The 69,665-nt window shown below is 38.5% G+C and overlaps 1 protein-coding gene across 1 annotated transcript; it reads left to right on the top strand.

The window, feature by feature from the left end:
• The first annotated feature begins 13,199 nt into the window (after positions 1-13,199).
• On the top strand, positions 13,200-40,240 carry LOC142150829 (uncharacterized). The gene is made up of 7 exons (XM_075206013.1): positions 13,200-13,328; positions 14,906-15,103; positions 17,939-18,226; positions 27,800-28,135; positions 30,068-30,187; positions 31,744-31,830; positions 40,146-40,240. The coding sequence occupies exons 1-7, from the start codon at positions 13,253-13,255 to the stop codon at positions 40,238-40,240; spliced, it is 1,200 nt and encodes a 399-aa protein (XP_075062114.1). The 5' UTR covers positions 13,200-13,252.
• Positions 40,241-69,665: the final 29,425 nt, after the last annotated feature.

The raw sequence follows: 69,665 nt of genomic DNA, 5'->3' as shown, positions 1-69,665 counted from the left end.
CACTGAGCCACTTTGCTGCTCATTGCATTAACCACAATGTAAAATGACGCGTTTTGTGTCATCACGTCACAGGGGTGGAGCCAAACGCAGCGATTCCCGGAGAATCGTGGCATTTGGTCCCAACCCTGTGACGTGATGACACAAAATGCGTCATTTTACAGCGGGCCAAAATGATGCGATTTTCGGAGCCCCGCCGCCTGCATGCCCACCTTTCCTGGCAGTCTCCCGGACCATACTTGCAATAAGTTGCCAAGTATGCTGTAGATGCATCTTGGACACATCTCCAGATATGCTGCTTAAGAGGCGTATCTTTTGCGTGTACCAGAGACCTGGTGTAACGATTGGTGTTGATGATGACACTAGACTCTTTTGATTGATTGGTTGTTTGTATATTAACACTTTCAGCTAAAAGTACTTCATTCATTAGCATTGTGACTATATTATGTCAAGATGAGGCCATCTTTTATGATTTCTTTTCCATTTCCTACTACTACTGCAGGAAAGAATTACTTTGGACTTATAGCTGCAGATCCAGAGTTTAAAAATGTCTTGAATGCCTTTCTTTCAATAAATGTTACTGTATGTATAATTAGCAAAGGACAGTATGAGGATGATTGTTTTATGGAATGTACACAATTACCATTTTTGGCAACAAGAAGGAATATTTTTCTGCTTCCGAGGCTAAATGAGAAACAGTCAAATGGAGGTTTTGTTTTGCCTTTCTCTGAATCAATACAATTTAAAATGTATAAAAGGTTGGACCTGTGTCCTTTTTTTTAATGTACTAACTTTATTACTCTGCAAAAGCATGCAGATATTATGACCGTCCATTAATCCTATTACATCTTCTCTATATTAACAGAGTACACTGGTATATTTTTTATTTTTATTTAGCCTTGTGACATTTCTTACACCCACACTAGATTGCATGTGTGACCTTTAAGGTTTCAGTGGAACAACTCTTGTCCAGTTTATATGAGAAAATGAGCAAATAATTACCGTATTTGCCGGCGTATAAGACGACTGGGCGTATAAGACGACCCCCAACATTTCCACTCAAAATATAGAGTTTGATATATACTCGCCGTATAAGACTACCCCCTGGAACAGACCAGGGGGAACAGATAAAAAATTAAAATATAAAATTGCACTGAAGGATATACATGTAATCCTGACATATATATGTTAGTGTGGGTAGTACTCTGATTGATCTTAATTGTTGGAAAGATCTGGCTCAACAACCGCTGATGGACCAGATGGTGACAAGGTGTTCTAAAATATCACAGTAAATGCATAAATAAACTGCCATAGATGATCGTAGATAACATATTCGTATATGGAACAGTCCCAATGTTGTAAACTGTAGAACGTTCTTGCAGTTATAAAGCTGAGGAAAATAACAGTACATATGTCCGACTAATTCCACATGGAGATGATATCGATACTTGCGTTTGCGGAGCAATAATCTGTTAGTTGTCCGGTCCCAAATGTCTCGCTGTGTAATTCCAAGGGGCTGGTAATGTTCAGATGTTCAGATATTAGACAATAGCGGGTAATCAGTCCCACTATTGATAGGAGATAGTTTGCAGATCACAATTGTGTGGCACGCTTCCGGTTCTAGCTTCCGGGTGTGATGTCACATCCGGAAGATTCTATTGGCCAATAGATTAGTGTAAGGTGCACCCGGCGTATAAGACGACCCCCCAACTAGAAGGCATGTTTTTTAGAGCGAAAAAGTCATCTTATACGCCGGCAAATACGGTAAATGAAGTGTAAAGTTAGATAATTACACACAGACTTGTTGATATCAAGAGCTCTGAGAATGTTTAAACAAGTGAAAAAATATACCAAAAGTTTGAAATAAAATAATTGCTATTACAAACCATGCTGAAAGAGCTAAAGAACTGAAACATGTCTCATTATCAGGGCCCGATGGCCGCAATTTTTGCACAGGGGTTGCGGAGGGGTGCCACGATTTTCGCGGGAGGGGGGTGCTGTGATTTTTGCACAGGGGTCACGGGGGGTGGGGGGTGCCGCGATTTTCACATGGGGTGGGCAGGGTTTTCAGTGTGGGAGAGCCAGGGAGGGAGGGGGTGATGGAAAAGGGGTGAGAGCCAGGATGCAAAGGGGTGCTGGAAGAGGAGGGACAGCCAGGAGGCAAGGGGGTGCTGGAAGAGGAGTGACAGTCAGGAGGGAAGGGAGGTGCTGGATGAGGAGTGACAGCCAGGAGGGAAGGGGGTGCTGGATGAGGAGTGACAGCCATGAGGGAAGGGGGTGCTAGAAGAGGAGTGACAGCCAGGAGGCAAGGGGGTGCTGGAAGAGGAGTGATAGCCAGGAGGGAAGAGGGAAGGAGGGAAGAGGGGTAAGAGAGGCAAGGGGGAAGTGGGTGCTGGAAGAGGGGTGAGAGAGCCAGGGCGGAAGGGAATGCTGGAAGAGGGGTGAGTGAGCCAGGGGGAAGGGGGTGCAAGAAGAGGGGTGAGAGCCAGGGGGAAGGCGGTAAAGTGAGAGGGACAAAGGAGAAGATGGTGCAAGGGCATAGGTAAAAGAAAGTGTAAAGGGAGAGACATCTTAAGAATGGGAATGCCAGGGAAACAGCCATCATAAAACACAAGTAGTAATGAAGAATGGGAATGCACAGTGGGGACAAGTGTTACAAGAAAATAAAAAATCAAGCCTTCATACTCCATTCACTTATATTTTCCATACCCCCACTTCTAAATTTCCACTTTGACCACTGCCCTCGGCCCGTGCTCCCGACTGCCTGTGTGAGCTGACAGCTGCAGATCCTTTCTCGCCCAGCGCGCCCAGTAGGAGAACAGAACACAGGATGCCATAATCAGGTAAGTTCATATATTTTCTCGTGTGCAATGTGTTTTTAAACATCCTTCGTTTAACTGGGGGCATTACGTTTAAAACACTATGCATTGCTCACTATTGCGCTGTAATTTTCTTGCATATGTATCTGTACAGAGACTTTTAATTAAGAGGAGAAAGCACTGCTTGTCATAAATGTTATCTGTGATTATGTCAATATATCTATTTTTGTTTGCATTGTAAACGGTGTATTAAGTTGCTCCTGGGACTCACACTCTCAATATCTGATATGCTGTACCAATTTTTATTTGTGAATTAATTTTTTTGTCTGGGCACTACTGTATGGCATAATGTTATTTGGGGCACTATTGTGGCATAATATGATTTGGGGGCACTACTGTATGGTATATGATTTGTGGGCACTACTGCATGGCCAAATATGAATTGAGAGTAATATTATATGGCATAATATTACCTGGGGGCACTATGGTGTGGTATAATATGAACTGGGCGCACTACGGTGTGGCATAATATGAACTGGGCACACTACAGGGTGGCATAATATGAACTTCTGCCAAAGGCAAGTCTCTCATTGTTGAATATGATGGGGGCCCAAAGAAGTTGCTGTACTGGGGCCCAAAATTCCTCTTGTCAGCCCTGCCTGTGAGTCAAGGGGGTAGATGTCTCCAGGTAAATAATCTAAATGTTTCCTATCTAATCAAACTGATGGATCACATCCAATTATCTCTCACCCACATCCTCTATCCCCCTTAATTAATATACTGTGTTATTTAAAATGAATAGAAAAGACGCATATCCAGTTACTGTAGTATAAAAAAAAGAATTCTCTGACATTTTTCTGTAGATGGAAATATTTTTAATGCGGCCGTGTGGGTTCAAATGATCATTCAATAGTTGTGTTTTTTCTGATAAATTTGTTAGAGTTTTATTTCATGTGGAATGATTCATGAAAATTCTGACATTACTATTTAATTGAGGGAAAAGGGTACCTGTTAACTATATGTGTGTAAGTATTCTGTTTATTTTGTGGGAGATTTGAAAAAAGCAAAACATTGGTTTCCTACAGTGGCGCCTGTATAATTGGTGGTATTGCTGTAGTATGGGGTGGCGTGGTGGCGGCATTGTTATAGTGTGTTTGGGGCTTAGTATAGCTAATAAGTATGATAGGATATTGCTGTAATGTGGGGATGATGCCGGTTGCTGTAATGTGGGTGGGTATCGATGTAGTATGAGTGTGTGTGGGGGGTTATTTATTGCTGTAATTTGGGTACTAATAATATATTGTCATGGTATTTATTGATGTAATATGGGTGCTAACAATATAATGTTGAGGGATAATAGGAGAAATAAATCCCCCCACCCACACACACACTCATACTACATCATGTTGTACTGCACCAGCAACGCACACTGCGCCAGCATCAGTGTGCAACAATATAGTGCATGGAGCCCACAACACGTGGGCCTGTGTGCTTTAAATGCCAGGGCTGATTTTGAGTCTCTGTTCCGGCCCTGCTCATTATTATACATTGACTTCTGAGGTGTGTCATCATTTTTGGTGAAATAAATACTTGTTTGTACCCTTGCATGACAAATGCTATATGAATTGTACTTCACTGTAATCATCTACATCCAGGGGTGTGGAGAGTGGGAGGAGCAGGTACAAGGTCCCAGGGCCTGAGCATGTCTGGGTAGTGGGAGGAGCCAAGCCACAAACCTGGTGTGGATCTGCCCCCTGGAAAGGACCCTAAAAAGTTGCTGGACCGGGGCCCGAAATTTCTCTGAGCATCCCAGTCTACGTCTTACATACTGTATGTTATTGTTTATACAAAAATGTGACTGTAGGTTGTGCTTCTGTATGTTTTTCTAAGCTGTTACATTCCTTGCATTGAATGCTGCTTCATATCTCCCCCAAGTGTGCTGTTCTACCTTGTTTTATAGCAGGAGATCCAGGAAGAAAAGATATCTGCATCTCTAGTTGATATAGAACTTTGAGCCATTCTGCTTGGAACTCACTAATATACATACTAGTTACTTTTCTATGCTTGCTTTTTATAGCAAATTATATTGTACATTGAATATATCTTTTATTATTAATAAAGAAAGATACAATAATTGTTTTAAAAAAATAGACCTTGTGTAACTGATATAAAACATTATATGTAATTCCGCACAAGGAGCAGGACCTTCCTCTTTACTGTGTTCATATAAACAATCCCTAAAAAAGACACATTTGAGGGGGTGCTCTTCCAGCAAATGATATAGATACAACTTAAAGACTAGAGTTGGATATTAAAACAAACGAGCACTCTGGTCCAATAATGTTTGTGACTTCTCCGGAAGTGACGTTCCCCTGATGTACGTTTCGCCGATTGGCTTTCTCAAAGCAGAGGATGTGGATGAAAGATCAGTGTCCATTATTGTGAGAATCTGATAAAGATTGATTATTGTGGAACTGTTACCTTGACCGCTATTGGAGCATATTTCTTATCCCCACTTAAGGGTTTGATCTTTTTAATTTTGTACTTTATTTCTTTCTGCTACACTTTTGTTATTTTAGATTTTAATATTTAGCCAACATATATCTGAAATACAAAATATTAAAAAAAATAAGTTTGTTTATAAGAAAAAATGTACATTAGTGGACCAGAGTGCTCTTTTTGTTTGTATACCCAACTCTAGTCTTTAAGATGTATCTGTAGCTGACATAAATGCTGTTATTTTAAGCTACTGCACTTCTCATTTTGTCTGGAAACTGCAAGTATTGTAATGTTAACCATGAACCTCCCACTCAATCAGGGCTACAGTTATTATAAGTGAACCACCAGTTCAGTTTGGTATAATACAATCCTCTACTTTCAGTTTTTCTTGCTTATGAGAGAAAGATAGGTTGGGTGTGAGCATACCGGGTTTATCTGGCCCAATTATATCCACTTCGCACTGGCTGGGGTGCCTTACTATGCCAGGGAAGCCTACCCAGTGCATTCAAGGGTTCTTACAGTCACTCAGGCAAATGCAGTTTCAAAGTACAACAGTACATGTATTCTAATAGAAACATTCACTAGAATACTACATACAAACAGTAAATAAATGCCAGGCAGGTTTACCACATTATATGTCCCTTAACCAGGCCCGGCGCTCCCATTAGGCAACCTTAGGCAGTTGCCTAGCGCGCTGGGACCTGCAGGGGCGCCGCTGACTAGATTTTCTAATCTAGTCAGCGGTACGAGAGAGATGCACAGCAGCGGCGGCGGGGCGCCGCCACTGTTTTTCAATGTTCGCATGATCACTGACGTCAGTCAGTGATCATGTGATAGTCTGTCCGGCGGCGCCTCTGAGGTATCACACTGTCTGTCACTGACAGACAGTGTGAATAAAGTTATTCCCCCCTCCTCTCCCCTCTCAGCATGCATCGCGAGGAGCAGCTAGAGGCAGAAAAGGTAAGTAAAATCTAATTTTTTTTTTATTTAGTGTGTTCGGGGTTTGGGGTTTCGGGGTGCGGGCGGGGGGCGGCGAAACTTTGCCTAGGGTGCAGAGAACCCTAGCACCGCCCCTGCCCTTAACCCACTAGCTTCAGGAGTTACAGTTACCTGGCTATCCTGACTTGCAGAATACAAGACCCATGGAATTCTTCTGAGCTGCAGATGTACCAGCAGAATGCTCAGTCCAGCAGAAATCTAGACCTCTACGCCGGAGTTCTTCCTAAGAGCAAATAAAAAAAGACACTTCTTCCCCTGTGTCTCATTCTATCCTCTATACCATGTAGCTTTCCCATGCTCCAGGGGCTGGGTAAGGGATGGTGTCAGGTCTTTCACTGGAATTTGCACTTCCGGTGTTCACAAGGGACCCCCGCAAGGAGGTATGGACTTTGCTGCGTGAAGTGCGCAGGTCGTGGCTCTCCCAGATAGTCACCAGTGCAATAGATAAGGCGTAGTCAGGCAGGCCGAGTCGGAAACCAAATAGCGCTGTACCATGGAGATTAGGCAGAGAATAGTCAGGAACAGTCCAGGGGTCAAATACCAAGCGAGCAGTGAAGTACAGAAGGAAGATCCGGAAGAGTAGTCAAAATCAAGCCAAGTATACAGGGGTCGCCAGGAACAAGAACTGCAGAGAAGCTGGAGTATGAGAACCAATACTCTGGCACCTACATGGCTTCTGGCGATCAGCCCAGCTGATCGTCGGGGAAGCATCTCCGTTGCTAGGAAGCCGGGTGGCCTTTGCGCTTTTGCACGCTGAGAACATGTGACCGGGACGTCCCGTTGCTAGGCAACGGGCTAGGCAACGGGACGGGGAGTAGCGTCAGAAGGCGTCCGTCTCCGGCACCCGTGGGAGGTGCGGAGACGGCGCCTGACAGATGGCCTTAGGTAGTGGGATCCTCTGAGAGGGGCTATCTGTGAAAGGTGCTATTACAGGGCTGTCCCTTCTCATCCCAATACATCCCTTGGTCCCCTGTTGGAATGACCCCAAGAAGTCTGGTGAAATACAACCTGAGACAATGGGGACATATTCAGGTTATTTAAGGGGCAAGGCCAAAATGATTGAATGAAACTCCCAGTATTAACCCCTTACAAGTTTTTTCAGCCAGAACTAGCTGCCAGCTGATCAGGCTTTCTTGTGGAGAAAGGAGAGGAAGAATGTATGTAGCCATCCCCTCCCCCTCCCCCCACCTATATCCTGGAACCGCACCCCAATCGATCCTAATCCATAACCCACCTGGTTTCAAATTGAGAACAATACATAAGAGCATCACTGTTATGACATCAAACACATTTTTTTTTACAATAAATAACATAGAATGAAAAAGTCTCCTATATAGACATGGCTACAATGTCCCCTTATCCACATGTAATTAGACACTATTTACACTCTGGTGAGCTGGGGAACATTAACAGGGCTATAAAAAGTACATGCTTTTATGCTCATTTTGTGAGAAATGAGGGACAGGCTGGTTAAGGTGAAATCAAACTCGTTTCATCACAGCGGGTATCAAGAAAGAAAGCTTCATAAATGACCTCCAGCATGTTCAAGAGTAGGCTCTGAAGATAAAATGTAGGTAGTAGAATATTAACTGTAAAAGCGAGAAATTAAGCTATAAAAGTAAACAGTGAAACAGTGTGAAATATGTTCTCATGCTTAACTTTTTAACAGTGGAAAAACTGTGCAGTCAGATATTTCCTGTGCTTGGTTTGCATGTCACACCATTTTAAACCCTGTAAATGTGCGAAAGTATTGTATGCATGTAGTAGTATTCATTTAGTAAACCCAAACAGCTTGTGTCATTATAATTGATGTACTGCAGCAATACATTTCCACAGAGATAATCTAAAGAAGATTACAATTGTCTAGAAGTATTGGTCAGGTCAAAAACATTTACACAGACACAAGTTCAGTGAAGACTGTTTTATTCAATCACATGCCTTGTTTGCACAAATGTACCAGTTTCTAAGGGTATGTGTATGTATTTATGGCATAATATGCTTTTAAAATGGACATCCATCTTCCTTGACAAGGTAAAATATGCTTAACACCATCTGAAGAGCATGAGCATTTTACAAAAATGTATTTTTATTGCAGCTTTTTAAATAGCAGTCCCAACAAGATGTATGGGGACAGCAGTACTAAGCACTAAGCTAGTGAACACTGGAGACATCTATGATTTCTCGGGTGTTATTGCTTTGATAAATTATCCAAATATTTAAAATTGTTATGATCATGCAGAAACAGACATTTTTATATGAATTTGGGCAAAAATATAGTTAATAAATAGGTCCCTTTGAGAGCAAACACTCTATGTTGTTAACAATATCAACGTATAAAGTGGACAAAACTTTGTTTGATAATTAATACAAACTAGATACTTACCATCTCCTTCTGCATAAGCCATTGATTGCCAAAATGTTGAATTCTAAATTTTAACTAATGGAAAGAATACATATCGTACAATGTATCAAGCTGCAGTTTGCCAGAAGAAAGGCAGAAATATTAGATGTGGTTTTGATCGATAACTCCTTTGCAACTATCCTCTCTCACATCACATTGTGTTGCTGAAGTTTCCCAAAGTGATAAGTTTCAATTACCTTTTTTTACATGCAGTACCGTCTTCTACCACCAGATATAGTGCAGGATTTCCCATTGAAATGAATGGCAAAACTCAGTGAAAACTCAGTGAATAAGATTTCTTTAAATTAATGACCTTTGCAATGCTTGGTAAGAGACCCCAAGCAGCCAGTACTGTTACTTCACACAAAACAGTTATGCTCAAATGATATGTGGTGTTAATTGGCAACCTGGTGATTGACTCTTAAGATAATGCAGTGAATGGGAGGCTGTAGGAGTTGAGCTGATGGAAATTCCTAGCGTAATGGTCTATGTTGTACAACAGAGATGATTTGTCAGAAAAACTTCCTTAGCAGATGCAGGTGTAGCTGATCTGTATAGTAGCAAAAAAGAAAATTCCTTGAGTTGAGAGCAGATTTAACGCAATATAGCTTCATGGACAAGAGTCCGCCACAACAGCATGGAAAAGGTATGTCCTGATGGGTGCAGGAGACTACAGGAAAAACTTTCAGGCAGAGCTGGAGGCAAACAAGTGGTCTGTCAACTGAGTGCTATTTTCTGTCAGACAGGAATTTATAGGAGTCTAGTTCTACAGAGAGAACCAATACTGCTACAGGAGCGTGTTGTGCCCCACACTAGCTTGTTATGTTCGCCTAGTTGCTATCAATGAAAATTGTCCGCTGCAATTTTTGTGGTTCCAACGCACAAAGTGATTTAATAGCAAGATGCAATATATAACAATTCAATAGAATACATACCCAAGCGCCCTGGATCCAGCATACAGTCATTCAATCCTGAAATCTGTGGTCAAGTAGACTGTAAAGTGGACCCAGAGCCTGGTTTATATACAGTTTGTGATACATAAAAAAACAGTATTGATGTCTTGGTGTTTTTTCATAGGTTCAGGATTCAGGACAGTCCAGTATAATGCAGGTCATAGGTCGGTTCAAACAATGTTTTCCAAGGGTGGGGGTCAACTCTCCAACAGCTGTATACGTGTCTTCCCGCTGAAAAGCTAGTTTAAACTGGTCTATTTGCATTACACACTCAATTTCATTCTGATCATTATTCCTCTATCATCCATAACGTGCATACGCAAGATGCGACCGCTTAGCCGATAGTAGCGGATGTCTGATGGGAAAAAGTGGTTTAGAATGACACTAAACATGATATGTTTCCTAAATCCCAAACCTTAAATATCAGCAAAGTGTTTATAACATTATTATATTAAACTATTAAATCTATTACATTCAATTATAAATGTCTGTGTGTTGGAACTTTATTAAGATGAACTATTTGCAAGTGAATGTGTGAGTGTATGTCTATGCAGTAGTGTTCACAAGTGTTACTGCTAAATACGCCATTCCACCCTGTAGCATGCTATTTGCATATTTTCGCATAAAGTAAAATTGAAATTGATGGTTATTAATTGAAACGACTCCATCCAATTATTCGACTTCCACAAGCTGGAGCCATACCAAGTGATCACAATGATGGCTGAGGAGGGAACTTTAGCAGTGCAAGCAGTGTATTGTGTTATGACACAACAGCAAAAGTGGTAAACAGACTAACTGTTGTGAGAAGTGAGTTAGAACTCCCTCTGGTGTCTAGGTTTATTATTTTAGAGATGAACAAAGTTGACTAAATTTCCAACAGTGGATTTTCTGGAGTACCTATTTGCAGCCAGCATACAACTTAGTCACTGACCAGAAGGATGAAATCTTTATTCCCACAACTGGTACTAAACCTTTATTGCCTTATCCTCTTTGAGAATCTGATGACGTCTATGGGTCCATCTCCATAAAAAATGTTGATTAACATATATAATGCATAAAATTAACTTTAAATTAATTACACTGCATGTGGCTTCTTTTATAAAGGTAGAAATATATAAGTACTATGAAAAATAACTCACTCATTTTATGTAAAATGTTATGTAATAGCCATATACAGAAAAAGTAAGCTTTCAGTAAGAAGGCTGGTAAAAATAAAGCTGATATTTGGCATAATCTTTGTAAAATCAATTGACTTTGATATTGTTTTGACTACAGCCACTACTGAGAACTCAAAATCATAACTATTACGAAACACAGTAAGATATAAAAGAGACAAAAGTAGTAAAGATGGCGACAGATGGATGAGGGAACAAGAACAATGTCCAATATGGCCACACATGTAGGTGGCAGGTCGATAGTTGTCATCTTCCTACCATATTTACCATGCTCAATAATAATCTGATTAGATTAATATCGGACTCCGTGAACACATTGAAAATTCTCAATAAATAGTTAATTGAATTAATATTGGGCATCTCACTCATTTTCAGGCCTTACAAACTATGATATTGGATAAACTGCAATATCACCGTATTTGTGTGCAGCATTAAAATGTAATAAGAGTTTCAGATCTTCGACAGGTCTCTTCATAATGAAACCAGTGTGGTGATATATATATATATATATATATATATATATATATATATACACAGTATCCTACCTCTTTAGATTATGTAGTGTGCAGAGCCTTGATGACGAGATTTGGGTCTTCAGGCCCAACTCTGCTGCACAAAGATCAATCCATGTCTGCCAATTGTGTCCTTTTGCCTCCATACACTTACTCCTCCAGGCCCAAGAAGTAGGCAAGTAGGGGTTAATAGTAGAGGAAAAAGGTAAGTGAAAAAGAAAATGTGTAATGTAAGTAAATATATATACATGAAGTAGTATAAGCAAACCCTTGCATTGGTATCCTGTGACCAAGCACAAAAGCTTTCTGAATCGGAAACCACTATGAAAGCCACATTTTTGTGACAAATATGATTTTACACCAGAAGCACAGGAGTATTCACACTGCTTATATCTTATCATTTTTCTGTATGTATCGCTATTAATATATGTGTAATCATCTATCTTTAAAATCTTGCTTGGTTTACCATCTGGACCAATCTGTATACCACAGGCAAACCTCTTAGTTTTACATTTTTGCTTTTTTATTTTTATCTGTTGCTACTTACTACTACAGTCTGTTTACTGGCCCTGTTCAGCTTGTTTCCTAAAGCTCTGCTGGAATCCTCTCTGTTATCTACTAGAACTTTAGCCTGTCTATACAGATGACCTATTCTGTGTTGCCAGCTCTCTGCCATACAACATGCTTTATAGCCTCTTTCCCTGTATTACCTGCTCTGGAGATTTTACCAGAGGTAGTGCCTTTATTCTTTCCCTCTATTACTGTGTGGCAATCAGCCATTGCTGTCTACCCACTCATCATCTGTGCTTTCCTATTCAGGAATAAAGTATGGGACCCTAGCAGGTGACACCCTGATGAAGTTGTGCATGTTCCTGACAAAATATTGCTTCACTCTGCAACTATATTGGCCTAACCACTAACCAATCAGCTAAATTAGATTCTCTGGCTCAGTTATATTAACCAACCAGGGGTAGTATGTTGAACTGAGCCAGTGATCAAGCTCTGCACCATGCAACAAATAGAGAATACCTGCAAATGCCTTATTTTACCTGGTGATTATTATGCCCTAGATAGACATACACATTATGAGAAACTACAATAGTTGAATTTCCAAACAAAATACTCCTAACTGGGACATAGTTATGCAAACTGGAGTAACGGGTGTAAACTGGAGTAATGGGTGATAGCTAAATCCTGCATGTGTACTAATTACAGTTACGTTATCTAATGTACTTCCACAAATCTGCTTTAATGGAGTACTACTAGTGGGTGCCATGACTGATATTTTGGGTGTTTGAGACTTTTTCATTCTGGACTGGTTGCTCACAAAGATTATCATGCCGACTAACTATCTTATTTGTATGGCCATACATTTGTAAGTGTATTACATAAATTATGTGTGCTATTTGGATTATATACTAACTTGTGTAATGATTAGTGGCATCATCACCATGCCCTGATGCGTTCTTAAATAATTTATTTGTATTTATTATATTATTCAACACTGTTAAATAAATTCTAAATGTATTTATCACATGTTTTTATTTATTTTTAATTCGATTAAAATATATATATATATATATATATATATAAAGGTTAGTCCCCTAGATTACATTTTTCTATTTAAAAATTTCAGGTAGTAGAGCGGAGATGTAGTTTCCTTTTTAATGATTTGTGTATATTTCCTCATGACCTAGAATATATGGTTGATATTTATGTTGCCTTTTTTGTAGATGATGTGTGATGAAGCAGTATTAGACAACCCATAATTCATAGTCTAATTTCCACTGTATCTCAGAGGAAGTGGCAGTTACCTCACCACCATTATAAACAATCAGCTCTGTGAACAAACAGAACAATTTATCATTAACCACAAGTCAGTTCCCTACTTACAATTATGCAGCATATGCTATGGTACATCAATTTTTTATTTTTTTACATCATCGTATCAATTATTCCTCCAAATTGTGTTGGTAAGTATATGAAGGTACATTTTCACAAAAAATGTTTTACAGTTTAACTTTTAAATGTATATGTGTTGGTTCTACATTAAAATTGTTAGTTCTATTATGCAAAACATATTTGGAGTTTGGAATAAAAATTGTTTGTTTTTAATCAATGAACTATAAACCCATATTTTTAATAAACAATAATCACAATACAACACATCACACTGATATGATTAAGAAATGGATAATTTATATAATTGATATATAGAAAATTTTAATTGCAGAGTGAAGAATAAATAAATGTTTGTCATGAGTATGCTTTTAGATATTACTGAAATAGCTAGGGATGGATACATTTTAACATTGATATTTAAATTGTTCTAGTATGTGAAATGTCTAAATGCAGATTTTTTAAATTAGTTAGATGTAAAATTTATATTTTTTTATTATGCATTCTTCTGTTTAACTATTATGAAAAAACAATTTTCAATTTTCATACAGAGTTGATATATGGTTGGAAAAAATAAGAATATGCTTAGACAAACAAACATTGCTTTCTGTTGTCTTAAAATATATTTAATTCAATTTTTAATTATTAAGATTTAAATCCTTAATATACAGAAAATAATAAATATTATTAATAAAAAGAACTAAAACTTAAAAACAAACAGTACATATACATTTTATTTAATACTAGCAAATATTTCTATATGCAAATATTTACATGTATAATTCGAATTTTTACATCAGCATTTAATGTTTTATTTTGTATACAATGTATTTATAAAAAAAATTGGAAAAAAATCAACAAAACATAGCTTCTCTTCACATATTTCAAACTGAGGTTGTAGTACTACTTAAGTTATAGAAAATATGCTTACTTTAAAATATTAACCATTTATACAACTGGAAAACAAATAGTTTAATTTTATTTACATCCTAATTAAATATATGACACATTATATCCCCCTAACAAAGCATAGGTATGAGATCTATTATTATTATTATTATTATTAATATTAGTATTATTATTATGATTATTATTATTATATATTATTCATGCTTGAGTCTTACTAACAATTTTGGGCATTATGCGTAAAACCCATTTCTCATACTGCCTATGGCATTCCCCTCCTCATTAAATTATTTAGTAGTGCAGGATGTTCTTGGTAATTGTGTATTAAATTATCACTGAAAAGCAGAAATGATTTACTTTTATTTTCTTTGTGGTTGTCAGGAATTTCTGCATAATGTACTTCTGGATAGTAGATCCCATACCTGTACTAACATAATATTAATAAATGTAAATTTGCTCTGCAGTGGTAATGTATTAATAAAACCTAGGTGTCTTTGTTTTCAAGTATTTTCCACATTTTTAAATATGATTTATTGTAACATATTGGAACTCCTTGTATGATGTGATAACAAAGTAAATTATACATTTCAACACCATTACTGACCTATTATTTTGTTATTTCCACACTGATAAACTTGACATTTTAAATAAATATACATAAATACATGCACTTGATGAAAAGTTCAAGACTTTGGTTATTACAACATTTTTATGATTCAAATTATGTATTCTATATATTTTTCAGAAATTGTACCTTTGGGAGCAGATCTTACTATCAAGTGCTCAACACGAGAGGCCGATTTTACACATTTTCCAAGAAAGGAAAATGTTAGAGAATTTATTTATGAGGAGACTTTATACATAATGATTTCAGACATTACACATGGCAATGAAGGCTCATATAAATGCCCTTTCAAACACTTGATTGTGAAAATTACTGAACGTAAGTATATTTCATTAAAACTTTGGGGGTTGCTGTAGAAGATGTCTGCCATGTTTTCTCAGGTTCCCCAAGACCTCCTTTTTCTTATCATAAACCATGGAAGAGGGGCTGCTGGCAGGGGCAGACTGGGCTGGGAGGCAGGTGGGCATCTGCCCCCCGTGGCAGTCCAATAGTGGGCAACCTTAGGCTGGGTCATCCTTAGGCTGGTTTACTGCATTTTTCTTCCTTTAAAACAGTCAAGTTTTGCCCCCCGAGCTAAAATTTTCCAGCCCTACCCTGGCTGCTAGTGTCCATTTTTGAAGGGGAAGGGCTAGTGAACAGGATAGGTGTGTACCCTGTAGTTCTCTGCAGGTCTACCCCGGGTGGGGTACGTAATTCCTGCACTGGAAATGTGGGCAATTAACCTGCCAACATGAACATGTTGTCAGGCTAAATGCCGACAGTTCTGTTGTGCTGACAGGTTCACTATGTTGATTGTGTGATTGGTGACACTTATGCTAATCACAATGCCGACATTAAAAGAGTAATGTAGGCGCGTCCGATGGCTATATCCCAGACACGCCTCCAATACTCTTTTAATGTTCATGTTGGCAGGTTAAGTGCCAACATCTCAAGTGCTATAATTATAGCCGCCACTGGTCTTCCACACAGATGGCGAACTTTGGTCCTTCCATGCGAGGCATGGAAGGGAGCCATTGATGAAATTGTTTATTTTATATGTTTGCTTAAACAGAATTGGACAGTTTCATAATTCTTTGGCAGTTTTGAAAGCAAGGGACAAAAAACATTGCTTGAAAATACTTAGTTAAGGGCTGTAATACACTAAATTTGTCATCAGTTTGGGGTATAAGACACTCTGCCTGTACATTGTGACTTTGCATGTTTTCAATTTTTTTTGTTATTGGATTTATTCAAGGAAATTAATTTAACCCCTTTTGCTATCAAGTTTTAAACAAACAAGGAGTGCTGTACACTGCTTTCAGTACATTCCCTGGTTACAGGAGGTGGATGTAGAAGCTTAAGTTTTGGGTTTTTTTCTCTGCATGAAGCAAAAACAAAGATTAAAAAGATACTCTGCATAACTTCATAATTAATTAGATTTTCTGCAACTTGAAATCTAATTTAATTAAAAGCAAGACTCATGTATGCAGTGTATTTTTAATATTCTGTTAAATTTTGCAAGCATGACATTTGCTGTAAAATCTCACATCTAAAAATAAGTAAAGTTTATGTTTTGAAAGAAACCACAAAATGAGATACTGGATAAAAATAAATAAAGAAAACTGCCACAATAGTAATTTACTACAATGTATTATCAACCTCAGACCTATAAAAAAAGCAGGTAAAGCTATAAAGTAAAATATTGTAGCCTTCAACTCACTGGTCAAGTAGTTAGGTGCAGATGCCATGTCATTGTAGTACTATGCATTTGTAGTACTATGTGTATGTATCATACCGGTTGCAGTCAAGCACCTACAAAGACAACATCTTGCAGGACTTGCAATATTCTTGAACCATGTAAATGAAAAATAATGATTTAAAATAGCAGTTCCCAAAAATGAAAAGCAGCCTTTTGTTTTGTATGGATGGAAGTATTGATGAGTGGTTCCCTATATGTTTGGAAAGCAAAATATTGTTTAAAGCGTAGATACATACTCTTTAAGCATTCTTGACATTAGGTGTATGTAAAATGTCAATCTTTTCAATATCCTGTATATTTACTAAAGATGATGTTTTTTATTACCTTAATTTGCTAATATGTAACACATGTTAATATTATTAAATAGAATTTGCACACATAAAATACCCTTTGAGAAATATTTTTTCCTCTACTCTTTGATAAGTAATATTTATTTTCAAAGCAGTTATTTCTTTTGTTGCATATATTCTTGTAAAATATTTGAGTAAATCTGAAAAAATTACAATTTGTTTTGTTCACTTGTTTATAAATAAGGTTAAAAAATATGAATTAAATGCTAGCAATGTGAACAGGTTTGTCCATGTTCAACCCGATTTAAACATGTTCAAGATTGTTTTGAGCTTAAATGCCTACACTGTTCAGTGTTTTATATTTTTAACCATTTGAATGCAAAGTAAAACTTTAATTGAACCACACAGTTTAAATAATACGGTAATGTTCACCATTCAAACAAAGTTTTTTTTAACAAATACTATAAAATGTAGTAATTTAAGCTTGAACAGGCAGAAAAAGCAACATTTTTTTTATTTTATTTTAAACTGTTTTAACATAATTATTAGTGAAAGATAATGTGTGGAACTAACATTAACAAATCATTAGTCACTCACCATTTTTATCTTGTTTTTATTCACTTTCAGTTTTAACAATGTTGTGTATTTGTATATCTTGATATATAGTATTATTTAGCAGTATTTTGCTTTTCTACTGCCACGTACAATAAAATCTAAACTGCAGTCACTATGTCACTATTCAGCAAAAACTATGTGTTAATACACAGATGCTCTCACAGTTAGTTTGTCTTTGAGTAAGAGCAAAAACTTTGAAGTGTATTATAAATGCTGCTTATGACTTCCCTCATCAGCAATTAGAGCAATTATTGGTTTTATACAGGAATGCACATTTTCCCAAGCTGTAAAATATTTGAAATTTTGTTTTTTTGTAGAATTTCTCTTGTCAATGTAGAATAAATCCTTTCATGCACCCTTTATTTTTTATTTTGATTTGTTTAGAAAGTAAACTACCATACTAGATCATTTCATAAGAATGGTCATTTCTAAAAAAATAAATGAAAATAGTCCCATGATTATATACATTTTAATTAGTAATAAAGATCTCATCATTTGTATTCATTATAGAATCTATGGCAAAAGAAATTTTAAAGTTCCGTTTGGTCGGAGAGACATTTATGCTGTTTTTCAAATGTGCTGAAAGAAGACAAGTGAAGTGGACATCTCTATCAGGAAGGACAGGAAGCATAACAATTATATCATCCATCGTTTATATGAATGAAAATTTTAAAAACCGTGTGAAATCTGCAGACAGAATACACTTTATGACATTGTCAATTTCACCAGTGGCTTTTGAAGATGCCGGTAAATATATTCCAGATTTTGGATTTCACATAAATCTTGTTACTATTCAAGGTAAGTACTAAACACTATGGTGCTCATGTTAAATTGAATGCAAATTGCATTTCTAGGCTATAACACGCTTTTTACTCCTGCGTAAGAGTAGAAAGCACTAGTTCTGAATAACAATGTGTGCACATGCTCAGATGCGTATTATACCCCAGAAATATAATTTGCATTCAATGTAACATAAGTCCCTATATTTTTATATTTTGGTCAATTATTTATATTCCTCAATAATATACTGTGAGCAACAAATTACATTTTATTGTTAACAGGGGCAGTTGCAAGTTTTTCATGAGTTGGGGATCAAAATAACAATGTATAATATGACATATAATTTTGCTTGAAACACTCTTCTCCCCTTTATCTACCCTGGCCTGCCCCAAACAGGTGGCATCCGTCTACAACTACAGCCTCACAACTGCTCTTGACTCTTTTGCCCCCAACTCTTCTGTCCACCTTAGCCGCTCAAATCTTGGCACTCTAAATTTACATGGCTCCTTCAAAAATACACACATTCCGCTGAATGCCAATGAATGAAATCTCGTTCCTTTCCAAACTTCCTTCATTTCAAGTTCATCCTCTCATCCTACAGTTCAGCCCTCTCCCTTGCTTAAACAATCCTTCTTCAATTCTCTCTTCTCTTCAAAGTCCTCCAATCATGGCCTTTTTTTGCCATTGTCAACCCACTCCTCCCCTCCCATCCTCCTTACCCTACCTCACTGTCTGTTAGGAACTTACCTTGTCACCGTTCCGCTGCGCTGTCAGCGGGAGCTGACAGCGGTGTCCATATCTTCAGCGCTGCTTCTGTTAGCGCTGCCGCACTTCCTGCTTCTCCCTGCTGCTGATCATGTGACTCCTGGGCGGGGAATTCAAACTACTATATCTTCCCTGCTCTGACACGCTGCCTGTGTCAGAGCAATGTGTTTCCTGTTCCTGGCTACAGTTCCTGTGTCCTGACTCCTGTGATCCTGCTCCCTGTTTACCCCTCTATTCCTCCTACTCCTGTGTACCTACCTGGCTGTGACCGACTATTCTCTGGATCTCCCTCTGGCACCGTATACCTGATAACTTCTCTGTACCGACCCGGCTGTGTTATCGACTATTCTCTGGATCTCCCTCTGGCACCGTATACCTGATACCTTCTGTGTACCGACCCGGCTGTGTTACCGACTATTCTCTGGATCTCCCTCTGGCACCGTATACCTGATACCTTCTGTGTACCGACCCGGCTGTGTTACCGACTATTCTCTGGATCCTGCCACGCACCCATTGCCTCCCGTTTTTCTGGTCATGCCGGTATAAAGAAGACCTTGGAATTTATCTCCCGTAGTTATTGGGGGCCGGCTATCCGTTCGGACGTTCGACAGTTTGTGACGGCGTGTTCCACTTGCGCTCAGAATAAAGTTCCTCGTCAAGCTCCATACGGTCTGCTGCAGCCTCTGCCAATTCCGGATCGACCTTGGAGTCATCTCTCCATGGATTTTATCACAGATTTACCCTCCTCCAGAGGGTTCTCAGTAGTGTGGGTGGTCACCGATCGCCTTTCCCGAGCCGCTCATTTTGTGGCATTAAAAGGTCTCCCTTCTGCTCCTGTTCTGGCTCAACTCTTCATTAAAGAAATTTTCCGCCTACACGGCTGTCCAGAGATTATCGTTTCTGATCGAGGAACTCAGTTTGTGGCAAGATTTTGGAGGGCCTTTTCTCGTCTGTGTGGAATTAAGTTAAATTTCTCTTCTGCATATCATCCGCAAAGTAATGGTCTCATGGAAAGGACGAATCAAGAATTGGAGAAATTCCTCAGATGTTTCATTTCAGCTAAACATGATGATTGGGTTGATTTATTACCTTGGGCAGAATTCGCCCACAATAATAATTCACACGACTCTACCTCCATTTCTCCCTTTTTTGCTCTTCAGGGATTTCATCCTAAAGTTCCACCCTTCAAAGAGTTAACCGCTTCTGGGGTTCCTGCAGTGGATTCCCTTCTATCGGACTTCTCGTCTAGGTGGGATCTTATCAAACGCAAATTACTTCACACCTCTGCCATCAGTAAAAAAGCATTTGACAAAAGAAGAAGACCGTCTCCACTACTCACTCCTGGTGACAAAGTGTGGTTGTCTACAAAGAATCTTCGCCTGTTGGTTCCTTCTAGGAAATTCGCTCCCCGATTTATCGGTCCCTTCAAGATCATTGAGGTCATTAATCCGGTGGCCTTTAGATTAAAATTACCCCCTACCTTGAGGATTCCCAATGTCTTCCACATTTCTCTTCTCAAACCACTTGTTGTTAACAAATTCTTTTCTTCAAGAAGACCTCCTGCTGCTATTTCTGCACCAGATCAGGAATTTGAGGTGAAGGAGATTCTAGATTCTCGGATTTCCAGAGGTTCCTTGCAGTTCCTGGTTGACTGGAAAGGTTACGGTCCTGAACAGCGTTCTTGGATTCCTGCACGAGACCTTCATGCTCCGAGTTTGTTGAAGAAATTCCATACCAAGTTCCCTCTAAAGCCTTATAGGTTGTCCGGAGGCCACCCCTGAAGGGGGGGGTACTGTTAGGAACTTACCTTGTCCCCGTTCCGCTGCGCTGTCAGCGGGAGCTGACAGCGGTGTCCATATCTTCAGCGCTGCTTCTGTTAGCGCTGCCGCACTTCCTGCTTCTCCCTGCTGCTGATCTTGTGACTCCTGGGCGGGGAATTCAAACTACTATATCTTCCCTGCTCTGACACGCTGCCTGTGTCAGAGCAATGTGTTTCCTGTTCCTGGCTACAGTTCCTGTGTCCTGACTCCTGTGATCCTGCTCCCTGTTTACCCCTCTATTCCTCCTACTCCTGTGTACCTACCTGGCTGTGACCGACTATTCTCTGGATCTCCCTCTGGCACCGTATACCTGATAACTTCTCTGTACCGACCCGGCTGTGTTATCGACTATTCTCTGGATCTCCCTCTGGCACCGTATACCTGATACCTTCTGTGTACCGACCCGGCTGTGTTACCGACTATTCTCTGGATCTCCCTCTGGCACCGTATACCTGATACCTTCTGTGTACCGACCCGGCTGTGTTACCGACTATTCTCTGGATCCTGCCACGCACCCATTGCCTCCGTGCATCTACCGGTTACTGTTCCAGACCTACTACGCCTGGAATTCACGGTTAGTGCCTGTACTTGCACCGCATTGTCTATTTTCTTGTCTGCCTGCCATCACTTAGAACTTTCTCCCTTACGTCAGTAGGCCAATCTGGGGGCCGCGACCTGCGGTTCTTCGGCAGCTAAGCCCACACTACCTTGCGGTGGTTCTTGGTGAAGACCGGAAGGCCGTTAGACTCCGCGCCCTAGGTAAGCCTGTGCTAATACTGACTAAGGCATCAAGATCGTAACACTGTCTAACTACTGCCCCATTTCTCTTCTTCTTTTTACCTCCACCACCGCCTTTTTGTCTACCACCGCCTCAGCAGCTACCTCTATGACAACTCTCTCCTTGATCCTCTCCAATCTGGCTTCTGCCCCTCCACTCCACAGAAACTGTCTTGACCAAAGTCAACAATGATCTTCTCTCAGCCAAATAGAGGATCACTTCTCCCTGGTTATTCTCTTGGACCTCTCTGCGGCCTTTGGCACCATGGATCACCCTCTGCTAGTCCACACCCTTCACACCATTGGCCTTTCTGACGTGTCCTTATTTGGGTTCATCTCCTACCTCGTCAATCTCTTCTTCTCAGTTTCTACCTCTTGTTCTTCCTCCCCATCCATCCATCCCATAGTAGTCTCACAGGTTTCTGACCTTGGCCTTCTGCTTTTTTTTCTGTTCACCTCCACCCTGGTTGAACTTAACATTTCCTTAGGCCTCCACTACCAACTCTATGATGACGACACTCAACTCTACCTCTTATCTCCTGATCTCTCCCTTTCTCTCCTCTCTTGGGTGTCCAGTTGCCTCTCTGCCATCTCCTCCTGGATATTCTTATGCTTTCTCAAGCTTAACATGGCCAAGAGTCTCCTTCCCTCCTGACCTCTCTATCACTGTTGACAAAACCATTATCTCCTCTGTTCGCCAACTCTGCTGCCTGGGTGTCATTCTTGACTCCACCATCTCCTTCGCTCCTCACATTCTGTCGCTTCCAGCTCTGCAACATCCAGTAAATGGCAAATGCACACCGCGTTAAAACCAGGCCTAAAACAGCATTACCATAGCAGCAATGGAACCAAGGTTTCCCTTCTTGACACACTAAACAACAAACAAAGAATATGTCCCAATTGTGCTCACAGTAATGTAGGAACCAGTGAGAGCGAAAACAAGAGATTGCAAACACACATATATCATCATCATCATTTATTTATATAGCGCCAACATATTCCGTAGCGCTTTACAATTGGGGACAAACGTAATAAACTAATAAACAAACTGGGTAAAACAGACAAAGAGGTGAGAAGGCCCTGCTCGCAAGCTTACAATCTATGGATGCTATATAATAACCAATAAGTGGCAATAATGCATATAAATAATATGTTTTCTATGGACCAATAAACCAATAGATTGATTAAAACAGGTGTCCAACATACACTAAAAATGCTGAAGCTTAACCAACAAATGGCACTGCTGCATACCAATGATATTACTGTGTGCTGTATATATAAACATGACGTGATATGGTTATAAAAAACACCTAAAATGGCATAACTAATCAGGTCAAAAAGGTAAAATGCTTAACAAAAATGTCCAAAAATAATCATGAAAAAATATAATAGTTAAAAAGTCCAATTGTAATAAAATCCCAGAGATGTATAGTCCAGAATAATTGAAAAGCCACAATTGTAAATGCTGATGGTTTCCAAGTGTAAATCCCCATTGTGTCTTGGGAAAGATGATACCTCAAAGGAAACATGCCAGAAAGAAAACCAAAATCAGAAAACAAGATTCAACAAAACCAGAATTGTTAAGCAATAGGATATTGTAAACCACTAATGACATAAATAGATGAGGAGGAGTGTGCTGAGGAACTGAAAGAGGAGTGGGTTGGATTGCGTAATTAGGCTAAAAAAGATATTTATTACAAGAAACAATAACACAAATAACAAAATATAACCAATATAACATATAAAGCCTACATGAGGATGGTGTTATTGTTTCTTGTAATAAATATCTTTTTTAGCCTAATTACGCAATCCAACCCACTCCTCTTTCAGTTCCTCAGCACACTCCTCCTCATCTATTTATGTCATTAGTGGTTTACAATATCCTATTGCTTAACAATTCTGGTTTTGTCGAATCTTGTTTTCTGATTTTGGTTTTCTTTCTGGCACGTTTCCTTTGAGGTATCATCTTTCCTTAGACACAACGGGGATTTACACTTGGAAACCATCAGCATTTACAATTGTGACTTTTCAATTATTCTGGACTATGCATCTCTGGAATTTTATTGCAATTGGACTTTTTTACTATTATATTTTTTCATGATTATTTTTGGACTTTTTGTTAAGCATTTTATCTTTTTTTGACCTGATAAGTTATGCCATTTTAGGTGTTTTTTATAACCATATCCCATCATATTTATATATTCAGAACACAGTAATATCATTGGTACGCAGCAGTGCCATTTGTTGGTTAAGCTTCAGCATTTTTAGTGTATGTTGGACACCTGTTTTAATCAATCTATTGGTTTATTGGTCCATAGAAAACATATTATTTATATGCATTATTGCCACTTATTGGTTATTATATAGCATATATATGTGTTTGCAATCTCTTGTTTTCCCTATCACTGGTTCCTACATTGCTGTGAGAGCAATTGGGACTTTGTTTGTAGCTCTGCAACATCACCTATATCAGACCCTTCCTCTCCCAGAATGCCATCAAAACTCTTAACCACCCACTGGTTATTTCTCATCTCGACTACAGCAACCTTCTACTGACTGGCATCCCCTGCTCCCATCTCGCGACTCTTCGATCTATACTTAATGCTGCAGCTAAACTTATCTTCCTCTGTTGCAGCTCCACATAAGCCTCCCCTCTCTGCCAAAATTTACACTGGTTTCCCTTCCCCTACAGAATCCTCCTCAAGCTCCTCACCCTCACGTACAAGGCTCTCTCCGACAACACTGCTCCCTACATCTCAAACCTCATCTCCATACTTACTCCCTCCCGCCCTCTACTGTTGGCCATTGACTGTCGCCTTTCCTCCCCACATCTCCCTCCTGTGTCCGTGCTGCCCACCCCCATCACTGGAACAATCTCCTTTGTTCTATCAGACTATCCCCTAACCAGTGTAGCTTCAAATGGTTATTGAAAACCCACTTGTTTAGAAAAGCCTACCACTTAACCATTTTACCATGTAGTATACCTCACGTCTTTCATCCTCCATCTATCCCACTCTTGATTCTTGCTCTCTGTTCTACCTGCCCATTTTCCACTAGATGATAAGTTCTAGTGAGCAGGGCACCCTTCATGCTGTTCTCATTGCTTATAACTTTTGCTCACCAGCGACACTGCGCACCTCCTTGTTGGGCTCTCTATTGGCTGGTTAACGGTATCAAAGGCAGCAGAGAGAACGGGAAGGATAAGAAGAGAGAAGTGTCACTTAGATTTGGTGAAAAGAAAAACATTAGTGACCTTAGCAATGGCAGTGAAATACGGATGGGAGTGTGTCAAGGAAGGAGTGAGATGAGAGAAAGGAGGTGATAGATAGTTGTAGACAACCCATTCGAGAAGATTAGAGGCAAAATGAATGAGGGAGATTTTTGGAGTATGGGTGAGATGACAGCATGTTTAAAGAAGGAAGGTGCCAGAGGAAAGGGAAGGGTTGAGAATGTGGGCAATGTAAAGGCCTCGAGACAAAGGGAGTGAAGAAGGTGGGTGGGACACGGTCAGTAGAGCAGTTGGAGGGGGGTGAGGAGAATAGAAGGGTGTGGACTTCATCTGCAGATACTAGAAGGAAGGATTGATGGCGGATGGGCTAGCAAACGGGGGTGACAGTGAGCAGCAGGGTTAGAGATATTGTCCACAGAGAAGGGTAAGATGGAGGACAAGGTGGAAAGGGGTGGAGAGAGGGTGGGGCAAGAAGGGACTGATTGGAGGAGATGTATTGACTTATCGGTTCAATTATGGAGGTGAAGTGGGTAGCAAAATTGATAGCAGAGAGCGAGGAGGGGAGTGGGAGGGGGTCAGGAAGAGGAGGGAGTTGAAGGTGGCAAAGAGGTGATGAAGTTTGGAGAACTGGGAGTAAATGAGAGCCTTGAAGTAGGACTGTTTAGAGAGTGATAGGGGAACTGTAAGAGGAAAGACTAAACTTAAAGTGAAAGAAATCAGTTTGAGTGCATGACGTCCTCCAGCTTTGTACTACAGTGCATTTATGAAGATAGCGTGTAAGTTTGGAATGCTTTAAAATGGCCAGTCCATACAAGGGACTTTGGAATCCATGAGATGGATATATATATTACAAACAAAAAACTATATATAGAGATGAGAAAAGTTTTGAAATTTCACATGAACGGAATTTCAGCATGGAATAGTTTAAAAAATATTTTGACATATTCAAGATTGTTTTCCCCAGCTTTTTACAGTTAGATTGTGCATGACGTTTTCATTTTGTAGTGTAGGAAGTTCAAAATGGCTTAGGCACAGCGAAAAATCCTCTTTGGTCCTACCATACACCTTGTTTTGCGCAAGTGTGCCTAGATGTCTGTTGAGGTATTTAGGATTATGGAGTAAGATGGTGCTGTTTTGAGGAGGATCAGAGGTTTGCATTTGGCGAGGGAAATAGTTTTTTCTTGTTTTTATTGAAAGCCCAAGGTGGGGTGCTCCAAATCACCCGTGCATAACTGTGTTGGGGGCTTTTGACTTTGTCCCTTCTCCAAAGGGAAAGGGACCTGTTTCTACCCATCCCCCGGAGCCAGAAGGCCCCTTAGGGAGACAAGGGTCTTCGTACCCCCGTTTACAAAGACTAGGGCAGGGCCGTCTTTCCCATTGGGCACAATGGGCAGGTGCACGGGGGCCCTGCAGCCCAGGGGTGCCCGTCGGAGGCAGCAAAAAAAAAAAACCTGAAAAAATAAAGACAATACTTACCTTGCGGTCAGCTGCCGATCCGGCTCCCTCCATGGTCTCCTCCTCCGTACGGCGCACGCAGGGCAAGTCGGGCATGACGTCATCACGCCCGCCCGACATCCATTGCGGAGCGCGAAGGAGGAGGAGACCATTGAGGGAGCCGGATCGCCAGCTGACCGCAGGGTAAGTATTGTCTTTTTTTTTTCCCAGGTTTTTTTTTGCTGCCTCCGACGGGCCCCCCTGGGCTGCAGGGCCCATATATATAATCTTTTTTTTTTATATATATATATGTATATAAAGGGGCCCCGGTGCACTGCTGTGCCCGGGGGCCCAAAATGTTGTTAAGAGGGCCCTGGACTAGGGAGGTCCCTTTACATCCCTGATCCCTGAACCCATAAGGCCCTTTAGGAGGCAAGCGTCTTTGGGACCACCTCCGCTGCAAAGCTTGGACAGTCTCATTTACCTCAAGGTTGGCCGAAGCTTCTCTGGGGGACTGGTTCTTCAGCTCCCCCTATAAGAAGGGAGCCTCCAACAACAATTGGAAAGGGTGACCCATAAGGGTCTATCCCCAAACCCCATTAATGCAACAAAAATCAAACCAACTGAACTCTGTGCAAAAAAAGTGCTATGTGTTTATAAGTGCACGTATCAATAAATAAATAATTAAGTGCTATAAGGCCCCCGCCATTTGGATGGAAATATAAAATGTAACCTTTCACCCGGACAAAAGGCTAGGGCAAGGGAAAGCGGTGCTGCTTAAAAATCAAAGTGCATTTTACTAAGTGCACAGGTGGTTACTGTCATTGTATGCATTTTCAGGCGCCCCCAGATAGGGCAGCACTGGGGGCATATAGCACCTTGGGCGTCAAGCAGCTGACCTCTTAGCCAGATGACCAGGTGATGGCACATCGCCTACAGCGGGCAACTTTAGGCCCCGGTGCGTACATGGGCATCTACACCTGATCTTAGAAAAAAGGCAGAGACGTGAATTTACTGCATTTCAGAAATGAACTCCAAGTATAGAGTACCATAGTCAAAGTTTTTACCAATGCAACTTATTTCAGATAACTGTCTACAAGTTTTAACAAACATTTACTGGAATGTCTGTATATAGTGTGAATCAGGAGTGATGTCATAATTCAAAAGTCTAGAATTGTATTGTTTTGGTATGATTTGTGTACAAAGCATTCACTTTGTTTATGACTACAATTGTTTGAGAGAACAATTCAGCAGAATGCTAAATTTTGGGTAGTGGATAAAATATCTTTTCAATACAAACCAAAGGATATTTGTATGCCTCAATTTATATATACAAGGATGAATGTTGTAAAGTGCTCAATCTATCACCCAGCAACAGTAGGTCCTGATTAAGCACACAAATTAAATTCAGGTACTATTAAAACAATAAATAAATTGCCTGTGTTGGACAGGTGTGAGAAATTTAAAATATATATAAGCAAGATTAGCTTTTAATAAGAGCAATGGAAGGTTCCGAAATATCATTATGTTCGATATAATCAATGTTTTTCTTATCCAATTCTGCAGTGAAAGCTTTTCCCACTACTGAAGTTTATCCCGGATGCAGAGTTCAACTTTCATGTTCAGTGTCTCATGTATTGGCCAATATGCATGTTGAATTGATTTGGATAAAATTGAGTGGGTACAGCTCTGTTCATGTAAAAACCCAAAAACTGAAGTTAGGAACAGTGGAAAACAGCCTATGGATTGAAGACTTAAAAGAGGAGGAAATAACTAAGTGGACATGCTTGGTGTTTAATGAAAACAACCTTGTAGCTTTAGCACCCATAACATTGAAATACATAACAAGTTCAAAGTCAGATATCACAACGAGCATCAATGTGTACACAGCTATGACAACAGGTATTGTTATTTTTCCACTGTAATACCATCACAATGTTTCCCTTGATTTAGACTTGCTTAACCATTGTTAATATATTTTTAAAATATGTAACCTCTGTTTATGATGTATTTGTCTTGGGTCTGATGCCTCCCATTCTACAAATCAATAAGATCACTGGACTGTACAGTGCAGCACAGAACACATCAGGAGATGAGTGAGATTAGCTGGTTTTGTGGCAGGTAGTGACCTATCCACTTGTGTGTTTATGTTATTGAATATAGCAATGGTTCCCAAACTTTTGCAGTTCATGGCACCCTTTGAGTCTCCATAATTTTTTCAAGGCACCCCGTTTTATAAGTAGTTGGGTCAAAAAAACATAATAAGTATATAGGTCAGGACAGAAATACTTGTTTAGTTGTATGGAAAAATACACATAAATACAAGGGAAAATAATATTTTTATACATTTTTTTCAATTATATTTCTGTCAAAGAATGATTTACAGCTAACTCACTCTGTGCCCCTGCACCATCTCCATACTCTGCGCTCCCTCTGCATACACACGCTCCGCCCCCTCTGCATACACACTTTCGGCACCCCCTCTGCATACACATGCTTTGTGCCCCCTCTGCATACACACGCTCTGTGCCCTCTGCATCTTCCCTCTGCCCCCTCTGCATCCCGCCATGGCCAGGAAGAGAGTAAAATAAAACGGAAAAAAAAAATACTTACCAATCCGACAGCGCAAGGGACCCAGCATCCTCTGTCCTGCCGCTTGTCACTGAATGTCAGGCTTGATGTCATCACGCCCCACATTCAGTGACAAGCGAGGAGGGAAGATGCTGGGTCCCGGGCGCCACCAGATTGGCAAGTTTTTTTTGGGTTTTTTTCCTTTTTCCTGTCCACGGCACCCCTGTGAAAGCGCCGCAGCACCCCTGGGAGCCACGGCGCACAGTTTGGGAACCTAGGGAATATAGGGTTATCTGCCAGTGTTTCTTATGTATTGGCCAGTTTGCATACTGTGTGTTGATCTGGAATACATGCAATGATTATAGCTCAGTTAATGGAAAGACCCAGTAAAGTGAATGTTACATCCAAGGGAAATAGTAAACATAAAGAAGGAAGAAATAGAGTGGCATACTTGGTGTTTAAGGACAACCAACTTCTAGCTTTCACAGGCATAACATTGACAGGCATAAAAATTCCAGAATCCGATATCATAACCAGCGTCAATGCTTCCACAAAGACAGTAGGGCTCATTCACATTTAACATCACATTAAGGTGCAAAATGTGCACAAATAGGAGACGTGCATTTAGGAAGAGAGAGTGATACATTGTGGGTGGTGCAAACATCAAAAGTAATATAAGGGATACCTTCTGAAAGACAACAACAACTTAGATTTCAAACTTTCAGGACACTGAAAAACCCTTAGATTTCTGTAGTTAGGAAACTTTTCTCTGAATTAATATATTAATTATATACAGATATATTATACACTTTTTACTATACCAAGATATCCATTGCTAAATGTTGCTTTTAAACTCTTAAACTATTTTTATTCAAAGAACATTTGAATTGTTATATTTCACATTACTTTTATACATTCTCTGCTTTGTTGTTCCATAACATTGAATGTTTTAATACATATATGAGGTTATATATATATAAAATTTATATGTAATTTTCTCAGCCTAGCACAGAACCAGTGACAGAGTGACAGATAACTCAACCCTAGAGCATTGCTTAAGCAACACCCACTGGTTCTAGGCTAAACACAATTACCACTGATCTTAAAACAGGTGATATTAGTTTAATACCTATATCTTAGTAATGTTGGAGTGTACTTGACTTTATTTACTTAGGGCTTCATGTTACTGTCAAACAGTAAGGAAGTTTGATCAATAATATAATGTAATTTATACTTACTAATACTTTTGTACTTGGATTTTAGGTTATATTGATGAAAAAGCAACCAATGGAATCATTATAGTTAATGTGCTAGTTGTCTGTTTGATTTTCATCATCTTGACTCTTGTAATTGTACTTGCACTTGAAAGAATGGAAACCTCAGGTAACATTCTCAGACATTACCTGTATTTATTCGTAAATAAGTTGAATTTATAAACTTAATTTAACAATAACACATGTTACATACATCTGTTGTGTGTCTCTATATGAAAGTCAATGGGAATGACTGGATGTTTTTTGGGAGGCCAATAGGGCTACTTTCATTAAATTAATTCAGCCCATGAAATATCTCCTTTATTTTGTGATCATCAATTTATATGAATACCAAAAATGTGTACCTTGATTGGATGTTTGGTGAATCTTTTGGGTCATATTGCAATGTATACTGGCAACAAATCATAAAACTCCATGTTCTGTAATTGTTTCCATAACTACTTTTATATATTATTTTTATGGATATCCCAGAAAATTCCCATGAGATTTGTTTAGGTCTGGCAAGACTAGTGATACCTAATAGTTTTATCTTACCCAAGTCCTGATAATGTTATAGGGGCAGGAAGAGGTATATTTTTGGTATTAACTCATTTTTTTTTTATCATTTTTTTTTTGTTTTGTATTCTAAAGTATTTATTTTACCAGGGAAGACCTTCAGATATGTCTCACTATTTGTATCATTAAAAGAGCCAATGCAAACCAGAACTAATAGTATATAAAATAGAAATTAGAAATTGCATTTAGATACGTCAGCATACATCCAAAAGTCAGACTGAGAGCAATGGTTTAAGCTTCCTGGAAGCACTTTTTTCTTTCAGAAATTGATTTATTTAAACAAATCTCTACTCAGTTCTGCAAAAGCACACACAACTGGACATAACACAGTTCCAAAGAGTGTATTCTATTCATGGACATCACTGGCCCGACAGAGTTACAATAAGGGGTTAGTTGCTTAAAGAATACTTCATTTTCCAGATGTGTGATATGTTGGTGTGTCCTCCCTGACACCTACCTAGCGTAGCCCTTAATTCAAATGCCAAGCTTTAGCTTAGAAGCTCTCTTTCCTTAATCTAGGGTGTATGTGTCAGTGTGGGCAAACAGAGGCCTCCTCAAATGGTGTACAGACATAACTGATAAAAGCAATGGGTGCCAAAACATTGTCTTGAATAAAAAAACTTTATGCATTTATTTATATACAGTCTCAACACGCAGTCTCTTCTCTTCACATCCAATAACCCATTGCAGAATAGATTTCTTTTTGATATTTGTACTTTGCAGTATAATTATCCTTTATCATTCTACAATTTTGGGTGATAACAAATTTGCTTGGTTCAAGAGATAACACTCTCTCATGGCGAACTGTCACTCTCTACTTTTTTCTATTTCCTCATCATTCCCATTATTCCACTTGCAGAACTCCTCTCTGTATTGTATCCTACTACATCGGAGGGTCCTGTATGTTGTAGTACACAGGTTCTCCATATTCAACTTAGATACAACTTTACATTAGCATAACTCCCCATCGCCATTTACTGCTCAAACTGCGATGTGATTGCCATTAAATTACCTCTTTCATCTCATATTTTATACAAGGTCATAATTCTTCTGTCATATTCTAGTTCTCCAGTGTTATTTTATATTCTCTTTCCTTTTCTGCCTAAACAGATGCTAAAAATACAGAAGTACAAATTAATGAACCCCTGCCAGAAGAAATTCAGTATGCATCTGTGAGGTTTATCAAGGAACAAAGAGGTAAATAGTTACTCTATTGTGTGTGTATTATTAGTTTAGTTCTAATATACATTCTAAGGAACTATATGAAAAAGTTGCAGTCACAACAAAATAAAATAAGCAGAAAATAGAAAATGAAACTGCAAAAACTTTATGTTTACTGTGCATGTATTTTAATGTGAACTACTTGGGCCTGAGTGATTAAGACACATTTTGGCCGATGTTGAGCGTATCATACACAAAATCACTCTGCGCATGCCTTGTCCGCTCCGTGCACAGATGCAATGGACACTTACTACAGCCTAAAGAGCGTTTGGCTGTAGTCCATTTACATTGAGGGAGTGCCGAGCATGAGCACACGCAACCATGTCTGAATGAAGTGCTGGCCATCTCAAAGTTACTTGTTTTTCCGCCGTATCTCTTACACCAGCTATAGGCTAGTCTAAGTGCTGAGTCTTAGTTATGTCAGTCACATATCCGTGCTATAACATGTGTCAGCAATCAGGAGCAACTGTAAAATGTCCGTTATGTTCAGTAGACATTAAGGACAGCCTAATAAGTGGTTTTCCAAGAGTAACAAAATATATAAAAATAAGGTGTTTTTTTTAAAGAACATCCATTTATAGGTATTGTATGTATCCTGCAGTGTCTGGTCTAGTAGAGCACAGTAAAACTACACCTGTAGTCAACACCACTGGTATCTTTAGATCCCGTAAATTGTTGACTTCGTATGAAGAGCCGTTTTACATGCAGTTTATAACAAACGCACAAAGCGCTCAGATTTAATGACTCTTATCTGTAAAATATCTCACCATAAATCTCAGTTGCAACAGTATAGGACATCCATTCATCCATTCACAGGCTTTCATTTGAAATGTCTTTCTCACAATCAGCTATTTATAAATAATCAAATCTATAACAGGCCCCTGAGAAGGCACGATAGCAAAACACACATCGGGCAGCGCACTGTAGCATGTACACTTTAGTTAGTGCACAATCCACAAAATGCCACTTTATTAGACTAGGTCATTTTAGATTGGGGACAATTTATATGGATAGTGGGGAATATCAGCAAATGAGTGAATGACTATTAAGATCGTTTCTCTTATTAGGAGGTAGAGTGTGAATGTGCTAACAGTCTGAATCAGATACAGTTAGAACTGCCTCTATAAATCTTTTATGCTGAAATACATTGTTGAGTACATTGCCCACTGGTGGTGGCTAAGGGTAATCCCAGCTCACTGCAAATAAGAATAATATTCACCATGCCAATTAATGTGTCAGAGCACATACCACTCAAAGATATTATACATAATTTTAATATGAGAAATACATAGGAGGGACACTTGCACTCGCACTATTCTAATTTTGACAGGACCATTTGGTTATTGATGAAAAAGCTGGCAAACAGTAACCTGCATATGTTGCTGAAGTATATTCAAAATTACACTGCCCTCATGTGGTGAGTGAGGGTTATTGAAAATGTTATTTACATATTTAGCAAAAATTGGTCATTAATTAAGAAGAGTTGAAATGGTATACACCTTATGAAGAAATTCTATATCACCACAATGAAAATAATTTTGGTGGTCATTATGCTTATTGGTGAATTGTCAATAACCCAGGAAATATAGACCTTGTCATAACAAAACCTTTAAGTAATAATACCAATTTAAAGGAGTGTAATGACCAAATATGAAATAAATCGACAAGGCTCTTACAAGTGGGGATTTTATTTAGTAAACACAGAGCACTATTATTTTCACTTTTCACAAATTTTGTTTTGTTTTAATTTTTGCAAACAATATTTGTTCAGAACACATGGCAATAAATTATTTTAATGAATTAAATAAAGGTATAACTTTAAATAAAACTCAGTCTGTTGTAAAGAGTGCCCTAAATAAAATCTTTTCTTCTTCGTTACATAGTAAGGTTAAAAAACCACAGGACTAACAAGTTCAAACTTTCACAAATTTTCAAAAATTGTTTGTTGATCCATTGATACGGAGGGGTGTGCAGCCTATTTTAGCCCTGAGCATTACCACCAATGCCCCTCTTGGCCTATGCTGCAATCTCATAAACATTGTTGTACTGCCCGATTGCTGCGGGTGCCTGTCCAAACTTACCTTCCTGATACACTGGACGGAAAATGTGCTCACACTCAAGCCTTGATTTAAACATGATCAAGGCTGCGATCAAGGCACCGATCCTGTGCGCCCCTCTGCTCTCGGGTGGTGACGCGGATAGTGGTAAATACTAACAGCAATTGTTGAGTTCCCAGAGCAGCAGACATACCTCTCCAATATAGTGTGGTGCACATTCAGTAGTGTGCAGTGCCACTGCTTACACACTGTGACTTAGGTATGTCTAGTGAATGTGGAGGCTATCTGCTGCGAACGTCAGACTTCCCTCCATTACCGCGTATTGACGTCATCCACGGTCTTCCTCCTGACTGCACTTTGCTGCCTCTACCACACATTACATAGCATATGGTCATAGTGGTTGGAAGAGGTTTGATACCTCTATATATTTCTGGGGCGAGTTACCTGGCTCTGCTTGTGCCCCCTATAAGAAGTGTCTGGTGGATATGCACAACAACAGGATTCTCATCCTCTGGTGCGGATGGAGTCTTATCGAGGGTGAACCCTATCTTTACACATATTAGATGCCTTCCTCTGTTACCCACATTATAAGGGCAGACTCCTGCAGTGCACACTTCATCTATTAGACTCTTATGATGCATTATTAAGATACTACTGGAAGTAGTTAATTGGGCCTTATCTGTTTGGAGTTTGGATGTTCTCCCCGTGTCTGCATGGGTTTCCTTCGGGCGCTCCGGTTTCCTCCCACACTCCAAAACGTACCGGTAGGTTAATTGGCTGCTGAAAAATGTAATCAGTGTGTGTGTGTGTTAGGGAATTTAGATTGTAAGCTCCAATGGCACAGGGGCTGATGTGAATGACAAATATTCTCTGTACAGCGCTGCAGAATTGGTGGCATTATATAAATAAATGATGATGACGCCAGCACGGCTCCGGCACTGTTATGAAAGGAATAAATACACCTATTATTACTTATTGTTTGTTTTCACACTGGGAGCGCATAATAGAGACAATTTATGAAACATCGAACCAGTCTGCTGCTCCATAGAAACGTTTCTATAGTGGTTGTATGTTGATATTCACTCTCCATCTGTATCATACAAGTGTTTTCTGTGACAACATCACCACCTAGTTTAGTTTATTAATTTTAGAGGTAATTTGGACACTACTTTTTCTCTCTACACTCCAGCTTACTCCCCTAGATGTGACTGATGTGAATATTGAGTCTCTACCAACTTGCTGCTTTCCGCAATTCACCTATTTCCTTGTCAAACAGAAGCGCCCTCTCTACTCAACACTTTTTTGCAACATCTTTTGTATTTAATGTTTATATTAATTCTCTACAGTCATATATTACATGCTGTTGTTTCTGTTAAATCTGTACAGATACATGTAACAGTTTGATTTCCTGCAATGCAATTGTAATTTACCCCTAGGAGGGATGATGTAAATTGCTTTCTCTCATTGTGACAAACTAGGCACACTACTCTACCTACTCTCTCTACAATACTGCCTTTCACTCCATTTGTGTCTCTAATGGACACATTTTTACACAATCAAGGGAGATCGCTAAAATTCCAAAATCTAACTTGTCTGCGATGGATAAGCCAAAATCTAATACCAGGAAGCCCCCCCCCCCCTCCACCATCTCAACTTCTCCCATCTGACCAATCTGACAGTTCTGTGCCACCTACAGATTCACCAAAGGAACCTGTCCTCATCTATCTCTGCAGTTGAATTTTCAGCAATCTTCATGCCCCAGATTGCTAAAAAGTTTGAAGTGCTCCAAATCCCTATTGAGAATGCCCTGTCAAGAATTTACGCCAATACCATATGCATCACAGAAATGAAACAATGCACCAGTGATGTGGAAGATAATATATTCTCCTACAAAACATTGTAGACCATCAGACAAAATCTTAACAGCAATTAACTGATAAACTTGATGATCTGGAAAATAGAAACTGGAGGAATAACCTCTAATTCATAGGTTTTCCAGAAAATGTCAAAGGCTCCCAGCATCTTAGCGTTTTACTCCCAATGGCGCTAAATCTTGAACAAACAATGGATAAACCCCAATTCGAAAAAGCATATAGAAATGGCCAAGAAAGGCAGTGTGCTAGACCCAGACCAGTCATCACTATATTCCTTGATTATTGAGCTAAAAAAGCAATCTTAGGAGCATATAAAAAAAGAGATCACTGTCCATAGAGGGTAACAAAATTCTAATATTTCAGGTTTTTCCAGTGTTAGTCTCACAAAAGAGGAAACAGTTTTCAGATGTGTGTAAACACCTGATTTACAATAACAAAGCATTTCATCATAATCATCAGCAGCAGCATTTATTTATATAGCACCAGCAAATTCTGTAGCTTTTTACAATTTTGCCTTACTCTTTACTGCTAAACTCAGTGTGTCTGATAAGGGTTAAACCTTGTTGATTGATGAACCTGCAGAGGCTACTCATTACTTCCTCCAAAAATCCCACAGAATATTCTGAATTGAGCAACCAGATCACCGAACTTAAACTTGCACATGGATTAACTGACAGTTGGAGGTTGTTAAATCCAACATACAAATCCTTCATCTTCCATTCTGGGGTCAACAATTCACTCCCTAGACTAGCATACATCTTTCTGGCAGATCCATTCATAATGACATAGGAAACATTATTATATCTGACCACGCTCCGGTGTCTGTTTCCATCCGTCTCCCCTTGGCAGGCCCTTGAAATGTCTTGTGGAAGTTCCCATCATACTTTTATAATTCAGAAAATTTTAAGCAGCATCTTAAATACCTTTGGATGGATTATTTGGACAATAATATTGAATATTTGGAAAACCCTGTGTCATTTTGGGAGACCTCCAAAACGGTGCTGAGGGGAAATATACTGGCTTACATGGCTAACAAAAAAAGGGAAACTAATAAGACATTAACAGTATAATTGTATGTCTCTGACCCTACAAAGCAGACTCTAGAAAACTTTCTATAAGCCCAGGCTCAATAAAAAGTTGACTATTCCAAAAACAAATAATACAAATGGGGTAATAAAACTGGCAAACTTTTAGCTAATATGTCCAAACTCTTTAGAAATAATATTATTGCAATCAATAATGGAGATTAACCTATTCCTATAATTAAATCTAAAGAGATCACTGGCACTTTTTAAAACGATTATAAAGAATTACATTTTGCTATTCCCCCCAATGACTCTCTTCTAATTGAACTCTTGCAGGAGTCTAATTTACCTAAACTCACCTCCTCTCATAAAGATTCCTTGGATACTGAAATAATTGCAGAAGAAATGACTGATACTATTTCGGAACTGAAACTTCACAAATCCCCCTGTCCTGATGGTTACTCAGGTGAATATTATAAAATATTGAAATTTGAAATGATCCCAATATTGTTAGAATTATATTGCACTATCCATACAATATGTCCCACACATCCTAATTTTAACCAAGCGTACACTTCTCTCATCCCAAGACCAGACAAGGACCCCCTTTTAATGTCCTCAAATTGCCCTATTAATTTGCTGAATTTTGACTTTAAAATACTATCCAGAATTATGGCGAAATGTCTTCAAAACATTTTGTCGTCCTTAGTAGCTGAACACCAATTAGGCTTCGTACAAGCCATTCAGTCAGGGGCATACACATTGCAATTGCATCTATAATAGCTTTCTCTGCAGGCCCAAATTCCTCCAATAAGTTTCTAAGTCTTGATGCCCATAAGACTTTTGATACTGTCTCCAGGTCATTTATGCGTGCTGTTTTGCAAAGGAGGGATATTGGTAGCAATTTCATAGCCATGTTTAAATACTATTACGATAAACCTTTAACCTCATTGATAATTAACACTCTGCTTAGAGATCCCCTGGAAATGAAGAGAGGGATACCCAATTTCACCCTTCTAATTTATTTTGTCATTAGATCCTATGTTACAAGCCATACAAAAGTAGCCTTTGCTGAAAGGCATTCGGATTGGAACAAAATGCGTCAATATCACTGAATTTGCCGACAATATATTGTTACACATATCTAATCCAGAATCCTCTCTGATTCTCTTGAAGAGGAAAATTTAAATATTTGGTTCAGTTAGGGGTTTCATGGGGAACTTCGAAAAATCAATGGCCCTATATCTAGGCCATATGAAACCCTCATCTGCTCATGCACTATAAATTTGTTAGATATTATGATATAAATTCCATCTCAATCCCTACAAATCCATTCACTTACCTTCTGTTGAAAATCCTGACTACCAAAAATGACATGGCGGCTCGTCCCTTCATTTTGTGGGAGACAGGGGGCTTGCACTCGGTCCGTAAGTTCTTCCAAGAAACACATAAAAGCCACTCTGATAATCCCAGGCATTGTTTCCTTTTCTAGGACCTTATGGCCTCACCTTCATCCAGTCTCAACTCTATTATTTAATTATTTTTATTCCATTATTTCATTACTTTCTGAAATTGACTGGGATAACCACCTTGACACTCTTTTGCTATCTGTTTCCCCTCAATGGAGAGCAATATCCACACATCAAACATTTCTGAGAACAATATTAGACCATACCATTAATAAATTTGTTCTGAGTCAATGTTTAAGATATTTTCCCCAACTGATTGAGGCCATCTTACTCAAAACTTTAGACACATCCATTAAACGTCTCCCTGCCTCCACATATGTGCAAAAGTTTCTCAACATCTTCCACAGAGGTTATACTTTACTAAACCACATACATATCATAGGCCTCTATAATGACTCCAATTGCCCCAAATGTGGTAAACCTCAAAAAATTTGTTCCACTGCTTTTGAGCTTGCCCTATTATTACAAGCTTCTAGATCCATGTGTGGAGATCCACATTGTCGGAATTGGTTAACTACCTACCGTTAAAGTGAAAACTTCTAAAGGGAGCAAAAAGTTACTAAAGCAAATTCAACAGCGACCAGAAAGTGCGTTTTTCACATGTGGTTCCAGGACTCCCCCCACACACACACACACTTGACCTTTTCAAAGAAAAAACCTTGTTTATCATGCTGATGGACTGTTTGGAGGCGTCCCTCCAGAAAGAAAAAGTCACCTGTGAAATCTTTGAGACATAGGAAACCTTTATAAATGCACTGTCTACTTCCCTGAGAGAACAGCTTCAGAAATGCTTTCACAATTTTTTTTAGTATGAAACAACAGTATTTTTACAAGATTACTCTATTTGTCTTTGATGGTGGTAGACTTCCTTCCTTTCCTTTCTGGTGTCTCAGGTCTCTCTTTTGTATATTACTCTTCTGATTCTTGGTATGATATACAATCTATGCCATACGACTACAATTGTTTTAGTTGTTTTTAAATATTAATAATAACCCTGACTACGGGATAACAAAAACTAAATTAAATTCAGGTTGCAATGGGTAACTCCATTTTATTATTTAATTAATAATCATCTATACAACAAACTGTTATCCTAAATCAGGTTCAACAACACTTGAGATGTAACTGTCAAACTGGAGGTTGTAATGCCAAACCAACTTCCAGTTAAACAACTGTTAGAACTGCAGAAGAAGATCTTCCCTCCCATGGATACCAAAGTCTTCTCAATCTAAACTCTGTGTCAGGACTGGCCATTTCAAAGTGTTTTTGTTTGTTAAAACTTTTTTTATTTTATCTTTACTTTTTGGGTTATCTCTGCCTACTTCTCTCTTTCCCTCTCTTCCTTTTTATTTTTTTTTTCCTCTTTTTGATACTCTTTTTTTCTTTGTTTTTTTAACAATGGGGTCTATCTATTAAAGCAATTATGGAGAAAAGAGTGGCGTATTTCCACTGTTTCGTCAATATTTGCTTCTACTTTACTGCCTTGTGTGGCCACCTGCTAGGGAAAATGCCTGGAGGAAGAGTTGGGAGTAGGGTACATGTACGGTGACTCACATGCATGGTAATTAGATTAATTATTACCATTCAGCATCAGGGCCGGATTAAGGGACGCCCCGACCCGATGAATGCTGGCTGGCACCCCAGATGCCCGAGGCCCCTGGGCTCCAGCCCAGTTATAAATACATTATCTTTATGTGCATCTCTTGAGAGCTTTCTCTTCCTCTTTTTCACTCTATTTTTTTCTCTTTTTTTCACTCTATTTTTCAATCTCTTTCTTTCAATTTTATCAGTCTCTTTAATTGTATTTAATGATCACACAATTTGTAACTAGTTGGTCTTTTCTTGTCCTTTTCTTGCTCTAAATAGGTGCTAAGTATACAGCAGTAGAGACAATTGAGCACCTACCTGAAGAAACTGAGTATGCATCTGTGGGGCTTACCAATGAACAAAGAGGTAAATAGTTACAGTAATGTGTCTATATGTCTTGCAAACTAAAATAAAAATAAGCAGAAAATGAAATGCAAAAATGTTCCACATGTATAAAACTACATTGTATATATATATATATATATATATATATATATATATATATATATATATATATATATCATTACCAGAATCTGCTATATCCCAAAGCACTCAGCACTCAGCTATCAGCCAGCGAAATTACCTAATTTCAATGAGAACCTTTTATAAAAGTTTTATATTTAAATTGGGTCTTTTTGCTGACTGGCAGCTGAGTGCTGAAGAACTTTGTATTCCTTTTTAAATATGTCTTTGTCACACGTAATTATTTAGCAAATTTACAAATACCATAAATAACCCCCTTTATAAATGGAATTTGTTAGATAAGCAGCAACAAGAATTAACAATTATAATCAATAAACAGAAGTGGAATACCAATATTTTGTTTGTAGGACCTCAGAGAAGTTAGTGTAAATCAATTGAAAACAAATTATATTTATTTTTTATTTAAAAGGCGCCACAATGATTCCTCAGCACCAGCGTCAGTACAAAGGGCATTAGAACATCAAACAAAATTACAAAATAACGTAAGTGCTAAAGTGCCAAAATTCTATAACTGGCAATAGCATATTTACATAATTACGCAAGGAAAGCACTGCTTGTGGTAGTTTAGTAGTCTAGAGGAGAATAAAATGAAGGAAATTTTATTGAGAGTCAAGATAAGTAATTAAAAGAGTAAATATTTTGGGGTTATGAGGCCTATTTAGTAACATGATGCAAAGAGCAATGATGTGTTGTAATCCATATTAGCCAACCATAGTTACTAATCAAGACACATTCCTATATTTAGTAGAATTCATAGGCGATAAGCAAGAATGGGTGATTTCTATGGATACCATAACAATCAGAATCTCTGAGCTGTGATGTTCTATATGTGGTCCAGTTGCTGAAACTAAGCAACAATGTTTAAAAACATCATTAGAAGAAAATAAATAATTCAATAGCACTTAGACTATGGATAGGGGCACTAATATACTAATACTAATAACAAGAAATACTATTTAATAAAATAAAAGACTCAGGGACAAAACACTACACCACCAGGGCCAATAGCAATATAAATGGTGGTTCCCCAGTAATGCTATTCATACTCTCGTGGCCCCCTATATTCAGATCTTCTATTTACACAGTGGTCAAAGTGGAAATATAGAAGTGACGGTATGGAAAATATAGCTGAATGGTGGGGGATACCTTGTCCCTGAATCTTTAGGTAATATAATAGGTTTAAATTCATTTTAGCCCTAATTTTAGATGCTTTTTAATTCTATTATTGTGTTCCTCACCTCATCTATGTCTGTTGTACACACACATACAAACAGAGGGAACAGAGTTCTGGCTTTATCATTAAAATAGTAAAAGCTTAAGTTCAAACTATGAGGAGCAAGTCTGTTCTAATACTACCCCTATTGATTTTAGGCTTTCAAAGGACACTGGTTTCCTCACAAGACTTCTCACCTGGCATTTTCTATAATTCTTCATAGCCTATAAATTCCTTTGTCAGTTATGTTCTTTCTTTGAAACTTAAACAGAGAGGGGAACTGGGGCTGGTTTACATTCCCCTGGAGCATGTAATCACCCATCTGTGCCACTTAGCTTTGCCACTTACTAAATAATGTACCATACGCTACCTAATTGTTGCCCACCAATGACTGTCCCACCACTGACTGTCACAAGCAATCTTTCAAAGAAACCCCAGACACTTGCAGCCATGTTTGTCTTTCTATGGCACCAATATACAGAACTTGACCATATGGAATCAAGATACATTTTAGGTATCCCATTCCCAACCCCTGGCTTATGCTTCACTTAAATGTTAACATGTTGATGTAACATCTGTGCACACTAAAACTGTCCTAATACTTAAGGCCTTTAGTTTTTACAGGAACTATTACATGTAACATATATCTGCTTTTAACCTTTAAAATAATATTAAGTAACCATTGCAATGCAAAGCATCATTTTTCCCATGCTATATTCTCAGGTTTGGGGCTTCTTTTGTATGGGCCATTTACTTAGTTCAGCACGCACATCACAGTCTTGTGTGGCTGTGTGTATCATGTACATTTAAACTGGTTTTCACTTACCTTGTATCCATTCATAGGCTGCTTTCTGACCTGAATGGCCTGATAGGGAGTGGTTCCAACTTAGCCAAGTTACTTAGTAATGGATCCACAGTTACTTTCTTAATCGTGTTAAGTATATCTGCTGTTTCATTGTGGTTTTCAAATGTCTGTATCCATAGCTTGCACAGCATACAAGCATAACACATATCAGAATTTTCTATTTACTATTTCTCTGATTTTATTGTCTTCTTTATCTTCTGACACATTGGTGTAAAATGCTTAAAAGGAAACATACATTAGGAAGGGTTATAGTTTCCGCTCTATCTTCTTGTGCACTAAACCTGCTCCTTTCCTACCTGTAGCTGAAGGATTCATTAGATATGCCACTCATATGGTGATCAGAAAAAAATATTAAATACTAAGAGGAAGAACATATCAACAGGGATTTGGAGGTTCCCACATCTTTATTGTAGGATGGCAGGTCACTTACCAGTGTGGTGTTGGATGGTTACTGCAGAGGACCAATGCCCATATGTTCCTGTCACTGTATGGTAAATCAAGTAAACCTTACCATTAAGGATGAGCGGGCTCGGATTCCGCTAATCCAAACCCACCCGAACAGTGCGGATCCGACGGGATCCGAGCACTGTTCGGGAACTTCCGGGTGCCAAACGAAGCCAAACCGAGGCTATGACATCCAAGTCTCGCGTCGGATCTCGCGAGACTCGGATGTCATAAATACTCATCTTGCGGCCGCTATCTTCATTTCGCCTGACATCAGGGAAGAGGGAAGGTGTGTAGGGTAGTGGTGCTCCTGCGTGATCAGTGCTCTGTCCTTGCTGAGTCCAGTGGTGCTTTATGCCTGTGTCCAGTGCTCTGTACTTGCTGAGTCCAGTGGTGCTTTTGTCCTGTGCTCTGTCCTGCTGAGTCCAGTGGTGCTTTGGCCAGTGTCTGTCCTGCTGAGTCCAGTGGTGCTTTAGTCCTGTGCTTAGTTGTGCTAAGTCCATAAAAATTTTATAATTATTAAAATCTCTTCAAAATTACAAAAAACTATTTATTTTAAAAATTATACAAAATTAATAAAAAAAAAAATATTTAAGCAGTTCTAAAGAATAGGTACTGCAATCTATATTACATTTAATACGTTAAATTTTTAAGCAGTTCCAGAGAATAGGTACTGCAATCTATATTACATTTACTACGTTCATTCTTTAAGCAGTTCCAGAGAATAGGTACTGCAATCTATATTACATTTAATTTGTTCAATTTTTAAGCAGTTCCAGAGAATAGGTACTGCAATCTATATTACATTTACTATGTTCAATTTTTAAGCAGTGCAAGAGAATAGGTACTGCAATCTATATTACAAGAGAAAGTGAGGGAGGAGCTGGTAAACCATTGCGATTCCACCAAGCATGTAGCTCTTGTGGATGAAGCCCTTCGTTCGCTTTGATGATATTTTGTGGCCCCGGTACCAAATTGGGTACCGGGGCCACTCCACTACGCAGTCCAGATAGATGCGTATCAACTACATTCAGTGTTGGGGGCAAATCCAAAATTAATGAAAATGACCTGTCATCGTCAAAAACAAGAGGTATTGACGCGCTAGAACTACACCCTGTATATGTTGCAGAGGATGTAGGAGCAGGCAGCTGTGCAGTGGAATTCAGACCAGTTGAGGGTGATATATTGTGGCCCCGGTACCAAATTGGGTACCGGGCCCACTCCACTACGCAGTCCAGAAAGCTACCTCGGTGCAAAGTTTTGGACTAAAAAGAATATTGTGAGGTGTGAGGTGTTCAGAATAGACTGGAAATTAGTGGAAATGATTGTTATTGAATGTTATTGAGGTTAATAATAGCGTAGGAGTGTAAAAAATAAAATAAAATGGATTTTAGCGCTTTTTATGCTTTTTTAAAAATAAATCAGAACCCAAAACCCTAAATCAGAACCAAAACCTTTCGTCAGGTGTTTTGGCAAAACAAATCAGAACCCAAAACCTCAAGCTAATCAGAACCCAAAACCCAAAACACTAAAAGTGCCCGGTGCACACCCCTACTTACCATATTACTGCCCTGGTGTATACTGGTGTGGCACTAATCCTTTTGCAGGGCAGTCCAACATCTCATAGGACAGAATAGGTACATGTGGAAGAGTTAAGAGAAACAGTAGCTAGCACTAAACACGTACAAGTAAAAGTGGCTATAGGAAAGGGACCAGTGTTCAAGGTCAATGTGCTGGTGACTCATTTGCCAAAAAACATCCTAAGGATAGATGAATTCCTGAGAAAGAGCATTCAAACTATATTGTATTTTTAAGATTAGTCCAACTAGTAGTTAAGGGAATTGCCAAGTACAGATAACCAGTATGTTTAAAACAATATAGGTTACCAGAGGGAGTAAAGAAATTGTTGAAACCATTCAATAGCTGCTGAAAACAGGGATTATCATGCCTGCTTCAAATCCTTTCAATGCTCCCTTATTCCCAGTTAAAGAAAATCAGATTGCTCTTGTTTAATGATGGTGGACTATCGAGGCCTGGACAGATACATGCCTCCTCTCACAGCAACTGAGGTGAGGCAGATAGTCTTTGCCTTAGCCGAAAAAATGGGAGGAGTTGGTTTGAAATGCTAAGTGGGCAATGTCTTTTAGAACAGACTCAGACCTGACAATCCCAAAAGTGGCAGTGGTGAGAAAAGTTTCAGGTGGAGAATAAAGTATGGATAGTCCCACATCTTGACATATAACTTTTAGGTAGAAGGGGTACTGCTGTTGAGGTGCTTGTCAAAGTGGGAAAATAAAATATGTTACATTCCTCTCCACAGGTTGATCTCAATAGCATATTTCGAATATACAGTGAAAACTTGTGGATCTGCGTCAATGTGGAATATGTTGAAGACAGACAGCTTTTGAATTGTTGGATTTGCACACATGTACCAACTGATCAGCAATGAAGAATAACTTTGATGGAATTTTCTGTGGACTTGCAAACTTACAAGTCTATGATAAATTCATTTTAGAACTAATCTATAAAGTATAATTCAACTGTAGACTTTCTTTTGAAAAATGCATTGCTAGAATGATTTTGTGTGAGACACGCTTTACTAAATGGTACAGTCATGGGCAAAAGTTTTGAGAATGACACAAATATTATTTTTCACAAAGTCTGCTGCCTCAGTTTTCATGATGGCAATTTGCATATACTTGAGAATGTCATGAAGAGTGATCAGATGAATTGCAATTAATTTACCATGACAATGAACTTTATCTCTACAACAACATTTCCACTACATTTCAGCCCTGCCACAAAAGGACCAGCTGACGTCAGGTCAGTGTGTGGAAGTCAAATAATTGGATGGAGTCATTTCAATTAAAGATAAACAATTTCAATTTTACTTTATGTGAAAATATGTGAATAGCACAACACGGGGTGGAATGGCGAATTTAGCAATAACGCTTGCAAACACTTCTGCATACACATACACTCACACATTCACTTGTAAATAGTTCACCTTAATAAAGTTCCAACACATAGTCATTTAAAATCAAATGTAATAGATTTAATAGTTGAATATTATAATGTTAAAACCACATTGTTGATATTTAAGGTTTGGGATTTAGGAAACTTATCATGTTTAGTGTCATTCTAATCCACTTTTTCCTATCAGACATCCGCTACTATTGGCTAAGCGGTTGCATCATGTGTATGCAATTATGGATGATAGAGGAATAATAATCAGAATGATATTGAGTGTGTAATGCAAATAGACCAGTTTAAACTAGCTTTTCGTCAGGAAGACACATATATAACTGTTGGAGAGTTGACCCCCACCCTTGGAGGGCATTGTTTGAACCGACCTATGACCTGTATTATACTGGACTGTCCGGAATCCTGAATATATGGAAACACGCCAAGACATCACTAGTGTTTTTGTTATGTATCACAAACTGTATATAAACCAGGCTCTGGGTCCACTATATAGTCTACTTGACAAGAGACTTCAGGATTGAATGACTGTATGCTGGATCCAGGGCGCTTTCACATGTATCGTCTGTACTTGTTCTATTGAATTGTTATATATTGCATCTTGCTATTAAATCACTTTGTTCGTTAGAAGCACACCAAATCGCAGTGGCCAATTTTCATTGATAGTGACTAGATGAACAAACCAAGTGATTCTCTCATTAACACAGGTGAGAGTGTTGACAAGGACAAGGCTGGAGATCACTCTGCATGCTGATTGAGTTAAAATAACATACTGGAAGCTTTAAAAGGAGGGGGGTGCTTGAAATCATTGTTCTTCCTCTGTTAACCATGGTTATCTGCAAGGAAACATGTGCAGTCATCATTGCTTTGCACAAAAGGGGTTCACAGGCAAGCATATTGCTGCTAGTAAGACTGCACCTAAGACTGGAACCTAGGCATAAAATATTTGCTTTACACTCAGCAAGACAACCATATTACACAGTCTAAAAAATACTTTACAATTGTTAACAGTAACAACTCTGTTTTCTTTATTTCACTGGATAACATTTATAGAACAATGGTTCTGACCTCCATAAAATGACATATGACTGAAATTTGCTCTAAGTACAATACTATCAAGGAAGTAAACACATATATATGCTGATGTAGAGTTGGATGCAATAGGAGTAAATTACTCTTAAAAAAATAGTACAGAAAATGAGCTTATTTCCTTATAACAGGTGCAAAACATATGCCTCCTAACAGATGTATATGCCTACAGGTATGCATGAGTCGCATTTGTGTAAACATGCCCTTACTGTACTTTGTTTTTGCTTGCACGTCGTAGCTACATGTAACATATAGCTGGTTTGGTGCTTTAAATTCATTTTCAATAACCATTATAGTACAGATTTATTGTTAGATTCAAGGGTTTATTTACTAACCCTAAACATGATCAAAAGTATATTGGTAATAGTTGCAGGTTGATGAAAATCAGTTTGGTTTTAAATGCTATTGGGCTGATGCAGAGCAGGAAATTCCCCAAACTGCATAGTGTATCTTGTGTGTAATAGCTCTGTACATGCCCAGAAAGTGGGCACACGCATATGCTCCTATTCAGACTTGGCACCTGCACCTCAAGAGGCAAGATGTAGAAGGAAGCGGAGTTCTAATGTTGGCACAGTTTAGGTGTGTTCATGCAAATTAGGCTTGTGCAGAGCTAAAGAAACATGCATGTACGCCTGTACAGAGGTGTATCTTTTGCACTTGCTATAGAGCAGGTTCAAATACTTGAAAATTATGATGACTTGTAGTCTTGAAAGCTCTTCATGTGGACGGAAGTGCTCTATTTTTCTGCGATTATTTAAGAGTAATTTATTTCCATTTTGAGGCCAACTCTGCACCAACCCCAATATGTATCAATGATTGCGGGTTTAGGAAATAAGCTATGTGAACTGATTTCAAACTTGTCTGGAGATAGTTTAGATTATAGCTATCATTGAGTCATCGTACCATGAAAACCATGACTGGGACATTAGTCCTGCTAACACCCTGTTTAGAAAAGAGGTTGATTAAGTTAATTTATATTAAAATAATGAGTTAAAAGTACCGCAACCTTAATACTGGGTACTGCAGAAAGGATTGGAATTATTTAGCTATCGGTAGAAAATGGTGAGAGAGGGGTCATATAGGATCAGCTTAAAATCCACCAGGAAAAGGAAATAAATTGAATAGATTAATAACATAAGAAATCACTGGAATGTCAATTAAAGGTGAGAAGATAATTATGATAATTATGGGAGATTTCAATATGTCTAATTTGGACCAGGGTCAATTTTGATAGCAGCCAATTAACCTACCAGTATGTTTTTGGAGTGTGGGAGGAAACCGGAGCACCCGGAGGAAACCCACGCAAACACGCGAAGAACATACAAACTCCACACAGATAAACCCTTGAGCTAGTTCTCGCAAAAAGTGATGTAGCATCAAATTTGCCTATAGAAAAGAACATGAGGTCAAGGGATTAACGGTCAGTGTGGTTTAATATTGAGAAATTAGAATATAGAAGTAATTTAAAAATGTGTATTGCGCCTTTAAGATTGCTTCAAATATAATTTAAAGAAAAATAATGAGTATGTGGCAATGTTCCAGGAAATATTTGGAACTATTAATTGGTAGTGTTTTGAAGTTTACTTTTCAAAGCTAAAATCATGACAGATTTATTGCCCCTATTATTTTAGACATATGATGCCAGGTGTTATATATTTTTGCATGCTAGAAAAACTTTCTGAGTGCTATAAGAATGTGTAATCTTGATAATTGTTTGTAATAAACAGAATAGCTTTTATACACACACGAGATGGTGTTGTGTTCTCTCTGTTCTCTAATTTTTCAATTGATCAATGCATGCATGAAATGAGAATTCCTTTGATTTTGTATAGTTCGGCTTCAATCCACGGATAGCATACGTTGGAATTTACATTTATATGGAGGTCCCACCGAAATGTTCAGCGTGCAGTGACCCACAGAACGACAGCTGGATCAGAGAGACATAAATCCACGTGGTGAGTAGATTTCTGCTCTGCCTCTGTGTCTTTCTGCAGTCCTGCCTGATCTGTGTGTCGTTGTGCCTCGCCCATAAAAGCCAATCAGAGGTAACTTTTTATTTGTTTAGTTTAAGGTATGTTTTGCATATTATTTGTTGTTCTTTGAAAAATTTGATAGTCAAGGTTTAATGTCATTACATTGAAACCCATAAGGTACACAATTTGATAAGAAATGTGATTCTTTGGGACCCGGGTACGGGTCCAGGAATGTATTAATTGTTGTTTCAAGTCAAGTATTTTGACTAGGTCAAAAAGTATTTTGATCAGGGGAATTAACAATAATACATATTTGTTGTTTCAAGTCATAAGGTATTTTGACAAGATCATAAAATATTTTAACCATGGGATATAACAAAAGAACATAATTGTTATAACTATGTCATAAAGTATTTTGACTAGGTCATAAGTTATTTTGACCATGGGTATTACCAATAATACAGAATCTGATGTTCCAGGTACACCTATGGACATAATGGAATATATCCATGGCAAGGAATTTTGCGTAGGAATGGGTGAATTGTTTAAGAAGTTTGGTTTGACCAAAGATGGTGGTTGGTAGTTTTGATCCAATTAATATACAACACATAAAGAGTATGTCAAAATATATTGATAAACAAAAATATGAAACGTGGCTGGAAACCACAGAGAAATTGATATTTGAACATGAATGTACATAGATGACAGATGTAAGGGAAGAAATTGGCATGTGTGGATGGAGGAACGAGAGTGTTGCAAGTGGTAATGTGACAAGAACAAAAGGAGTATTGAGACCAAACCCCAAGAGATTGTTTTAGATTGTTACGGCTTGTAACCACTTGCTCTGCCGGATCAGTGCATCCCGGCCATCACCATGATGACCAGGACATCATTTTTGCTTCGGTCCCGACCGTTGCCAGGACAATGGTCAGGACGCTTTCTGTTAGCAATGGCGCGTGCCGGCATGATCTGCAGCCGGGTGCATGCAAGTATAATTTTTATCATGTTCTGTGGCGCTAATTGGGGAGTGCAGGGATGTAATCTGCTCCGGGTGGAGTCCCCCATTTCTAAGGTTGGCTGTACATTTCTTTATATATATTTCAGGGTATGCCTATGACCCTGTCAGCCCTAGCTGTAATTAATTAGCGGTCTCCTGAGGCTGATTTTCAACCTGTGCTCTCTCTTTTCCGATTTGCTCATCATAGTATTTTAGGCAGGGAGGGCTTAGTCTCCCTGCCAGTGATAGCATTTAGTTTCCTGGCTGCTGACCTGCTCCTGTGCTCTGCTCCTGTACTTCTGAATAGATCCTTCTGTGTATGACCTCTAGCTTGTTGCTTGAACTGTGATTTATTGCTGGTGACCTTGACCTCTGCTTGTGACTCAGATATCCTGTCTTTCTGCTGGCCCTGACCTTTTTCCTGGATCTCACCTCACTGCCTGCTTTTGCCCTGTGACCTCAGCCTATTCTTGACTATGCTTATACCCTGCCTTTATCCCCTAGTCCGTGCTACGCTTATATCCATAAGCTTGCACTACGCTAAGTTGAGGACCTGGGGGCATCTGAGTACCTGTTAGTGCGACAAGCTCTATGGGAAAGGTGGCTGCTATAGGTGAAGACCTCTACCACCTGTTCCACAAGCTTTTGACAATAGCCATTTTCCGTGGCAGAGATGGCACAGGAAGTTAAGAGAACTAGAAGGGTTAAGCAATATATGTGGAGATGTAACTGTGAGGTAGGACTGAATTATTGGAGGGTAAAGAAATATGTTACATGTGGAATGCTGCAAAACTAAGAACACAGAAAGAAGGTTTAATATTGCGACTAGCATTACTTGTGTTGTGAATCTATCATTAAAATGAGTTAAAAACAAGTTTTACTGAAGTCAGTTGTTAGTCCAATGTATAGGAAGAATAGTTTAATTGTTGTTAAGTAGGTTGAGCATTTGCATAAGGCAGACTTCTAACAAATTAACCTTCCCTGTAATAGGTATTTAATATAATCTATGGACGTATATATATAGGAGAAACATTGTACAGTGTATGTGTGATGCTGCACAGCTGAGAGCATGGAATTTCCCCTTCCCCCTTATTCTGTGTAAAAGACTTCAGTGTGTGAAGAAAGATTTGTGGTTTGGTTTATATGACAAGACATGTATGAATGATAAAAAGGTTCTTCAAGTATGCTTAAATAATTCAAGAGTAATTAAAATGTCTCCATTGAAGCTGATAAGTATTTAGTTTAATGCTGGGACTTGTAGTTCCACAGATGTAGGCTGGAAGATATCAGTTCATTTTTCTTCCTCTAAAAGTGAGGGAGTGAGTATTTTGTTGTTTTGTTTTTGTTTTAAGATCGGAAAAGTTGTACATTTGTAAATGAAATGCCTGCATTGGTTAATTGTAATCTTTTGAAGAGATGCAAAAATGTTGTTAAAATCCATGGTCCGTCACTGCACAAATCAGCGGACGGACAAGACTGTAAATAATAAACAAATAGTGTCAGGAGAAAACACTGACCTCCAGCTGGCTGTGGTCCAGAAGCTGTTTCTCTTTTTGAAGTAGAGAAAAAAAATTATCTATGTGAAGTAGAGAAAGGTGGAAGTGATCTTTTACATGCAGATGTTACAAGCGGTTTTAATCTGTGTGAAAATGACGCTGATGTATGTTTCTCAGAAATCAGGGGTTTGGTATTCCCATAAAGAAATGTTATGAGATAAAATCCCGTCTGAATACATATGTACTACAGATAAGTAAAACATAGAATACAAACAAAAGTGTGAATGTTTAGTGATGGAAGATTCTGTTGAGAAAATGCTGAGTGATTTGTAGACACAATGCGAGGTGTCTAACGAGAGTACACTGATTTGTAAGAGAGACAGCGCTGCCTTTAAAATGGCTGAATGCCTGGAACTTTTTGAGAGGGCTGTGTGTGATGGAATGATTGAAATCCAGGAAGAGACATCAGAGTCATACAAGAGGATGGTGCTAGGTGATGATGAGATAGGAGTGGCTTTGAGCACACACCCAGATCTTGTCACTCGCACTCGTTTGTGAGAATAGGGACAGCCCCTTAGAGGAAATCCCTTTTTTATAGTGTTACAGTTAAGTTATACAGAGAAACATGCAAACAAGTGTTTAATGAGCAACCACTCACTGCACAAAATGTTCACTGGTGACCTGATAATGACTTACAGGAGAGTGAGGCAGTGATAGGTGTGGATACGCACTGATACTGACAAACGTGTTACATACATGAAAGCACAATGAACATGCAACAACACACACTGATTAACAAATTGTTTAATACATGGTATGATTCCTAGTGAATTCAGGATGCGGCAATAGCTAAAGAAAAACCAAGTGTCTTTATTTAGGCAAAATATGTGAACAAGGATTCAGTTCATGGAATATGCTGATTTCAGGTAGCAGAATAAACATCCCCCATGGTGTTAGGACATGAATTTGTTATAGAGATACCACATTCAGTAACAGAATGTCTTAACCAGGCACAGACAAAACACTTGTCCTCAGTCAGGCTCACAAAAATTTAAGGTGGCTTTGCTTACCCTCCCTAATGTCAAATTTAAAAGCTGTGTAACTTTGAACCCAGCAACATTATTGTATTGCTGATTTATTCAAAGAGGGGAAAGAATATTGACACAAGAAGCAGATATTGATAAGATACATAGGGGTATATTTACTAGAGATGGGCGGGTCCGGTTCTCCGAGAACCGAACCCACCCGAACTTTGGGTATCCGAGTACCGAGCTGAGCAGCTCGGTACTCTCCCGCCCATTCCGAATCCAAATCGAGGCCGAACGTCATTGTGACGTCGTCGGATCTCGGGACTCGGTTCTCGCGATACTTCAACTTTATAAATACACGCCTCCACAGCAATCCATCGCCATTTGACAGAGGGAGAGAGCAGGGTGTAGTCATAGGCTAATTAGAGCAGGGACAGAGAATACCATATTGTTCTTGCAATTGCTCTAACCAAAATCGCTAGTGCAGAGAGGAGGATAGAGGTTTATTATTTTTTCTTCATATTTGGCACTCCCCAGCGCTTTTGGGGTGTCCCCCATAATTGTGCATTAATATTTCTGGCTGTCAAAAGTCATATCTGTCAGCATTATCTACTAAATAATTTGTAGCACACCTCAGTGTTTTTGGGGTGTCCTCCCTAATTGTGCATTAATATTTCTGGCTGTCAAAAGTCATATCTGTCAGCAGTATCTACTCAATAATTTTTAGCACTCCTCAGTGTTTTTGGGGTGTCCTCCCTAATTGTGCATTAATATTTCTGGCTGTCAAAAGTCATATCTGTCAGCAGTATCTACTCAATAATTTTTAGCACTCCTCAGTGTTTTTGGGGTGTCCTCCCTAATTGTGCATTAATATTTCTGGCTGTCAAAAGTCATATCTGTCAGCAGTATCTACTCAATAATTTTTAGCACTCCTCAGTGTTTTTGGGGTGTCCTCCCTAATTGTGCATTAATATTTCTGGCTGTCAAAAGTCATATCTGTCAGCAGTATCTACTCAATAATTTGTAGCACTCCTCAGTGTTTTTGGGGTGTCCTCCCTAATTGTGCATTAATATTTCTGGCTGTCAAAAGTCATATCTGTCAGCAGTATCTACTCAATAATTTTTAGCACTCCTCAGTGTTTTTGGGGTGTCCTCCCTAATTGTGCATTAATATTTCTGGCTGTCAAAAGTCATATCTGTCAGCAGTATCTACTCAATAATTTGTAGCACTCCTCAGTGTTTTTGGGGTGTCCTCCCTAATTGTGCATTAATATTTCTGGCTGTCAAAAGTCATATCTGTCAGCAGTATCTACTAAATAATTTGTAGCACACCTCAGTGCTTTTGGGGTGTCCTCCCTAATTGTGCATTAATATTTCTGGCTGTCAAAAGTCATATCTGTCAGCAGTATCTACTAAATAATTTGTAGCACTCCTCAGTGCTTTTGGGGTGTCCTCCCTAATTGTGCATTAATATTTCTGGCTGTCAAAAGTCATATCTGTCAGCAGTATCTACTAAATAATTTGTAGCACTCCTCAGTGCTTTTGGGGTGTCCTCCCTAATTGTGCATTAATATTTCTGGCTGTCAAAAGTCATTTCTGTCAGCAGTATCTACTAAATAATTTGTAGCACTCCTCAGTGCTTTTGGGGTGTCCTCCCTAATTGTGCATTAATATTTCTGGCTGTCAAAAGTCATATCTGTCAGCAGTATCTACTCAATAATTTGTAGCACTCCTCAGTGTTTTTGGGGTGTCCTCCCTAATTGTGCATTAATATTTCTGGCTGTCAAAAGTCATATCTGTCAGCAGTATCTACTCAATAATTTTTAGCACTCCTCAGTGTTTTTGGGGTGTCCTCCCTAATTGTGCATTAATATTTCTGGCTGTCAAAAGTCATATCTGTCAGCAGTATCTACTCAATAATTTGTAGCACTCCTCAGTGTTTTTGGGGTGTCCTCCCTAATTGTGCATTAATATTTCTGGCTGTCAAAAGTCATATCTGTCAGCAGTATCTACTAAATAATTTGTAGCACACCTCAGTGCTTTTGGGGTGTCCTCCCTAATTGTGCATTAATATTTCTGGCTGTCAAAAGTCATATCTGTCAGCAGTATCTACTAAATAATTTGTAGCACTCCTCAGTGCTTTTGGGGTGTCCTCCCTAATTGTGCATTAATATTTCTGGCTGTCAAAAGTCATATCTGTCAGCAGTATCTACTAAATAATTTGTAGCACTCCTCAGTGCTTTTGGGGTGTCCTCCCTAATTGTGCATTAATATTTCTGGCTGTCAAAAGTCATTTCTGTCAGCAGTATCTACTAAATAATTTGTAGCACTCCTCAGTGCTTTTGGGGTGTCCTCCCTAATTGTGCATTAATATTTCTGGCTGTCAAAAGTCATTTCTGTCAGCAGTATCTACTAAATAATTTGTAGCACTCCTCAGTGCTTTTGGGGTGTCCTCCCTAATTGTGCATTAATATTTCTGGCTGTCAAAAGTCATATCTGTCAGCAGTATCTACTAAATAATTTGTAGCACTCCTCAGTGCTTTTGGGGTGTCCTCCCTAATTGTGCATTAATATTTCTTGCTGTCAAAAGTCATTTCTGTCAGCAGTATCTACTAAATAATTTGTAGCACTCCTCAGTGCTTTTGGGGTGTCCTCCCTAATTGTGCATTAATATTTCTGGCTGTCAAAAGTCATATCTGTCAGCAGTATCTACTCAATAATTTGTAGCACTCCTCAGTGTTTTTGGGGTGTCCTCCCTAATTGTGCATTAATATTTCTGGCTGTCAAAAGTCATATCTGTCAGCAGTATCTACTCAATAATTTTTAGCACTCCTCAGTGTTTTTGGGGTGTCCTCCCTAATTGTGCATTAATATTTCTGGCTGTCAAAAGTCATATCTGTCAGCAGTATCTACTCAATAATTTGTAGCACTCCTCAGTGTTTTTGGGGTGTCCTCCCTAATTGTGCATTAATATTTCTGGCTGTCAAAAGTCATATCTGTCAGCAGTATCTACTAAATAATTTGTAGCACACCTCAGTGCTTTTGGGGTGTCCTCCCTAATTGTGCATTAATATTTCTGGCTGTCAAAAGTCATATCTGTCAGCAGTATCTACTAAATAATTTGTAGCACTCCTCAGTGCTTTTGGGGTGTCCTCCCTAATTGTGCATTAATATTTCTGGCTGTCAAAAGTCATATCTGTCAGCAGTATCTACTAAATAATTTGTAGCACTCCTCAGTGCTTTTGGGGTGTCCTCCCTAATTGTGCATTAATATTTCTGGCTGTCAAAAGTCATTTCTGTCAGCAGTATCTACTAAATAATTTGTAGCACTCCTCAGTGCTTTTGGGGTGTCCTCCCTAATTGTGCATTAATATTTCTGGCTGTCAAAAGTCATTTCTGTCAGCAGTATCTACTAAATAATTTGTAGCACTCCTCAGTGCTTTTGGGGTGTCCTCCCTAATTGTGCATTAATATTTCTGGCTGTCAAAAGTCATATCTGTCAGCAGTATCTACTAAATAATTTGTAGCACACCTCAGTGCTTTTGGGGTGTCCTCCCTAATTGTGCATTAATATTTCTGGCTGTCAAAAGTCATATCTGTCAGCAGTATCTACTAAATAATTTGTAGCACTCCTCAGTGCTTTTGGGGTGTCCTCCCTAATTGTGCATTAATATTTCTGGCTGTCAAAAGTCATATCTGTCAGCAGTATCTACTAAATAATTTGTAGCACTCCTCAGTGCTTTTGGGGTGTCCTCCCTAATTGTGCATTAATATTTCTGGCTGTCAAAAGTCATTTCTGTCAGCAGTATCTACTAAATAATTTGTAGCACTCCTCAGTGCTTTTGGGGTGTCCTCCCTAATTGTGCATTAATATTTCTGGCTGTCAAAAGTCATTTCTGTCAGCAGTATCTACTAAATAATTTGTAGCACTCCTCAGTGCTTTTGGGGTGTCCTCCCTAATTGTGCATTAATATTTCTGGCTGTCAAAAGTCATATCTGTCAGCAGTATCTACTAAATAATTTGTAGCACTCCTCAGTGCTTTTGGGGTGTCCTCCCTAATTGTGCATTAATATTTCTGGCTGTCAAAAGTCATTTCTGTCAGCAGTATCTACTAAATAATTTGTAGCACTCCTCAGTGCTTTTGGGGTGTCCTCCCTAATTGTGCATTAATATTTCTGGCTGTCAAAAGTCATATCTGTCAGCAGTATCTACTCAATAATTTGTAGCACTCCTCAGTGTTTTTGGGGTGTCCTCCCTAATTGTGCATTAATATTTCTGGCTGTCAAAAGTCATATCTGTCAGCAGTATCTACTCAATAATTTTTAGCACTCCTCAGTGTTTTTGGGGTGTCCTCCCTAATTGTGCATTAATATTTCTGGCTGTCAAAAGTCATATCTGTCAGCAGTATCTACTCAATAATTTGTAGCACTCCTCAGTGTTTTTGGGGTGTCCTCCCTAATTGTGCATTAATATTTCTGGCTGTCAAAAGTCATATCTGTCAGCAGTATCTACTAAATAATTTGTAGCACACCTCAGTGCTTTTGGGGTGTCCTCCCTAATTGTGCATTAATATTTCTGGCTGTCAAAAGTCATATCTGTCAGCAGTATCTACTAAATCATTTGTAGCACTCCTCAGTGCTTTTGGGGTGTCCTCCCTAATTGTGCATTAATATTTCTGGCTGTCAAAAGTCATATCTGTCAGCAGTATCTACTAAATAATTTGTAGCACTCCTCAGTGCTTTTGGGGTGTCCTCCCTAATTGTGCATTAATATTTCTGGCTGTCAAAAGTCATTTCTGTCAGCAGTATCTACTAAATAATTTGTAGCACTCCTCAGTGCTTTTGGGGTGTCCTCCCTAATTGTGCATTAATATTTCTGGCTGTCAAAAGTCATTTCTGTCAGCAGTATCTACTAAATAATTTGTAGCACTCCTCAGTGCTTTTGGGGTGTCCTCCCTAATTGTGCATTAATATTTCTGGCTGTCAAAAGTCATATCTGTCAGCAGTATCTACTAAATAATTTTTAGCACTCCCCAGTGGTTTGCGCTCAGAATGGATTCAAAGCAGTCCACATATGATCTGAATGAGCAACCAGGTTCTGTCACCAGTCCTGATGTTAGTGTTCCCAGTACGTCATCTGGCCAAGGCGATGTCAAACAACAGAGTGTTTTCAAATTAGTGCAAAAAACAAAAACCCCAAAAAAATTTACTGTATTGAAGCGAAAAAGAAGTGTAACTGAGCAAAAGTTAAGTGACGATAAAAAAAAAATTGCAAGCATGCCATTCTACACACGCAGTGGCAAAGAGAGAATGAGGCCTTCACCTTTGGCTGTTAGTGGCAGATCCCAAAAAGTTACCCAGCCTACAATTGGTGCACAACTACTGTTACGCGTCAAAGCCGAGCTGCAAGATAACAGTGAGGCATTACAGGAGAATATTTGCTCTGATTCACAAATGACAACAATCCCTGTGGAGAGTCCATCCAACAGTGGGATGTCTAATCGTGAGCATTCTGCTGATGTGTGCCTTAATAGCCCGAGTGTAGCCGGTGATACCCAAATTGAGGATGCCACTTTGGAATTAGAAGAGGATGAGGGGGAGATTTGTGTAGGCGACGAGGGCGCTAATGATGATGTTGATGATTATGATGCAGACAGATACCAAATTGCCTTTCTCAATTTCTATTTATATTCTAGATTATATAACGGCTGAATAGTTTTCTATTTTACTCCTAGTGGAGAGAGGATCTGATGCAGACAGATACCAAACTGCCTTTGTCCATTTCAATTTATATTGTACAGTATATAACGGCTGAATTTATTAGTATTTTATACAAGTGGAGGGGGGCCCAGAGAGACAGAAACCAAACTGGCTTTCTCCATGTCAATTAATATTGTACAGTCTATAACGGCTGGATTTTTTGGTATTTTATACAAGTGGAGGGGGGCCTTGAGAGACAGAAACCAAACTGGCTTTTTCCATTTCTTTACATATTTAACTATAAGTGTAGGGTGTAATATACATTCAAAGACGATGGCTGCATTGCCAATATGCATAGATGGAGAGGAAGACAATCTGTTTTGTGTGTAGAATAAATGAAGGCCTACCAACGAAGAATTAAACAGTTTTTTTGGATGATTTATTACCTCAACAATTAGATTACTTATCTCTAAAACAGTTGGAGCACTAAATTGGGTTATTTTAGGCACAAAAACATGTATTTTCCAACAAAATAGCAAAACAAAACCAAACAAAACCAAAACCAAAACCAAAACACGCAATGGCGGTTTTGCAAAACCAAAACCAAAACCAAAACACGACGGTAATCCAGATCCAAAACCGAATCCAAAACCAAAACACGGGGGTCAGTGACCATCTCTAATATTTACTAAACTGCAGGTTTGAAAAAGTGGAGATGTTGCCCATTGCAACCAATCAGATTCTAGCTGTCATTTTGTAGAATGTACTAAATAAATGCTAACTAGAATCTGATTGGTTGCCATAGGCAGTTTAGTAAATATACCCCATAGTGAAAGTGGCAGGCAGTCACAGCAGCAGTAAGACACAGAAAATACATAAACGTATTCTTTTCTTTTTCTCCCATGCATAATTGCATTGAACTAATGAGATTAGAAAGTGCTGCTATATCTGACATATCTGAAATCCCTATATTAAATGCTGATTTAGAAATGTTTGTAGTTGATTCCCTATTATTATGTTGATGGCACACCATGCACAGGGTGTGCAGACCTCATTAGGTCACTGTTTGCTGCTCTCCAACTGCCTAAGCAACTACCCGTGATAAAGGTACAGGCACACACTAGAGAGCAGACTTCAGAAGCCAAAAGGTAATGCATTAGCAGATGCCGCTGCAAAGCAAGCTGCTGTAATGTCACTGAACCCTGTGAACATAAATGTTGTGGCCCTATCCCCAATCTCAGACTTAGAGACACTCATAAAGTTTCAAGAATAAGCCCCAAATAATGAAAAACAGGACTGGAAAAGGATGGGAGCAGAGGAACAAGGAAATGAATGGCAGTTGCAGGATCGCTATTGTTTGCTAAAAGAACTGTACCCAGTGAGGGCACAAGCCACAGATGGAAAGGGTCCAGGTGTCCAAGGACACCTGGACGCCAGGAGCCACCTGGAAAAAAAGGTGGCTCCTGGATTTGCACAAGTTGCACAAGTATGTGTCTCTGGATGTGTGATATGTGCTTTACACAATCACTGTAAAAGTCCCACCCAAAAGTACCCCACAGACTCTGTACCCTTTCCAAAGGCTGCAGATTGACTTCATACAGTTGCCAAAAGTAGCTGGCTATAAGTATGTCCTTGTGTGCACTGACTTATTTAGTCACTGAGTGGAGGTGTGGCCTTGTAGAACAGCACCCACCAAAACAATGTCCAAGAAACAAATGTCAGACGTAGTATGCCAATATGGGGTTCTAGAAGTGAATGAGAGTGACAGAGGTAGTCATTTTATGGGCAAGGAACTACAGCAGGTTCTAGAAGAAGTGGGTATCACGTCAGCACTACACCCCCCCAGAAAAGTGGGCTGGTAGAAAGGTTGAATGGTATATTAAAATTGAAAACAGGAAACAATTGACTAACATCCCCCACAAGGTGTTCTCTTCCACTCCAGATCCAAACCAGGATCCTAACATTTATTGGTTGTAACCTGGAAATTGGGTTGCTATAAAGAAACACTTGAGAAAAGCTCTTGAACTCAGGGTTGAAGGACCATACCAGATCTTATTGACGACTCCCACGTCAGTAGACGTGAATGGAAGAGACACCTGGATACACTCTTTGCACCTCAAGATCTTCAGACAAGGGGAGTCTGAGTAAAATGTAAAAGTACAATTTACTTAAAGATCCAAGGAACACCAGAGTGGTGTTCAATGATATTAGCGGAAGGTATATTGTTTGCAAGTTATTTTCTTTTGTTGTGGGCTGTAGGTGCTTATCAGTCTACAAAATATGGTGTCTAAAACATATAGGACCTAGGACCTGCATATAATGAGGTGCCCTTGACACTGTGATGCAGGCTTAAATGTTTTGATCAAAATATGAACTAATACCTTATGTTTACATATTGATAGATACTCACAGATATGCAGTGTTAAGGATAAACACTTTTTTTTTGTTTTATATACATATATGGGCATTTATATTGACACGCAGATGGTACCATATACAATATGGGATATACCAAGCGTGGGCTTATTGCAATGCAGCTGGCACCATATATAATATGGGATATACCGAGCGCGGTATATTTGTTTTTTTTCTCTGGTTTTGTTTCAAAATATTGCCTTATTGTGATGGCAGCTGTCCATCAGGCCTATTTTTTAGCACATTTGGGTGTGACTCACAAGCCAGCCCTTGCTAAATGTAAACTCCTATACCTGGGAGGTGAGTACATTTGATTTTAACTGCATTTTAATGGTGTTTAAAGCATATAGGTCAGTGTAGGACCTGCATATAATGAGGTGCCCTTGATGCTGGGATGCAGGCTTAAAGTTTTGATCAAAATATGAACTAATATCTCATGTTTTTTATTTTGCTAGATGCACACAGATATGCAGTGTTAAGGATAAGCACAGACATATCTCTTTTTTGTTTTGTATACAAAAGAAAGACAGGTCTGGATGAACCAGACTCACGCCAATAGTAGTATAGAGATCATTTTACATAATGAGTATAAGTCCAATATGAAAGTTCAACTCAAAAACATAAAGAAAAGTGCAAGGCATGAATGTAGGAGTTTACCCCCAATACAGAAATGTATTTGTGAGTATTGTGGACATACTCCTGAAGAAAGTTGTATCAGATGGTGCCAAAGCCCCACTAACAAAGAGCCCAGCACATTATTACATTTACACAAGACAATAGGTTAATATTGGATTACCTGACAGCTCAATCTGGAGGTACTTCTTGACCCTAAAAACTCAATTTGGAACCCTGTGTTGCACCTTTTTCATTAATGAGACAGATGATCCAGAGAAAATAACTGATGAATACTTACAAGAAATGAGAGACATGAAATACATATTTTTAAAGGAGCACATTCGAGATGCTCATCCAGAATTTATCTAGAAGGATGATTTTCATGGCTGAACTTGGCCAATTGGTTCAAGGGTATAGGAGGATGGATATCAGGTCTGAAACATTTCGTATTTCAAGGACTGTTACTAATCCTTATTGTGTATCTTTCTATCTATCTATCTATTCATCTATCTATCTATTTATCTATTTGCGTTGTCGGATCTCGCGGGTTTTGGATTCCATAAGTACCTCCCTTCCCAGGAGATCCAGCACCATTGCTCAGACAGAAACAGGGGGAGCAGTGTTCTTGTCACTCTCCAGTCTCCATTTACATTGCTGAGTGCCATTGCTCATACAGAAACAGGAAGGGTAGCAGTCTTCTTGTCACTTGACAAAATTGACTGGAAATTTTTGGAAATCAATGTTACTGAGGTTAACAATAATGTAGGAATAAAACAGAGCCAAATTATGTGATTTTAGTAAAAAACAAATAGGGGTTTTAGAAAAAAAATCAGGATCCAAAACTAAAACACGCGGGGGCAGTTTTGCCAAAACCAAAAAACACAACATTAATGCAGATCCAAAACCAAAACACGGTGGTCAGTGGACATCTCCAATATATATATAAAATATATATTTATATATATATATATATATATATATATATATAATATATATATATATATATATATATATATATATATATATATATATATATTAATCAAACTGATGAGTTGACTAATCAGCAAGTTCATTAAAACTGCTTCTCTTCCAGAAAAGTTAAAGCTACCAGATCGTTCTCAACCGCTGTGCTACTGCGATCTGTGACCAGTGCAGAAACCAAGAATCTTTTCCTTGGATTCCACATGCTTGTTATTGAAGCCTATCCTTATGAAGATATATAGCACAATGGACAATCCCTCATATTGTGAAATAAGTTACCTATAACTATCGCCGAGCGCACTGTGTATTTTCTCCCTCCCTTTCCTTTTTTCGTCCCTATGAAATCAATAGTTAGGGTGAGATTCCATTTGGTACAGCCACTAGGCTTGAATGAATCTATAAAATTCCGTTATATAAAACCTTTAGGGAATTCTATTGTGAATTAGGGTCTAAACAGGAGCCAAATAGGTCGATGAGAATTAGAATATAGAAATAATTTAAACATGTGTATTGTGCCTTTAAGATTGCTTCAAATATAATGTATAAGTCTTAAAGAAAAATAATGAGTACATGGCAATGTTCCAGGAAACATGTAGAACATGTTTAAATAGTAGATAAGAAGAAGCGCTGGTAAGAAATAGTTTATTTTAAATAACATTTTAATCGCTAGTGTTTTGAAACTTATTTTCCAAGGATAAAACCATGACTGATGATTTATTGCCCATATTATTTTAGATATATGATGTCGGGTGTTATATCTTTTTTCATGCTAGAAAAAAATTCTGAGTGATATAAGAATGTGTAATCTTGATTGTAATAAACAGAACAGTTTCTATACACACAAGAGATGGTGTTGTGTTCTCTCTGTTCTCTAATTGATAAATCGATAGATCAATGCATGCATGAAATAAGACTTCCTTTGATTGTGTATAGCTCTTCTTCACCAAAATGTAAAATGGTGCATGCAGGAGGCAAAAACACTATTAAAGTAATTCTATCGTTTTCAAATAAGCATTGCATAGGCGATTGTATTTTGTTTCTAACGCACAAAGTGATTTATTTTAGCAGATGTAAATAGTCAATAATTCAATACATTATTATATTATGATACAGTATAGTACAGCCAATTCCAAAAGATAAATACATACCGCTTGCGCTACGCTGCGCTAACCACGGGCACCCACGGACTGTGATTCACCTTAGAATACTGTGATTAGTGAAGTCTGAGAACTGGGTGCACAGCTATGATCATATATACACAGTCAGTGTTACAGAGAACAATAGAGATGACGTAGATTGTTTCTATAGGTCCAGATGTTGGGTGGGTTCAGGGTAAACAGGTCATAGGCTGATTCAATCTAAGGAATCCAAAGGTGGGGGTAATCTCTCCAGGGGATCTGCTCCTTTCTTCCCGCCAATGCTCCAGTTACAACTAAGTCAATTAGCATTTCATAGCCAACATCATACAAAGGTTTATTCCCTAATATCAATAACTAAAGTATGCAATGTGCGATCTATTCGCCGACTGCACCGGACAGCTGCTGATGAATAGGGCTTTAATATGACACTAGGCATGATACCTTTCCTATAACCTGAACCTTGAATATCACTGAAGTGTACGTATAATCATTATATATATATATATATATATATATATATATATATATATATATATATATACTACTAATAAACCAAATACTATCTGCTCATAAATTACAGTGTAACTGAACCAATATGAATATGAATTATATAACTAACTAAATGTTGTAATGCGAGTGTGTGCGTGCGTATTTTACCGTGCGATCGCACCACGCCACGGGTTACGTGGCGTACGGATCGCAATCGCACGGCAAAACAATATTAAACCAATATACTTTCGTTCATCCAATTATACAACTTCGACAACACGAAAACAGAATGCAGCATAAATGGTGATCCTTGGAGTTATGGTTTTAAATGATATGAATGTAAGCACACAGGGTAGTCAAGCAGTAGGAAAATCAAGTATAATTCTTATATAGGAAAAGGTGGACTTGTAGATTCTTTTCAGGTGATACATTTTATGTTTCTAAATATGTTTCTACAAAGCTAAAGTGAGCAGAGTTTAGGAGTAAAATGAAAAAGTTGAAATGAATGAGGTATTGATAAAATCATGTCCTATTGTAGGAGATAAAAAGGATGTGCATAAAGCAGATATCTCAGCCCTAATTGTACCTTCTCCACCAATTTATCTTGTTTATCTCATTATCTCATTTAAATAATCCTACAAAATGAAATCTCATCTTTCAATTTTTGCACATGGGTGCTTGTATGCATAATCCACACTTATCAAGGAACGCCTCAACCTGCCCAACTCCTACTTTCAGTCAATGCAAACCTTTGTGCTGCTGCAGATGACACCATGTTGGCATGCAACTCCATAAAGTTCCCTGTAAAACCAGGCACATTGGTGCAAATGTAGGTGCATAGAGTCATCATTCAGAAACAAGACTGTTGTTTTTACCTCAGCCTATATATATAGCAAGTTACTCATACGGTTATTATGTGGAGCAATGTTCTCAGTGTAATATGAGTTATGTACATCTATTATAGTAATTTAAAAGTTAGAAAAAGTTAGAAATACCTATACTTGCATTTAAGAATTAGTCCTTTATATTGCATAAATACAGTATATAGGAACCGCACTACCTCACTAAGTGTGTGTTGCAGCCAATGAGACTGGTGTAGGGGCTCGTCCCTGTCCCCAATATAGTGGTAAAAGAATAATATACTCCCAGGTGCAGTACCTTAACGGGAGATCATGTATGCAAATATGACAATAATTTATGTACTTGTTATAAATGTATTTATTAATTAAACAGAAAACTACCAGTGCACTGGGTTTGGTCTAGAATAAAGTATGTTTGAGATAAACGACTGAAATTGTAACAATTGTATCATTTATAAGGAGTTTAGTCCATAGTCGTCTCCCTTGTGACAAGTTAAGTTCATATTTGAACCAGCTGCTAACTCCAATTAAAGTGGCAAAACAGATGTTTATGTACTGGTTTGAAAATATACAATACCCCTTAGGTGTGTTCAAAAAAACTGCTTAAATATCCAATGTCCTTAGCAGTATTTCCGATTAGCATCATAAATGGGGTTATAAATTGCAAAGCAAGAGTAGCTGACTTGCTAGAGGGTCTTGCCCTTTTACTTGTGTAAGTCCGCTACTAGATTTGCAGTAAGCCTCGTGCTGGGCTATTTCCGAGACTAACCTTGATCTGGATGTTCCCGGTCAGATGGTTTCTCGCTCCTCTGTGAAGTAGTTGCTCCGTAGATCATTCTGCCAATGAGGTCCTGTACGGCCGTACTCAGGTCCTTACAGATGGGTGCGCGATATCACTAGATGAATCGCGCGTGCGCACATGCGCGTGTCAGCGTTCCAATTGAGATAGACAGTGATGTATATGCTCACGAGCTGTCAGTGGTGTAGAGTTCGATAGAGATGTTAGTAATGAGCTCCATACCTACGCGTTTCGCCCACATGGGCTTCATCAGGGAATGATTGATAAGAGTTAAATGAATAAGTCTCGATACACATATATAAAGGGTTAGGCGGTATTCTTCCTCTCCCTTAATTGGTTAATTCTTTGGAGTGGCACCCAAGAGAGCCTTGATGGCCAGTTCTCCATGTCTCTATGTTTTCCTTATAGTGATATCCATACATTTCAAAATGTTCAGCAAGTTTGAAAGTATTCCATTTGCCATGTTGTTTTCTTAAAATAAAGGTGAATAACATAGCAATAAAAAGTCTCATGGACAAATTTATTGCATGTTGGTTTCACAGTAGCAAATTATAAAGAATGCACCACTGAAGGATTACGGGATACTCATAATAGCCTTTCAATGAGTTGAGAAATCCTTTATTCCTTGATTGTCATAGACAGGATTAGATACAGGCATTGATGTTAATGATAATAATAATAATAAACTATAGAGTATTGTAACAAGTTTAATTGGCCCAATATATAGGAGACTATCAAATAACTGAATGCAAAGTAGAAGGGATACCAAACAATTAGGTATTCAAATAGGATAGTTACCATAGTGAGCAGGCTTCATCAAGCGAGTATGTTTGTTACTAGTGATGAGGATAGACAGATTGGTAGCTCTAAATAAAACAGTTAATATCAAAATCGATATTAAGGCCATGTGGTGAAAGGGTCTTGAGGTTATAAATCCACTTGGTCTCTGTTTGTGATATATGTTTGATGTAATCTCCCCCCCTCCATTGTTGGTCTACCTTACAGATCCCTAAAAATTGTAGCTGAGAGGGATCATTGTCATGATGTGTAAGAAAATGTACAGGGACACTATGAGTTGTAATTTGTTTCTTGATATTCCTCAAGTGTTCACAGATTCTGCTGGAGAGTTTCCGATGGTTCTTCCCACATATTGGTAGCCACACGGGCATTGGAAAAGCAGAATCTATCTTTCTGTCCCTCCATCTTTGCATCCAGATATCCATCATCTTCTGTTCAAATTATATAAAAAAAACCTTCTTATAATTTTTTTGTAACTTAACTAAGATTACCTAAAATATAGTAAATGTAACTATAATTTATTTAACACAGATTATATAACACAATGTGTGCTACCATCTTACAGTGGTGATCTTACTATTGATTATGGTGTCACTAAACAAAATAACAATGCCCGATTTTTAGCTTCACAGTGTGTCAAGTGTTACCAATGATATGTGTAAGTTGCAGGAGCTGGCAGGTAAAAGCAGACCATAAGCCAAGTACTAAATCATGCAAATGAATAATGGAATAGAGAGAATGAAGATGCTAGAGGAACAAAGCCAAGAATTTTATGTCCTGGGAATAATTATCATATCAAAACTTACAGCAGTTTCAAAACCTGTTCAGCCAAAAACAAACATTGTTATTTCACTGCATTTCTGCTAAATACCAACATGAAGCATATTTTATATCCTTCAAAAAATATAGATTTTATGGCTAACAATGTTAAAGGATACAGTGACAAGAAAACTTATGTGAACCCTTTAGAATTATCTGGATTTCTGCATAAATTGGTCATAAAATGCGATCTGATCTAAATCACAAGAATAGACACAGTTTGTTTAAATTAATAGCACACAATTATCCGTTTTGTTGTCTTTATGGAACGCACAGTGTAAACATTCACAGTGCAGGGTGAAAAAAGTTTGTGAACCCTTGGATTTAATAACTGGTTGACCTTCCTTTGGCAGCAACAACCTCAACCAAACGTTTCCTGTAGCTGCGGATCAGACCTCCACAATGGTCAGCAGGAATTTTCGACCATTCCTCCTTAAAAAAACTGTTTTAGTTCAGCAATATTTTTGGAGATGGCTGTTGTGAACCGATTTCTTCCACAACATCTCAATCGGGTTGAGGTCACTCCAGACGTCTAAATTTCTTCAGTTGAAGCCATTTGGTTGTTGATTTACTTCTGGTTTTTGGGTCATTGTTCTGTTGCATCACCCAACATCTGTTGAACTTTAATTGGAGGACAGCGCCTTATATTATCCTGCAAAATGTCTTAATAAACTTTGGAATGCATTTCTCTGTCAATGACAGCAAGTAGTCCAGGCTTTGAAGCAGCAAAGCAGCCTCAAACTATGGTGGAGGTTTTGATGCTGTACTTTTTTATCTCCGCAAATAGGGTTGTGTGTTCCTTGCAACAAATCAACTTTCATTTCATCTGCCCAGAAAATTTTGCCATTAGCACTGTAGAATATCCACATGCTCTTTAGCAAACTTCAGACATGCAGCAATAGTGTTTTTTGGATAGCAGTGACTACTTCTGTGGTGTCTTCCCATGAACACCATTCTTGTTCAGTGTTTTATGTATTGTAGACTTGTGAATAGATATCTATGAGATTTCATAAGTCTTTAGCTGACATTCTAGAATTATTCTTAACCTCTTTGAGCATTCAGCACTGTGCTGTTGCAGTCATTTTTCCAGGATGACCACTCCTAGGGAAAGTGACAACAGTGCTGATCTTTCTCCATTTATAGACAATTTACTGTGGACTGATGAACATGAAGGCTTTTAGATATAATTTTGTAACCCTTTCCAGCATTATGCAAGTCCTTAATCTTAAGTCTTCTGAGGTCTCATATGTTCAAACCATGATTCATATCAGTCAGTGCTTTCCATGAATAGCAAAGATCCAAACGTGTGAGTGTTTTTTATAGGGAATGGGCAACTATAACCAAGACATTCAATCTTGTCTCATTGATTGGATTACAGTTTAGTTAACTCCTGATGCTAATCAACTATTTTAGAATTCATTAGCCTAGGGGTTCACATACTTTTTCCAAACTATACTTTGAATGTTAAAAAGATGTATTCAATAAGCACAAGAAAGTGCTGTAATTTGTGTGCTAGTAGTTTAAGCAAACTGTGTTTGTCTATTCTTCAGATGAAGGTCAAATCACATTTTATGACCAATTTATGTAGAAATCCTGGAAATTCCAAACGGTTCACATACTTTTTCTTGCCACAGTATTAATAATATCTCTTTAGTTTGTTTCTTTAAACTATCTCTCTAGTTTAAAGAAACATACAGTTAAACTACAATGGATCATATACAATACATTTATATAGTGAATGTTGTACAACATATATACTGTATATTAATCTTGCAGTGTTGTGGTTTTCTGTTTATAATACACAAACAATGTCAATATTTGTGTGAACTACTTAAGAAAATATATGTGTAAATGGTATTTGTAATTGAAGTGCTCCAATGTCATAGCTTTAATATTCATGTACCACTATAGAATCAAAACTGCACATTTTAAAGGTTCTTTTAAAAGGTTTTTAGTACATTAGATTCATGAGGCAGAGACAGACACAGATCTGGAGCTTCACAGCAGGTTTGCTATATAGAAAAATCCTTTTGGAACAAAATAAATGAATCAGCTTGAGAAAGTAACAACACTACTCAGATTTTCAGTAAAGGCTTAAAATTTACGTCCTTTGACTTCCGTACCCAGGGGAGCTACTGTTCACTGTACACAGCTAAAGGATTGTCCTGGCATAGAAATCCAATCTGCCCAAGGAGAAATCTAATGAGCATTGACTGCTGTACCTTTTGTATATCCCCCTCCTCCATGTCAAACATGAAGTCATTTGCATATAGCCAATAAATAGAAGCTAGTACTACATATATTATTGTTAAACCCTGAAATATTTTTTATCAATATTACATGGGAAATGGATTGTGTAGCTATGTGATAATCATTACAATGAAATTAAGAAAAATATAAATTCTCGCAGTCTTTGCCATCCTACAAAAGTCTCGGCTTGTCTTATGTATCTTTTCTCAGTGCTAGGTATCAGACTTCATTTAGCAGAAACTTTTTCACACAAAAAGAATATAAATTGCCTTCATCCTGTTAACTCTTTCCACGCTGTTCACAGTAATTAACCCATGGCTTTGATTCCAACTCATTAAGAAAAATTGTTTATTATACGTCCAAC

This window comes from Mixophyes fleayi, chromosome 4, assembly GCF_038048845.1.
Source record: "Mixophyes fleayi isolate aMixFle1 chromosome 4, aMixFle1.hap1, whole genome shotgun sequence".
In the NCBI taxonomy this organism is placed as follows: domain Eukaryota; kingdom Metazoa; phylum Chordata; class Amphibia; order Anura; family Limnodynastidae; genus Mixophyes; species Mixophyes fleayi.
Note: the sequence above shows the minus strand (reverse complement) of the source record. Positions and strands in the feature narration are given on the sequence as shown.

What these genes read in the sequence shown, in the direction of transcription:
- LOC142150829 (XM_075206013.1), top strand. Translation starts at nt 13,253, where the DNA reads ATGCAGCATATGCTATGGTACATCAATTTTTTATTTTTTTACATCATC. An exon ending in AAATCTTGTTACTATTCAAG is followed by an intron (nt 18,227 to 27,799) that starts GTAAGTACTAAA and finishes CCAATTCTGCAG; the next exon opens with TGAAAGCTTTTCCCACTACT. An exon ending in GTTTATCAAGGAACAAAGAG is followed by an intron (nt 31,831 to 40,145) that starts GTAAATAGTTAC and finishes TGCTCTAAATAG; the next exon opens with GTGCTAAGTATACAGCAGTA.